Genomic DNA, 72,089 nt, shown 5'->3' on the forward strand with positions numbered 1-72,089 from the left:
ACTGAAAATGGGGGGGGGGGGGGGGAAAGACAATTATTGAAATCTACTCTACTGACTTCTTTATCGATTACCTTTACTTCGCAACTGTTGCAGCTTTGCAAATACTTGAAAGGTATTCTTTTGTTACATTCTTATCATCCTTTGAGTCACCCAATAATCAATATTTAATGTTGAAGTAAAGCTCAGGTGTTCAAATTATTTATTAACGGTTTTATTTTGTGTATGATGCCCTTTCTGGGGTGCTTTATATAGTTTGACCAATTTCCGTCTATGTATAATAAATTTAGATTACTGTTGGTTGTTGATTTTTTTAAATCAAATTTTGCTTGCTTCTGCTCACTTGCACATTTGCAATCTTGATAATGATTTCGAATGTATTCAGTGATGATGGTTCAATTTCATTCAATTGGAATAGCTAAGATGCATTCGATGAGAATAGTTCTAATTCACTGAGTGGGAATGTTATCTCGCGTCAGCTACACAGTCATGCTTGGACCGTTGCCCTTTGTAAACCTTTCCACGCGAGAGCATGGTTGCTTTAGTGAACGTTGAGGGCAGCAAAAGACATGAAATGAGCCAAAATTTGGTTGGATGCCCGTCTGCTCACGACTGAACCAGGGAGGGGAGGTCCCCCCTCCCTCTCGAGCTAAACTGAAAGCAAGACCTCATCAAACGTACCCGCCGCCCGCAGGCCAGCATGGCTGGTGAGGATGGACAGGAGGAGGGATGGGCGCATGTCTGTTTCACTACTGTGTTTATAGAGTGCGTCCCTAAAATACGTGATCTCTCACACGTCATGACGTAGCAATGGCAAATCACCGAGTATCTCGGGCTGCTTGACACAAACAACTCACCTTAAAGAACTAATACCTCCTCAATGGACTTCACATTACGTGTTGGTTTGTTGTTTGTCTATACGTTTTATCTTCGCACAATAATATATGATCAATCAATCAATCAATCAATCAATCGATCGATCAATCAATCAATCAATCAATCAATCAATCAGTCAATTAATCAATTAATTAATCAATCAGTCAATCAATCAATCCGTCAATCAACATATAATTAATGAATTAATCAATCAATCATCCAACGGGCCAACCAATCAGTCAGTCAATCAATCGATCTATCTATATCTATATATATATGTTTATTTATTTTTATCAGGGTGGTACTATGCATAAGATTATCTACAAACATAGTCATTTGCTGATACACAATCATGATACGGAAGTTGTAAGTTGATATCCATATTAACATGTTTATACATTACATAATACAATTACATATCAAAAGACACATGCATGAAAACAGGAATACAGGTACCAAAAATTACATGAATGCTAATCAAGTCTGATACCTGTCGTAAAAAAAAAAATGTTCTAAGAAGGTAGTATAAGTACAGTATACAATGAATATAACTCTTACAGTTTAAAAATGCATGAAACATGAACACATTTGCAACTATCTACATCATAGTTATAGGTCTACTCGATATGCTTATAGACAGATAGAAAATATGACTATTAGACAAGTTACTTGATACAATATTGCAATATTTTATAGTATTATCCGATATCACCCAGGGCAGATCTATCTTTTTGCTATAGGGGCGGGGGAGGGTTAAGTTTTAGTCATGACGAGCAAAAAAAAAAAAAAAAAAAAAAAAAAAAAAAAAGACTTTCATATTTTTTGTTGCTACTTCTCTGCTAACAAGCAAATAATAACAACAGCAAGAGAAAACCTCAAAATGGGGTGGGGGTAAACCCCCTACACCCCCAACACACAATATATATATATACATGCATGTATATAATATGTATAATATATAATATATAAACAAGACAAACACAAGCCCAAGGGGGATTTAACCCCCTAGAACCCCACCTCCCCTCCCCCCCCCGAGATCCGCCACTGTCGCCATGATAATTTCTTGCAAAACAGAAAACCGTTCTGAACTTGAAACATACAACTATATCTGTTTTGTTTTGATTTGTTTTTACATTGGAATTTTAGGATGATTAGGAACAACTAGCGTTTCAGACTTAGCGTGACAGTTAAATGGGAAATAGCTATACTTCGCCTTTAAGCTCTCCATCCACGTTTGAATGAATCGACATAAAGGTTCATTAATGTAGGATATTCGATGTATAAGATGAGAAAGTGTTGACTCTCCATAGATCAGTGTGCATAGTAATCAATTTGTGTGTGTGTTTGTGTGTGTGTGTGTGTGTGTGTGTGTCTTCTGTACATGTATTATTTTCTTTTGTTCAATCAAACTTTCATCAAAGATAAGAATCACAGTGATAAATAAACAGTGATGGTGCAGACTGGACTTGACGTAAGGGGCGGGAGTATAGCTACTCGTATAAGCGACAAGTGTAATGCCATCTAAAGAAATCTGTCTCATCCAGATTACATTTTGTCATATAATTTTATTGTCAACCCATCCAGGCACTGATCACGAAAGCGAGTGATGCCATTTCGCGGAAAAATTATACCTGTGTATAATAATATGCAGACGACTGTTACAATAGGAAATGCACAATTTCGCGGAATATGATATGCTAGGCTACCTCGCGAAATCGTTCTCGGGGGAATCCCATCTCGTAGGCATTTAATATGGTACATTATTTTCAAAGCTTCATGTTATCATTTTGTTTTTCCTCTTCTTCTTGCACTTCTTCTTCCATAAACGTCTGCCATAAGCTCTTGCCATAAACGAGCAATGAATAGCGTTTTGTCAAGTCCATTGCTTTAGGTTCGCAAACGACGTCAAGAATCGAGAGTGCATTGGGATACAGCGTGCCTCATGTTAAATCAAACAAGAAGGGCCCTATAGTGTATGTATACTTGCGTTCATAAAAGAGTCTGCTGTTCGCAAATACGTCTATAAATAATTGAGATGTTCTTTGTTGACTGATGTAAGAAGCAGCAAAGGAAATGGCAGCGTGTATTCAATGTATTCTTGTATTAAGGTTCAACTCTCAGAATCTATACAATATTGCTTTATATCAATCTTATGAAATAAAAAAGGTGCACACATCGTTGTTTTTATGTTCGATATTCTGTTTTTCTTTTTTCAAGCACGTTGTAAGCATATCTATGGGCCGATGGCGTTAGGACTACTTCTCCCTGTAGTGATTTCGTAAACATTATTAAGTATGAAATTAATTATGATATTGGGTTCGTCATGATTTAGGTCGATAATTAACTGTCTACAATCCCTTTAGATAATAGGTCTTTTTTTTGCTATCTATAGATTATTGCAACTTTACAATAATACGATGCAAAGGGCACAATTCATTACTTTTTTTTTGTTTATCTCGAGTCAAAGAGAATAGTGAAGGTCTGTGTGTAGACTTTTGAGAGAATGACAATATCATCCATCTTGCATGCTATAACCATGAAACGAATCACTGTTTCGCAAACAAAGTGCTATACGTCAAAGTTGCGCGACTCTCCTATTCTCCGTTATTTTGTCCGATTTCAATGAAAGAAGTGAGTATGATGAAAACAGTATGGAGGCTGAATTTGGTGCTGGCCAGAGAAGTGTCCTTTTTCGGTAGGGGATGGGGAATTTTCACTACAAAAAAACGGTCTTTAAAACGAAAGCGAAACTCCTTCCCGAGCTCTTACTTCACTAAACACTTTGAGCACTGTCAGTATACTGGAGGTGGTTTGCATACCCATCTAATCTCTGGTAATAGAAATAAGATATAACCTCTTCTATTTTCTTTCTGTATGATGCAGCGTAACATCACAGCGGCATCGGCATCAACAACTTTTATTCGTGAAAAGAAAACAATATCAACAACGCTGCATGATTGTGTTAACATTATCATTTACCATTAATTTTTTTATTTCGTTGTTGTTGGTTTTGTACATTACACGACTCTGAATGCCAAAATATTGACTTTAGGTAATTATCATCTTCAAATATCTTTATCAAACTTATCTTTTTGAGTGGATGGTATTTGGGATTCGAGATTATTAGAAATGAAAGTGAAAGTGAACTGGGAAGGGAATATGGCTCTGTGTCTACTCGTATTACGAGTGCATTTTACAATTCTTTTGGAGTATCATTTTATAGATCCTGCATGGCTCTTAATGTTTGATTACTTCTCTATTTCGATATGACTGATGTCGCAATTTTGCCTTGGACTGACAACCACTCCGCACTATACGTCCCGTCATCATTAGAGACCCAGTCAACCGTTCGGTGTATAGCAATGACAGTATATAAAATGTGGTATTGCTTTACCGTTTGCTACTCCGAAGGTTCCTTATTCCGTAGGTTCGGTATAAATCCGAAAACAAAACAAGGTATGTTATTCCGAAGGTTGGTTAATCCAAAAATGAAATGAGGTTCGTTATTCCGAAGGTTCGTTGATCTTAAAATGAAAAGAGGTTCGTTATTGGTGCTCACCATCTGTACAATTTCGGATTGACGAACCTTCGGCACAAAGAACAACAACAAAAAAACACCTTACTAGTATTTCATTTTTCGGAATTAGGAACCTTCAGAATGATGCCACATTATGATTGTTCGAATTAACGAACCTTTTTTTTTTCCGTTTTCGGATTAACGAATTTAACCTCTATATGGGTATAGATAAGACATTTTTGTGTGTGTGTTTTGGAATAACATCCTTATATTTCATTTTCGGATTACCGAACTATCGGAAAAGCGAATCTTCGGAATAAAGGACCTTCGTAACAGCGAATGGACGAACCCAATGTCCATCAGAGAATGTCATTGCTCGTTCATTGCATAGGGCACAGTGGCTTCATTTTAATGTCGCAGAATTGCGTGCCTCCGACCATTATTATGGCATGTATATGAGTGTTGCAGCGTTCATGAGTTGAGTTGCTAAAGGTTTGGGCACTGGATGCTTAGCGTCGCAATTTCGGAACACGTTCAATGTTAATGAAAAGGGCAACAGGCAAATCACTTTCACCCAAACCTCACTGTGGTTAACATAATAATACTATCCATATATAGTTGTCATTGAAGGAAGTATTTACTCCATTTCTGGTCTGCATCCATGGTCTATACGTTCTGTGCGGAGGAAAATCTCTCCAACGTGGGTATCGAGATCGAAGCTGAAAAGGAGGAAGGAACTTGTGATAAAAAAACACATTTAATGATCACGATTCTATACTGCAGGTGTTATATATACCTGCCAAAGCAATTTGCCCTATATTCAGCTTAAGCGATACCGGAACTGTTATTTTCATGCATGTACTTGATGAGAGAATATCATTAATTTTTAAGTCAGTCCTTGCAACGGGTATTTTCGTATACTCGTAGATGCATGTTTCACAATGTGCACGACAAGAAAATCAACTTATAGATTCACAAGGGTCAATCACCGAAATAACAAATAGTGGAAGAGAAAGAAGATGTGTTATAAAAGGATGTGAGACATCGCATCATTAACTCGGATGAGACGTGAATGTCTACATTGAGCTGATTATGTCCAACACAATGACCATTTTTATATCTTTAAATTATCTTCCCGTCTCCAGGAGCATCTATATACATGAAGATTTCATGCATCTGAAAGCAACCATATATGAGGAATATTATTCACGCGAGGGATTCATAAGGACCTTAATTCACCCATTTCCCCCTGTTGGTTATTCATTTACAGCGAAAGATTCCTTGATTGTCGCGTCTATATTCTATTCTCGGACAGTTCCCCTTCGATGAAATTAGGCAGCTATTATGTTAATTGGCATTACGATTTCTTAACACACAAGGATACTACAATCAATATACAAAGCGACAGCATGAAACAACGTCCCTTTGAAAATTTAATCCAAGAAATATCGTATGATGACAACCCTTTCAGTGCAATATATATACATTGCACGCGCACAATCTTGATCTTTGACGTCGGGTAAAATAAAGTGATTGACAACTAAAATGTGCTTTAACACGTAAATTATATGCATACAGTCATAATGATATACGCATCAGGCTTAACTGCATGGTGATTTTTGTCTTTATAGGATCCATTAATGCATAGTGTTAATCTTCCTTTAGATTACAAATCCTGATAGCATTTTTCCTCGTTTCTTCCGAATCGACGATCATGTTGTTGTATGTAATACTCCCCTCTTATGATGATGCATTTCTATAACTTTTAGCAATTTTGTTAGTTTGTATATAGTCTATAATTTAGAAATGTACACTCTGAGGAAAATAGGTTCAACTTTGCACCTTTACCTGTGTACATCACACTGGGAGCACCTTTATGGGTGCATTTCTGCACCTTTCAGACCAGTGCCACAATGGGAACACCTTTACGGGTGCATTTCTGCACCTTTCAGACCAGTGTCACAATGGGAACACCTTTACGGGTGCATTTCTGCACCTTTCAGACTAGTGCCACAATGGGAGCACCTTTAAAGGTGCTGCAAGTGTGACACTGGTAAAGGTGCAAAGTTGAGCCTATTCTTCTTAGACCGTATATAATTTATATGGGGTGATGTAAAGATTAGTGTCAATGGCATACAGCTAAATATCGATGTGGTTAGACGCCGTAGCGATGAAAGCATTTCCAAACTTTGTTTGATTCTTTTTTGGAAATCACGTCCGACTTTTGTCGTTCTGTTTTCGCATAAAAATTATAAGGGGTCAAGTTTATCACCTTCAACGTAACAATCATGACAATGATGATGATCATTATTATCACTGCAATGCCATTGATAGCATTGTTCCATCAATAAAAATGTTGTAATGAATTTTGGTATCATTGTCATTATTCTCATTTAAACTATCACTATCATCATTGTTATCATTCTCATCATCTTCATCGTCATCATTATTGTAATTCTATTTTGGCATCAGTCTGAACTTTGAAATACAATTGTATTAGATCGAGATAGCAATGATATCAAAATATCCAATAACCAGCAGTGTTTCTGATTTGCTCGTGTTTCAGTGAAACAGGGCTGCTCAAACCGTCAGAAGATGAGATTGAATTTCCTTGTAAAAATGTGATGTATATACCTCATGGCTATTTCTTTTTTTTTTTCTTTCGGAATAGGTGATGAAAAAAAGTTGGTGGTAAATCACTTTATATTAGAAACAACAGGTGAACAGGAAAAAATTCATGAAAACCTGATGAAGCATGACAATGCAATCGATGAGTACTATAATGACTCATATATTTTGTTTTCTCCATGAAAAAAAAAATGATCATGATTGTGTAGGCTTCTCTGTGTGCATCCATTATTTGTATAACTTTCAGTCAAAACTTTATTTTTTAAACTCATAAATAGGCTACTTGTTTCAACCTGACATTCGTTTTGCATGAAATGGTAGACCCGATGGCCTTGCACTTGAATAAAGTCATGGTTAAACATACCCGTGCAAATATGATACACCGTGTGCCCTCAGGTATCTCCACGTAAATTTCCTGGTACATTGTACCTTGAAATCACAAAATCCGGGTAGAGCTGTTTCGGCGAAATGAGACATAGACCGATTTTATGTGCTAATGGTAAAAGGGGAATTCCAGTGTAGCAGAAAGTTAGTCTGAAAAGAAGGGGGATATGTACAGCAATGAAAATTTGATCAAAATCGAATGAAAAGTAAGAGAGTTATGACATTTTGAAATTTCGCTAATTTTTCAGGAAATATAGTTCTTGAACATTCAGTATGAATATGCAAATGGTGAAGTGATGATGTCATCCCATCACAACTTGACATAGTATAGTTCGTAATATACTTAAAATTTTGAAATGTCCAATTTTTCATTCAAACGCAGTTATGCCCCGCAGTCTCAAATCCTGATATTATCTAACTGATCATTAATCTGAAGTTATTCAACCCAAATTACATATTTTACACTTTGATAACAAATTGAATTTTCATATTTTTGTTCATGTACACGATCAATGGAAAATTATCATGTGTTGACATCATCAGCTTACTCAGGTTAATAAATCACCTGTATGGGAACTATTCTGCAGAAAAATAGCGAAACTTCACAATTTCATAACTAGTCATACTACCCGATTTTGAACAAATAATCTTCACAATTTCATAACTAGTCATTTTTCCGATTTTGAACAATTTTTTACTGTTGTACTCGTAAGATTTTACTCTTTCTTATCAGACTGATTTATAACTGGACTGGAATTCCTCTGTAAGTTGACAAGATTGAATGCTTCCTCAGAGACTCCAACCCCAAGCACCTTCTGATCTGGAGATTCTCCCGCCCGAAACCCCTAGTAAACGGGAGACTCCAAGTTGATGTGTGCGAAGCGCGAAGTTCCTAGGGTTCTAGATGTTCTCTGGTGCTATCTAAAGGCTTATTTTTTCAACATACGATAGCAAAAAGTAAGAAATCCTTTCCACCGGGAGACACAGAGCCAAGGCGGGAGAAATCAAATCTCAAACGGGAGAACGGGAGATTTTGCAAAAATGGGCTTTCGGCGGGAGATCTCCCGTCGAAAACGGGAGAGTTGGAGTCTCTGCTTCCTCTTTCCTGTTTAGCAAGTTCAAAAATAATTCTGCTTCCAAGAAGCCGAAAGAGAAGGATCTCTTTGGAATAACGATATGGACAAGATTATGAAAAGCAGGTGTACCATCCATTATAAGCAAGGAGACGATCTACGGTGCTGTATACTGTATATAGAACCCAATCACTTCACAACAGAACAAAACGCTTGTGAAATATCAAAATGGGGGTCGTGATTCCCCCCCCCCCCCCGTACATTCGCGGCGTGTATTATGAAAGGTCTACAACAATTCGACAATGCACAAAACGAATGGGTGCTCGGCTTCAGGCAGGTATACTGCGACTGAGGTCTTCATACTCTGTACAGCTACGATTTCTTTAAATGTATTGAAATGACGCGCCCATTTTGCTATACCGACCATTCATTTTTCAATTTCACCGCGGCCTAGGCACTACTAACTTAATGAAGACTACAATTCCCAATCAAGATGTCTGAATTTTGTCGATTGCCACGTATGCAGGTGTTAAGGGATCATGACAGCCACCACAAGATATTAACGAAGTTGATTTACAATGGCAATTATTCTAATTCCTTAAACGGCCTCCTCTGTACTAGGGGACACGAGATAAACTATACAGTTTGAGTACTAGGCCTATTGATAATATAATTGTACATATTGATTTACATCATTCTGTAGTCTTTCTTTCTCTCTCTCTCATTATTATAACAATATGATATCAGGATGAAAAGTTGATCAGCTTGGTGTTCCGTATTCGATCTATTTAAAAGAAATGGCTGATCATCAATTTAACGAATACGTTGTTCAAAGGCCGATACTCAGTGGCGTCATGACTTTTTAAAGACCGTTTCCAGGTGTAGAATATAGGCCTAAATGTGGCATGTATCGTACCACGCCACACATTAACACTTGACTATGAAATATAGATTGCTCTTCAAAATGCATCACACTGTGATAGCCTAGCTTGAAAGTCAACGTTCGCATGTGTAAATAACGAATAATGTTGCTTTTTAAATTAATCGCTGCGTAAATTTCTCTCAAAAGATGTAGCCTATACGAGACAGAGGGTGAATTAAATTGAATTAGCTTGAGACAGATCAAGGTTTAACATTACTGATTTACTTAAATGCCAATCAGTATTAAAATCATTATAGGCCCTATTTTCCCAAATACCTATCTATTCAGTGTACACAGCCACTTTTGTTTGCAAGGGTCCATCAAGCGACTTTTAAAATGGAGTAGGCCATGTAAGTTTCAAATCAATTGCCAATTTCATTGATGCAGGTAGTACCCGGAGCAAAAATTTGATTGTGATCCGAAAAAAAGCCCCCACAAAATTAATGCACAACTCGTTAGCGGGGAACATGATACATTTAAGACCTTGTAGGCCTACAATGTAGGGTACTGACGACATTCATTTTGCCCGCTGGCCTCACATATTACAGCCCTTTTAGACACAATAACACGTACTATATGAATACGTCCATACTGTCATCTCTACCTAGCTGATTAAACACGTTTGTGAAAATCATTGTAGCTATGCAACTTTTGTTGAATAAACCAAACATGAAAAAAAAATATATATATACATATATACCGCTTCCCATGCCTAGTCCCATGATGTTCGACTCCGACCGTTTTATTGCCATGAATATCACATACTAGGATTGAATATACAATTAATGCACTAATAAGTATTTTGGATTCATGCAGCGTTGCTCATTACTTTTATGTCAACAGACTAGACGTACTATTCGCACACTTCGTGCATTTTATATCTGAAGCGCGAATTGGCAACCCATGTCAATACTACTGCATGACGAGCAAACTGCGTTTATCTCGGTTTACATAAATATAGATACACAAAAGCTATGTTATGAAGATCTTTACTGCTCATCGCATCGCAAGCAACCTCTACACATATCTGAAAAGCTGTTCCAGATCTTACACAAAATGTGCCATGAAAGCAATCATATTCTGCAGCATTTAGAGATTTTGTTTGTGGGGAGCGAGATAAAATGGATCCAGATATTATTTAGAAAAGACAGTTTTAATTTGTAATGGAGGGTCTAAAATGTTAGTACATGTACATTGCAACGTCATGCCAATTTGCCAATCTTTCTCCAGTGGGAGGAAGTGATGTGAAAAAGAACAGCACACAAGGAGCGCTCCCGAGGTTGGTTGTTATGCAAATCCTTGTGTCGGTGTACTAGCACCATGTGTTGTACGTTCAACTGCGCAGAGCTTGTGTAGGTCCATGAGTGTAACTGCAAGTTACCTTTAGCCTTTTGCCTTTGCTATCTTTCGGTAAGTGACGGTTAAGTTTTGTTTAATTTCAGTTTTCTCGAAAGACAGATGTTTGTGACTATTGAATTCATGATAGGGATGAAGGGAATTGTTTGTTCTTCACTTTCCACCTTTGTTCTTAGACTATCGATGCACTAAATTTTTAAAAACAATGAATTTAAATGTGCATCATGAGATCTGCTGGCGCAGTGATTGTCCGTGGCACACGCAAACCCATGCGAAAGACTTGACAAGTTTCTAACTCGTCAAGCTTGCTTCTACTTACTTCTTTGTCATTGCCCCTTTCGACTCATTTGCCTTTTCTCGCTTTTGCCATCGCCCAGAAAGTTCGCAACATATTCCACTTATCCCTTTGCCGTGGTTTTGCGGATCTTCGCTATTTCAAGGATGCTGACATTTTCTGAAATATGAAACAATATCTATTGGGCTGAAGACTGCAGCTTGCCGAAGTCATATGCCTCGTGCTATTCAGGGATCGCCTAAAAAGATGCTTCACGTGGTCTCTTAAAAATTGTACTGCACGATGCTTCACAAAATCGCCGTGATATGATAAATTTTCAACTGAAAGCGACATTGTTCATGTTCGGGAATCTTATTATATCTTCCATATGTTTTGAAGGAACAAATTACGTTCGTATTCGCACTGGGAGTCCGACAATGTTCCTTCACGTATTCACTCGTTGTGTACTACAGTCGTCGCCATTTTTACTGCCAAAGCCAAAACAAGATCGCATGTAAAAAGTGACAGTATTTCTTCTGTTGCTCCGAAAACAGCGACTTTCAAGCCGTGAGGTTGTCATCATCTGTAAGGTTTCGATATTTTCTTCGATTTCGTCTATTTGAAAATTTTGCTAGTGCTTGTTTGATCGAGTTATTAGTGGGTTTGTATGATTTTCAGCGTCGTGTTTTTTGGCGAGTACATCACACGAACTCTAACGTTAGTTCGACTATCCTTGATCATGTAGGACTGTGCACCACAGTGAGCATACAAAGGCAGCGCGAGTGTGCATTGTGTGCATGTTCTGTATGAAGTGTTCTGCGCAAGGGCTAAGCATAATATACCGGAAAACGTTTTCTGTGGAGTCTATCGTGCAGCAAAATGTCTGCAGGTTTTTCTTACACAAATGCTGTGTTGCTGATTAAAGCTCTTGCATTCATGGCTGTCTGGGGGTATTTTTCATCAAAGCTTTTGCAGTGTTGGGATTATGTGAAAATTTTCCATGTAAATGCCTTGATGTACTTTTTATTGCATTCATCAATCCACCAAAAACTTAAAACAAGTTTACAGTGCACTTAAAGTTGAGATACCTAGGTCTATACCCATTATTATATCTTCTTAGAAGAACTTAATTGGCAGGGCCTATATCCCCTCTTAATTCTTTCATTTAGAAAATGGAATTTTACTCATTTTACTTGCAATCATCAATTGTAGGTTTCAAACATCATTCATGAATTTGCAGTGTAACCCACGTACTGTGGTAGTATACATCTGCTTAGTGTTAAGCTTTTTATAGTTATAGTTTGTTCAGAATTTTTAGATGCCTTTAAGTTTAATTCGAGTAGTAAAGATATACCAATATAGAATATCAAGTACAGTATGGATATGCACAACATTTGGGTTTAAATACTTTTGTAAATCATAATGCATTAAAGTAAAATGCAATTAATCAAAAGTTTGTGTCATAAAGTTGAAATCATGCTGATCATGTTTCAAAACTTCCTTTTATTATACTTTGGTCTCTTTCCATAAGTTATGTCAATGAATAAGTGGGTGTTTGATTACACTCATGATCCGATGTAAAATTTACAATGAAAAAAGCTTATCATATGAGTGATAAGTGTGCTTTTCATGTCCAAAAAGTGTAACTTGTGATCGAGGAAGAAAAGTAGCCTTTTTTGCAGAAGTTTGATCGTACTAAGTGGTTTTAATCTGAAAGACTTAGAGAAATATGTGAATGTTTACAGTAAGTATAGGCCTACTCATATTCATAGAAAGATTTCATGTTAAAAATAGAGTTGACAAGTTGCAATTGATCGCGCTTTGCGCATGATGCAATATGCATTTAATTGTTCAGAGTTGTTGGGAAAAGGGATGAAAGGTTTGGATGTATGATTACCTATATTTGCAAAGAAAAAGGAAAAAGAACAAAGATTAGGAGGAAGGGAGAGAAAGAAAGGAAAGAAGATGAAAAAGTAACCTGTTTGAGGATTATTTGAGCACTATTAAACAAAAAACAAGCTTTTCAAAACTGTATAGGGACCAACTGTTAAACTGAAAGCACACAACCATATATGGAACTTAATAGCTTCATGTGTGACAACAAATTGTATTTACAAGGACATTGGGTTGGTGTGCAGTGTGAACGATAATAATGACTCATGATGATTAAACCAGTTCAGGACCAACCCTAAGCTAGGATATCCTATGGATCCTAGCTTGTGAGGCATGACAAAATGGAAAAGTCTCTTGAAGGCAGAATTGAGAGATAAGGGATTAAAATAAAAGTTGTTTGAGTACTTTTAATCATAATGCAGTGACCTGGAGATTGATATGCTTATCAAATAATTTTTTATTCAAGTACAATAATAACATGAACGTGATGAGAATTGTACTGCTAAATGCTTTTGGCTGCTTGATTGCATAACGATATCAAGATGATATCAAGGAAAAGAGTAATACTGATGATTATATTCAGAATAATATAGATACCGGTACTAATTAAATTCTGTTGCATTAGTGATGACAATTGATATGACAATAATGATGATGCAGATATTAACTAATAGTGATTGTCATAATATGGCATGCTTTGACTTTTTTCATGAAGCGTACGTTGCTTACAAATTTAGTCAGGTCTCGTCTGTGAGGTAAGAGAAGAATAAAAGTTCGAAGTGAGGAATGTTAGTTGCATCAGACTGTATAAAAGCTGTTGAGCAAAACTGTTAAAATGATTAGTCATTCATCAGCTATGATCAGAAAGGTAACATGTTATTATTATTATTATTTTTTCATTCTGATGCTTCCTGTACCTCGTCAATACACAGATTGTAATGTTCATGTCAAGATGACAGAGGCAAGCTAAAGACACTTATAGATGGGAGTTACCGTGGGTATGCAAATTTTAAGCAGATAATGATAGAATTAAGATTTGTATTCATGAACATCAGCTCATATGGTGGGTGCCTTGTAAAAGAAAACTGAGGGGGAAAAAAAGGTCAGAGAAAAAGTTGTGTTGTATGGGGAGTTCACTCATGTGTACATGCAGTAGTGTAGGTGTCAATGGCATTTGAATCATGCAACTTGCCCTGCAGTGAACAAGCCAGCATGCAGTACACTGTACTAGTATTCTTTCTGACCGACCCAAATGTTTCTATACTGATACCAGTAACAGTGCCTCAGAATCATCAGGATGTACATGTGATCAAAAGCATATACAGGTCTGTATGAGTTGTGCACAGTCCTTGAATTTACGTTTCTTTGCATTGCAACAATTGTTATTTATGATAAATGGTCCTCTGTGTGAAATACACATTGTACAAGGCAATTAGAATCCCTTTGGCTTTTGTGCCAAAATGAACTTCTAAGTCGGCATGAATTATTTACAGCATATCAGGCTTTGTTGCACACTTCATTTGTCGTTCTGGTTGATCTTCTTATATCTTTTTACAAGAATTATCCTATGATGGATTGAGTCTCTCTCTTTTTTATACCTCCGCCACAAAGTGGTGCCAGAGGCATTTCATGTTTTCGGGTTGTCCTTCCGTCCGTCCGTCCGTAGTAAATTTTGTGGACAGCATATTAAACTGAAAAACCATTTGAGGTATCCTAATGAGACTTGGTATGTATGCATGAGTGGATGAAGTTGTGCCTATCAACTTTTGGATGCACATGCTCAAGGTCAAAGGTCATGGTCAAATGCTCAAAATTTCACTATTTCCCCCATATCTATGTTATATGGCTGAAGGTGTTTTCTTGAAACACAATGTATACATGAACTACCCAATGAAGATTCTCTGGTTAGAGTTTTTGGGTCATGAGGTCAAAGGTCAAGGGGTCAAAGGTCAAGTGAAAATGTTAAAATTTCATTTTTTCTCTCCATATCTCGGAAATCGTTCAAGGTATCTTCATGGAACATACTACATATGCATGTAATGACTGGCAGTGAGTACCTAGGGAATTTGGGGGTCATGGGGTCAAAGGTCAGGGGTAAAAGGTCAAGGTCAACTCTTCAAAATTTTCTCGCATAATGTTTATGCAATGCCTGTAGGATTTTTTCTTAAACTTGGTGTATACATGTATTGCCCAATAGAGATTCTCTGGGAAGTTTTTTTTTTTTTTTTGCCAAAAAGATCAAAGGTCAAAAGGTCAAAGATCAAGTGAAAGTGCTGGATTTCACTTTTTCCTCCATATCTTGGAAGTGGCTTAAGGTATCATCGTGAAACTTAGTACATATTTACAATATGCATGCTCCACCTGACAGTGATTCTCGTGGGAATTTTAGGGTGAAAGGTCAAGGGTCAAAGGCCAGATTAAAATGCTAATGATTTAAAACAGAAATTATACCTTTTCCCCATACCTTGAGAATTACTCAATGCATAAACATATACAAGGGTCAAAAGTGAAGTGAAAGTCCTCAAATCCCCAAATACATGCTCTCTTAGAAAATATAGCCATTCATCCAATTAAACCTAGTTCAAGAAAAGTGAACATTCAAAGACAAACATGTCATTTTAATATTTTGCCAATTATGTGAAACTGTCATTACACATAATTATCAAGATGTACTATACAAATATGTAGACCTATTAGGAGAATCATGCTTTATGGCGGAGGCATACCACTCGCCATAGCAACATTTCTAGTTTGTTCATATTCTTTGTTTAAACATGGCTATCACAGGTTGATGCGTAATGTTTCATCATATTTCTAGCACAATCAAAGAATGCTTGGCTTGCCTCTTTCAGAAGGCAAGGGAGGTAATGTAAAACTCAACATACACTGTATGTGAAAAACAAGTGGAAGGAGGTGTTCCTTTTCACAAAAAAGTGAAATTTTGTTGAGTACCCTTTATAATCTTTTGAATTCTACCATGAAGTGTCGCTGGAGGCATTACATATGATTTTGGGTTGTCCATTTGTGATCAATTTTTGTGGACAAGGTAACTTAGGAACCATTTGAGGTATGCAAATGAAACTTTGCAAATGTATGAAAGAGTGGACAAAGCTGGGCCTGTGAACTTGAGGGCGAATGCACTATAAGGTCACAGGTCAAGGTCAAATTCTGAAATTTCACTATTTCTACCATATCTCTGCAGCAATGCCCTATGTCTGAATCTATTTCCATGAAACTTAGCGTGTTGTACCATAGATAAAAATTCTGAAGGAAAGTTTTTGACCATGGGGTCAAAGGTCAAAGGTCCAGTAAAAATGCTAGACTATTACTTTTTTCTTCTTCCATATTCCTAAATGGCGGGTATCTTCATGTGTATACATTTATTGCCAAGAATGATTCTCTTGGGAAGTTTTTGGTTTTGGGAGTCAGAGGTCAAGGGTCAAAGGCCAAGTTAAAAGGCTAAAATTACACTTTTATTTAATGCTGCAATTATCCTTTTTCCCCCTCCATACCTTGAAACTATGTAGCTCAATATGTACTTAACTAAACTTGGTATGTATATGGATGTGCATTACTGCACAATGATTCTGTAGAAAAGATTTGGGTGAAAGTGAAAATGCTAAAATTTCACTATTTTTGCCATGTTTTGAAAATAGCTTTTAAAGTAGGATCCTATTGTCATGAAAAGTACATGTAAGACTAGTGTTATTACCAAATATTGCATTAACCTTTCAGAGTAAGTTGTGGACTATTGGGTTTTTTTCTAGGTCAAGGGTCAAAGTTCAAATGAAACTTGGAAGATTAAAGGAACTCGACTGCTCAGCGCATTTTGGGGTTGTGCCCTGCCATAAACTTTCAAACTGTAGTTATATATATTTTTTTCCAATTTTGTTAATCTGTCTTCTGTCATTGTGAGATGTACGTACAATTGTACTGCAGACCTATTTGGGGGATAATGCAATACCAGTCAGAGTGACATTTCTAATTTATATTGTTGTCGTACTGTGACATCACAAGTTGTTGTAGTCTTTTCATCCAGCCTCGGCAGTATCAAAGCTGTAAAAATTCACCACTTTTGAATAATATCGTCCTATTTTCCTCAAACACCATTGACTTTACATTCTGCATTATTAATTCCACATATACTGGGGTTCATTCTCCTTTTTGATATTACTTTATATCTTCAGTCATCCATATAGTATAGATTCAATCATATTTTCTGTTATCATCTTGCATTTTAACCATTTATATGGTAATGCGTTTGTATGCATTATGGAAATGCAGAGCTTTCTGCACCTCAGAATTGATGAGTGTGCATTCTTCCACCTTATGAAGGTTAAGAACAGACATTTTTGTGGAATCGGTGCATGTTCCCTGTTGATAAGAAAGAAAGAAAGACAAAAACATTTGATAGGTCATGGAATGGGAGGTGCATGTTTGCCACTTTCCAATAGGCAAAATCACAATCTCCCTCCGAATCACAGTGCTGCGGGCACGGTGCTTTCTAGAAAGGGACAGTGATTGGCATTATATTTGTTCATGATACAGTTCACAGTATAGTGCAGCACGACTCACCATGACTTCTTCTGTGGGATAGATGAAGTTTTGATCATTTGAGGGAAAACTTTTTTTTTGGTGGAACTTTCAAATGCCACAAAAATTAAGGTTTGTTGTTTTTAGTCAAGATTATTTAAATATAATTTACCATAAGCTGTGAAGGGAGTGATATGTTTGAATGTGTTTCTTGAAGCAATTTCATTTGATCTTGCTCTGTGGAAAGTGGAGTTGTACGATGTATGTGTGAATGCATGAAGTACACTGTATTTACTAGTTTAATCTTCAGGGGATTTCTTTAGCGTTAGCAGTGCATAATCCAATGTGGATTTAGAATGAGGCTTTTTAAGTTGTGTGTCGTATAATCCAAAAAGGTGAGAGATTTTAAACTGAAATGATAATTTGTCCATCCAGGATATGAATAACCCACAAAGAAATCTTCAGCTACATTTTTTACATTGTCCTTCATACAAACAAAATGTTTTTCGTCTGATATTACAGTATTGTTAATCATTTTCTAATGTTTCAGGGCCATGCTTCTCAATCTTTTTGAACCCAAGGCCCACTCTGGTTCTTGCTATTTTTTCTGAATCTTTTTTATTTCATTTTTGGCTGACATCATGGCCCACCAGTTGAGAATCACCATTTTAGGGCATTGTTAAAAAATGACTAATGAGGTGCAATTCTATGGACTCTTTTGTCACTTGATTAAGTTATCTTTTTGTTTCTAGATATGTTAACATTGACATTTGTAAATCAGAGCTGAGGATTCAATCTTTAAGAACATTTGTTCTGTAAATACACAGGACATAACCGTGGGTTTAATTGTGTTTAATAGATTTTACAGAGGTATACATACAGTGTACACTGTATGTAAGAAGTATGGATTCAATCATTGCAGTGAGGCTATGCTTGCACCTTGAATAAAATATTTGAGTTGCCAGCTAGGGTTTGTGTACATGTAGCTGTTGTAGGATTGTTGTTCTTAGAATGTTTTCATTAATTTCTGTGTGTTATGTCACAAATTTCCTGGCAAAGTTCCTTCCTTGACTACATGTAGTTTTAAAATCAGCCGTTAAGATTTTGATTTTCCTCCTATGTCCCAGCTACATGTATATTCATGCATTTTTTTCTTTGTTTATTAACTTGCATTTCAAATCAACAAATCCAGTGGTATTCTGTGATCATACAGTGGGGCAGTGCATCATCTAAAGTTGAGAGAAGAACAGTTGCATCAAACATCTGTTGGTTTTGATCACTGGAAACGATGAGAAATATTGAGAAATTTGTATTCTTCTTGGATATTGTAGTAATGGCAATGCCAAGAGATGGAACAAGGTGATTGACATAATATGATCCATATTTGTTTTCAACACAGTGGGCCAGCTGAGAAAGGTGCTGATGGTAAAATAAAAAGTCAAAAAAAAAAAATAAGAGGAAAAGAAAAAGAACCTGGCAATTTTTTTTTTTGTCAAATTCTAAAAATGTGACTGTGATACACACTTTCCTCTTTCCTGTTTGAAAGAGTGTGTTCTAATGTACGGCCATTCGTGATTAATGTTAGCAGACAAAGACATTTCGATGAAAAATTCCACTTTCCCATTCCAGTGCAATCACTGTACATGTACATGCAGCCATCCCCCATAAAACTCAGGTTACTGGTACTTTTGTGCTGTAGCCAGACATATTATAGCTACACCTATATACATTGTACATGTAGCATGATTGTAATTGAGTTAAAGGACAAGTTCACCTTCATAGACATGTGGGTTTTGTGAATGCAGCAATATTAGTAGAACACATCAGTGAGAGTTTGAGGAAAATTGGACAATCCGTTCAAAAGTTATGAATTTTTGAAGTTTCTGCTCAGTCACGACTGGATGAGAAGACTACTATAGCTTGTGATGTCACATGTGTACAACAACATAAAGAAAGTATAAAGAAAATACAACATATTTTTACTTTTCTCACGTAACAAAAGAACACTCGACTTCTCTCTTTCGGAAGGCAAAGGGAATAATATTACCCTTAACATACGTCAGTAACAAGTCGAAGAAATGTGCAATTTATTCAAAAAGTAAAGTTTTGTGAAATTCTTTTTTTATTTTCGTTACATCGTTGTACGCATGTGACATCATACACTGTGGTAGTCTTCTCATCCAGCAGTGACTGTGCAGATACTTAAAAAATTCATAACTTGGACGGATTGTCCGATTTTCCCCAAACTTTCACTGATGTGTTCTACTATTGTTGCCTTCACTCAAACCACATGTCTATGAAGGTGGACTTGTCCTTTAACTCCATTTCTCTCCAATTGTCTATTGTTTATGTGCACTCAGTAATAATGTGTGTATGAGCAACTGCACTGATGAAATATGTATAAAAATGAATGTACCAGTAGTTCTTTTTTTTTTATCAAGTCTGTCTACGCTAGATATCATTCATCATACATGTATCATTCACCACACATGTCCATGTAGGTACGTAGATTCAAGGTCTCTCCATAAGGTATTGTATTCTACACAGACAGTGTCTAGAGATGGCACAATGTCAGATATACATGTAATTGTTGACATTGAGAATTGCTTTTTCCAGACTGTATTATTTGTTGCGTGTGTAGAGTTTGTGTGTGTGTGTGTGTGTGTGTGTTTTGCTTTATTGTTGTTGTTGTTGTGTGTGTGGGTTTCTTTTTTTGGTTCTTTTTTTAACATTCAATCCTTGTGAATTAGGACGGCTTTCTCTCCTAGAGTTTCTGGCTTTGAACAGTGATATTAGTCCATTTGAGAGTTGTATGATTGTGTGAATGTACAAATGTATATTCAGGCTGGCAGTGTTCAGAGACCGAATGTCATAGATGCAGAGACTCCAACTCTCCCGTTTTCGACGGGAGATCTCCCGCCGAAAACCCATTTTTGCAAAATCTCCCGTTCTCCCGTTTGAGATTTAATATCTCCCGCCCTGGCTCTTTGTCTCCCGTTGGAAAGGATTTCTTACATATTTCTATTATACAAGCCTGTATGTTGAAAAAATAAGCCTTATATAGCAAGAGAGAGCATCTAGATCCCTGGGAATTTCGCGCTTCGCACACATCAACTTTGAGTCTCCCGTTTGCTAAGGGTTTCAGGCGGGAGAATCTCCAGATCAGAAGGTACTTTGGGTTGGAGTCTCTGTAGATGTGTGTCATTTTAACAAGCGCTGTTGAGTATACAATGTTTATGTGTTATCATTGGTGCGTTGCGATATTGGAGGAGTACATTGCATGCATGAAGCGAGGAAATAAGTCTTGTGTACAATGTACCTCTCTCTTCGTCATGCCTTTTTTGATCAGATGTTTAAATGCCCTGTGCGTGACCTTGAAAACCAGTGTTATGAATGCTGTGGCAATATATTGCTGTGCAATACTACACAAAGAGGGCTGATCAATGTAAAATACCTCATAGAGTACCATCATTAGTAAAGAATAATTTTTCATAAATCATAGTGTACACTTGAAAAAAAAAAGGTTTTTGCTTTTTTGTTGTTGAGGATTCAGATAAGTTTATGGGTATGAATGCATGGTTACAGTTCTTCATTGCAAGAGAAACTGATCAACCTAAATATTTGTAATGGTTTTAACACATTATAATTAATGTGACTTGTACCATGGGGTTAGTTCTAGCACCAATCCACGGAAAACAAGACTAAAGAAAAGAGTGATTTCTTCTTTTTTTTCAGTTGACTGCAATTAACAATTGTTGCATGGAAATTGTACATTTTGTGTGTGTGTGTGTGTGTGTGTGTGTGTGTGTGTGTGTGTGTGTATGTCTCTGCCCTGAAGGGTGACAGAGGCATGTAGTGTTTATGGATAGTCCGTCTGTCTGTCCACTTGCATGTCAGTCCCATCCCATGCCATACAGCTGTACCTGTTATTGCTATTTCAAAGAAAAAAAATGGAAAATGGATTTTCCTAACCAAAGCATGGCATATGAGGTGCACCTGAGCAAAGTCAAAAGTCACTGAGCTTGGGGAAAAAAAAAACAGGAAAAAAAAAACAGGTTAAAAAGAAGGAAAAAAAAAGGCTGCAGTTTCAGCTGCACAAATGCAGGGTACAATGTACAGTTGTAACTTGATCTTGGGATGTGAGGCAGTGATAGTGAAGTGGGAAGTGTAGATATTATAAAAGGACAAATTACATGTATTTCCATTATGAAGTAATAGTGGTGTAAGGTCAGTGGTAAAGGTCGAAGGTCACTGTACTTCAAAAACAAAAGAAGAAGAAATATTCCAGTCATTTCAAATGTACTCAGCTAGGAGCTAGTGTCTAGCGATGATGTAAGTTTGTGGACAGGGTAAAAATAGATTGATAACTATTGGCAGTGACATGACAGTGCCAACTGATCAAAGTGCATAATATCTTCTCATTCACATACTTGTACGCCGAATATTTCGTGAGGTTTTTATTTTCGCGAATTTCGCAAGCCAGCTGCTATTCGCGAAATCAAAAACACGCGAAAATATTGACTCTGATCCTGATATGAATGTGATGTACGCGTACACATTTCTCCGTTCAGTACAAGACTCCACAATCGTGAATTCAACCAAGCACGATATCGTCGGGAAGTCTCGATTCGTGAAAATTTATTTTCGCGAAATATATGGCGTATACAGTAGTTCAGTTGTACTTTCTCCTCAGTCAAGTTACCAGCACGCTAGAAGCCTTGATATTAGTATTTTAGAAGACCTTTGAATACACACTGTAGGTTGTAGAATTTGTAGGGTTTTCTACGATATTCATGGCATTATCTGCCTGTCACTACACTACACTATCCAATATTTTATGTAATATGCACCCATGATTTTGCCTTTATGCTTTCAGGATTTGTGGTTACGTGTATATATGCTGTGGATTGTTGACAACTTTGTGGTTGGTATTGTGCAAGGATCCTGTCCTATTGTCATCATTTATGTGTGAAATCTTTAGCAGGATTTTTTTTTCTTACCTCGCTCATGCATAATACAAAATGTTGTGACGTAGCATAGAGACATTTCTTTGTGTTTGTCTTTTTTCTTTTCTCTCCATCCCGATCTTACTACTCTTCTTAATGGTGCTAGTGTCTGTTCCGGCATGAGAAAATATTTTTCTTTTTCTTTCTTTCTTTTTTTGAGCATAAAGAGGTTCCCCACTTATATGATGTTCTGTCTAGAGATTAACATTGATTGACTACTATTGTAGCTGCAGGGCAGATTTGTGACAGTTTCATGTAGATACAGACTGTATGATTAACCTGTGCATTTTTGTCGAGCCCACCGGAGGTGAGGGGAGACTAAGGGATCGCCTGCGGCGTCTGTCCGTCCGTCGTCCGTCCGTCCGTAACGCTATAAAAACTTGAATAACTCTGTACTCTGGGCTTCAATTTGAATCAAACTTGGAGGGAAGAGTGGTCATACAAAGTTTTACCTTTTACCAAGTATGAAGATCACCTCAAGGAAAGGGTCAGAGGCAGGGGTCAATGAACTTTTAGGGCCCAATGTTAAATTTTTAGGGCGCGTTTCGATTATGGGCCATAACTTTTGATCGGTAAGTGTATTTTTGACCAAACTTGGATGGTAGATGTACCTTGGGGAGTTGATGGTCACCAGAAGGGCAAAGGTCACAGACAGGGGTCAATGAACTTTTAGGGCCCAATGTTAAGTTTTTAGGGCGCGTTTTGATTATGGGTCATAACTGTTGATCTGTAAGTCTATTTGTGACCAAACTTGAATGGTAGATGTAACTTGGGGAGTTGATGGTCACCTCAAGGTCAAAGGTCACAGGCAGGGATCAATGAACTTTTAGGGCCCAATGTACTGTGCATTTAATTATGACTCCTAACTTTTGATCCATAGGTCCATTTGTGAACAAAAAAAAAAAAAAAAAAAGGTGTGGTACGTTTGTGGGCGAAACACATTACGGCACTTGCCTTGTGCTGTTTCTTTTTTGTCACTTCAGCAGCCGGTTTATTTGGGTAATGAAATATTAGGATGTTGATACGGTGTCATACACTTTGAACGATTTTTTTTTCCCTCTGGGACTTAGCCATAAGATGCCATGTTTTGTTTGTTTGTTTGTTTGTTTTTTTTGTTGTTGTTTTTGTTTTTGTCAACATTCACTCAATTCCTCAAAACCTGACTTACTGTTCATTAGCCAGCCCACTCAGTTGCCTCTCTCCAACAGAAAGGCTATGATGACAAGTTGGGTAATATCTACTCATTGCAGTATTTAGTTTCCTGACATCTGTGCCAAATTATGAAGCACTTACACGTAATTACCCGCGTTGATATTATCATGATGATATCATGCATCTTCATATCATGATTTCATCCTTACATGTCTGTTCGCTGCTATTATTAGTAGAAATATTTACTGTAGTCATAATATATTCATTGTTCTCATTATCATTAGGAGTGCTCAGTGTGATATTTTGAGACTATTTACCTCTGACACCCTCCCCAATGCAAGCACTGTTCTACCAGAGGGCCTTTCCAGTCATATATGATGAGAAGTGATTCGATTAATAAGTTGTAGGACAATTACCCCCTGGACAAATACCCCCTCCCCTATCCTTCCCCTGACCCTAAATCAAATCTAACCCAAACCCAAATCTTAACCCTAATCTTAACCCTGATTTTTACGACTCTAGTCCTGTCATTAAAGGACAAGTTCACCTTCATAGACATAAGGATTGAGAGAATGTAGCAATATTAGTAGAACACATCATTGAAAGTTTGAGGAAAATCGGACAATCCGTTCGAAAGTTATGAATTTTTGAAGTTTTTGTGCAGTAACCGCTGGATGAGAAGACTACTGCAGTGTGTGAATAACTTAGATGTCACATGCGTTCAACAATATAGGAAAATATAAAGAGAATTTCACAAAAATTTCATCTTATGAAAAAAGTTCACATTCCCCTGACTCGTTACCGACAAATGTTCTGGGTAATATTATTCCCCCTGCCTTTAGAAAGAGCCAAGTCAAGTGCTCTTTTATTATGTGAAAAAAAGTGAAAATATGTTGAATTTTCTTTATATTTTCTTTATACTGTTGTACGCATATGACTCACAAGCTGTAGTAGTCTCCTCATCCAGCGGTTCCAACACAAAAATTTTAAAAATTCATAACTTTTGCATCGATTGTCCAATTTTCCTCAAACTTTCACTGATGTGTTCTACTAACATTGTTGCATTTTCTCAATCCTTATGTTTATGAAGGTGAACTTGTCCTTTAACTGGTATTTAGCTGGAGGGAGGGGGAGATCGATAGAGGGGTGGGGTTGGAAGTGGGAGGGGTGCTAATTTTCCACATGTGGATGATTGCCGGGATACATTATTGATCAATTAGAGGGAATGCTCCAATGTTTATGCTAAAATGTTAAAATTGTCAACATTTTTGTTCATACTGTATCACCTTTACAGGTAGAATATCGCCTGGTGATCACAGGCTTAATTAGTATTGAGAGGGGTGTGGCATGTGATGTGACCTGCCAATCATGAGCGCCATGGAGACCAAGCCAGCTGAAGATGTCACAGGGGAACCCCCATCCAAGAAGATGAAAGGGAGTGAGCAGGAGGAGGGAGCTGAGGCTGCAGAAACAAAAACAACCCAAGAAAATGGCATTGGATCAGAGGGTGAGGGGATAATTCCCAATATTTGTTTGTTTTATTAATTAATCAATTAGTTTATTTATTTTATTTATTTATTTTTTTATTTATTTATTCATTCATTCATTCATTCATTCGTTTATTTATTCATTCATTTATTTATGTATTTACTTAACATGTTGAATAATGTGCTTCATGCATGTACACTTTAAGTACTTACTACATGGTAAATTGTTATCAAATTGCATGTTATGATGAAGGTCCCTTGTGCAATAAAATTTGATCATTTTCCCATGTCATACACCATACACGTCAAGGCCCATAGTATAAACGACATGACATCAGCTTACAAAAAATGTACCAGAGCTCTACAAATGTACTCGCTCACAACAGCAGACATGTAGAATACAGAATGAATCTTTACAACAACAACGAAAAAGAAAGACAAAAGAAAGATTGTATTCAATTGATTGATATCAAAGTGAGATGGGGGATATACCTTTTCCTGACCTGATAATCATTCTGTTGACAACGCCCACTTCAAAACATGAAAATGGAGAGTTATGTCACACTGCAGTTGTACAGGGTACAGGAAATTTACCTGTATTATTCCTAGTTCAGTGTATGCTCTGCAGGAATGGAATATCGTATACAATCGCATGATGCTGGGATTGTATTCTGATTTATTTCTGTGCCATGAAAGATCCCTGGTGAGATGACCTTTTGGTTTATTTTCATATTGATCATTTTCTTTGTACATCACTTCTAATGCAGTAGTTGCATTTTTATATGACAATGCTGGAATAGGCGCCAAGGAGGTCACTATACTCGTAAATTTCATTCCATCAGATACTGTAGATTTTGTTTGTGGAAGAAAATGACTGACTTTAAACCAGTATGAATTCAAGTATAAAAAAAAAAACAACAACAACGACAAAATAAAAATCCAAAGTTCTACACTTCTCATTCAATGATTTTCATGTGATTTATGAAAGCTTCAGATAGCAAAAAATGACTGAAATGCTTCAAATAACGATAGCACCAATCTTTTTGATGATTAGCATCACATTCTAGTGTTTTGTTATGTGTAATGTTCTGGAAAACATCTTTTATTACACTTTGCAGTAGAGGAGATAAAGTTAGTGGGGTGGGCATGACATTACATGTATGTCTCCTCAACCATAGTAAAAAATTTGTGTCTGGAAGATGCTGACTGCATCCTTAGAGGTCCTACATTGTATTTACCTTTGGGAGCAGTGATTTAAAAAACGTTCAAGATATCACTTTTGAGCATTTGTGTAGGTCAGTTGTATCACAAAACATCCTACCATATGAAATTTTTGCAGTAAAGCCTAAAATATAAGGAGATATCAGTATTTTTCTATAATATTAAACCATAACTGTAGATGGTTTAGTCTGGAAACATTTTTATTCTAACTATTGTTCACGTTTTGTATATTTGTTTGATAGATACTTTATTTTCTGCAAATCAATATATACTAGATTGAATAAACGTGAACATGGGAAACATACAAAGTTTATTTGAAACAGAGTCGTTTGACTTGCATAAACAACGATATAAAAGGAAATTAATGATATTACAGTATGCATGTCTATGCAGCTGGGATTACAATAACAATATTATATTTAAGAAGTGATAATGCAGAGGGCCGCCATTGTAAGCATTGCTTGAAAAGATGGCCGGCCCGAGGAAAAGGTAGGTAGGTAAATTGGTAAACAATACAAATTCTGCTGCGAAGATAGCAGGGGAAAATAAACTCTGATGTGTGATGGTGGTGAATGTGCGTGCGAGTGCTTGAGAGTGCACAGGGGCAGATAGGCTGGGATTTGGAATGATAAAATTGGTTTGCTGGAAGAGGGAATGACTTACAATGTTGCTACTATCGGGAGACCAACATAAGTCATATAAATCATTCGTGCTTAATTCGTATTTGAAGTATACTGTGATAAAATATGCTTCTTTAAGTTTATTGAACAATACTTAACATCGATTATACTGGTTCAGATTTTTACATTGGTTGTTTCTATCCCTAACTCACATTTTAGAACTATTTTGAAGCACTAATGCTGGGTTTTTGTTTCATCTGCAAATTATGGTAAATTATGCCTTTAACCCTTTCTGTGCCAGGGACTTCAGATGGTATGTACAATGCTATGGGGTTTTCTGAGTCACTCATTACTCAAAGCATGCAGAGGGTTAAGACTTCATCTCTTTCCTTAACCCACAGTGCCATGCAAATATCCTTGTTTGTGACACAGTTAAAGATGAGTATGATGGAGTACCAAAGATGTGCCACATACAGTGATATTTGATTACATGACAGCCAGAACAGGAACCCTGAATGGAAACCCAGGCAGAAAACACTACACACAAAATCTGATCCTGCCAACAGATAGGAGGTTGTGCAGATATTTTGTGATACAGTATTTTTGTCGAGCCCACCGGAGGTGTGGGGAGATTAAGGGATCGCCTGCGGCGTCTGTCCGTCCGTTGTCCGTCCGTCGTCCTCTGTAATGCTACAAAAACTTGAATAACTCTCTACTAAGGACTTTAATTTCAATCAAACTTGGAGGGAAGAGTGGTTATACAAAGTTACACATTTTACCAAACATGAAGGTCACCTCAAGGTCAAAGGTCACAGGCAGGGGTCAATGAACTTTAGGGCCCAATGTTAAGTTTTTACGGTGCGTTTCGATTATGGCTCATAACTTTTGATGTATATGTCCGTTTGTGACCAAACTTGGATGGTAGATGTCCCTTGGGGGGGGGGGGGGGGGTTGAAGGTCACCACAAGGTCAAAAGTCACAGACAGGGATCAACGAACTTTTAGAGCCCAATGTTAAGTTTTTACGGCGCGTTTCAATTATGGCTCAAAACTTTTGATCCATATGTCCGTTTGTGACCAAACTTGGATGGTCGATGTCCCTTGGGAAGTTGAAGGTCACCGCAAGGTCAAAGGTCACAGACAGGGATCAACGAACTTTTAGAGCCCAATGTTAAGTTTTTACGGCGCGTTTCAATTATGGCTCATAACTTTTGATCCCTATGTCCGTTTGTGACCAAACTTGGCTGGTAAATATCCCTCGGGAGGTTGAAGGTCACCACCAGGTCAAAGGTCATAGGTGGGGTCAATGAACTTCTGGGATTTAGAAAAACAATTTCTTCTACGCGAATGGGCAAGACACATTTTGGCACTTGCCTTGTCCAGTTATTCCCCTCATTAGGTTTTTATATTTACACCAAATGCAGAAAATATACCAAATCATAATGATGTGACCAACTGCTTAAAGGGACTGTACAGTACTGGTTGAGGTAGGGATTCATGTTTTGAACATTCCTAAGTGAGATGATGAAAAGCCTCTTATGAAATATGAAAGAGCATGTAATTTTAAGAAGGATTCAACGTTCATTTGATGAAAATTGGTTTTCAAATGACTGAGATATCCAAAAAAGTGCTAATAATAAAAGGCGACATGCCCCAACTTTATTAGTATCTCTTTGTTTCACCTTGTTTTTGGATATCTCAGCCATTTCAAAACCGATTTTCATCGAATAAACTTTTGATACCCCTTAGAACCGCATGCTCTTTGACATCTCATAGAGTGGTTTCTGAATATCTGACAAAACGTTAAAAGCTAAATCTTCACCTCGACCAGAACTGTACACACTCTTTAAGACATTCTTCCTCATGTGAATGAAATTAAACCAAAAAACAAACCCCCCCAAAAAGATATGATTTCATTGAAATTGGACAAAGATATTTGAAAGTTATGAAGCTTTGAAGTATAGCATATCTTACTGAAAAAAAAGTTATTGAGTAGAGTAAGAAAAATGCAGATGAGACATGGCAATAACAATATGGCATCCCAACCCTTCCACTGGAATGCGCAAACAAACAGCATGAAAATGCTCTTTTTTTTTGGGGGGGGGGGGGGGGAGGGAGGTCATTAACCCGTTGAGGACAAGTCCCTAGTATACTCGAGCAGGGTTCTATAGGAAATGCGTGTTGTAGCAAAATTAGCCCGTCCTCAATGGGTTGATTTAGTAACTTTGACCTCCTTGACTTCATTAATCACTGAAGCATTACAGCTATGGCATTGGATATAATTTCTTCTTGAATTCATGTAAAAAAGTGCAAACAAATTTATATTTGATATTAAGGCCCTGACATTGTCACCAATACTTTACATTTATGACAATGACCAATGTCATAATTTCATAAAGCTTTGTGAAACTTTGACCCTCCATTCACTTCTTTATTAAACTTTTTGCCTGATATTTGTAACATTTTTACAAATTAGTAGATCTTAGAGAAACCTTCAAAATAACAAATCAAGCTACCAGGTCTATTCTTGATTTTTATTTTTGGTGTCTCTATTATTGCAACACTTTGATATTAAACTCTATATATCAGTTCATTGCTCATCTGAGGCTGCTTGATATTGCCACTTTGTTTGCACAATGATCACCCACCAGGGGCGGATCCAGGAATTCCGTAAAGAGGGGGCGCGTTTACAAAATTAAAGGGGGGGGGGGAGCGCACGCACCCCTCCCCCCATTTTTTTCTTTTATTTCTTTTGTTTCAACAAAAAATAAAGGGGGGGGGGGCGTGCGCCAGTTGCGGTCCTCCCTGGATCCGCCCCTGCCCACACATGAATTCTCTTACTATCATGAAAATATCATACAATGTCAGGCCTTCTTTCATAATTGATGAGACATGCAGCAATTGCTATTTTCCATGATCATCACTTTATTCATGGCAGCCAGTACATGACATGCTGTGGTATATGCTGAGTGCTTATACTGTGGCTGTTGCTATGGTTGTAGCTTGGTAATTATCATAAATTGTAATCATCATAGTGTAACTTCTCTATGACACATGGAACAGACTTCAAGATTCAAAAGAAACACAACAACAGCACACAATTCAACTTTTGTGGTATCGACAGTTGTAGTGATGGGCATTAAAAAAAAATGTGGTATTGATGGGTTACTAAAGGTTGAACTTGTCATATTTTTTTTTTCTAAATTGTACTTCAAAAAAACCTCTTCCACTCACAAAGATTACCCTGGAGGTATTATTATATCTTCTTAAATGTATAGATGTTTTATCATCCACTTGATTTGATCAGTAATAATTATCTGTTTTGTTTATCAAAATTACCATGTTACTCGCCTTTGCTACAACTGTACCTGCTTCTAAAATATGTTGCCTTTTTTTCTTTCTTTTTTTACATGATCATGCAGTATCTTTTACACAGGTCTGCCATGGCTTGTGAATTTTTCTTGAAATTGTGAGAAGTTTAAGGTCTTTCTTTTTCATGGGTGAGATATGTGTAAAACATAAGGTCCATCATGTATCATGAGCAGTCATAGTAGAAATAATGTCTTTTTTATTATTAAAAAACAAAACAAAACTGAAAGTAGTGCTATGTAAGTGATGTTATATTGGTACGTTGTACATGTAGTCCTGAATGAAATGGCTACTAGTCTCTTTGAGGTGCCTGTGATGTTACATATTATTGAGGTTGAGGTACTGAAAAATTCAAGTGCGGTCAATGTGCTCCATGTTATCATGGTTTTCTTTTATACTTGATTTTGCTTTGGACATTTGGCTTATTTCATTGCTGATGTGCAGTTTGACTTTCGTCTTCTAGGTTTATTCTCCTGGTTTTGCAGAGTTTACTGCAGATTTGTATGTTACCAGTAATTGTGAAATATTCAGACGACAAACCAAACGACCATCATGAATCATTTTCTAATTAAAATTGTTGCCTATTGTTGAAAGGGACAACAGGGCAGAAAGCAGATGACCCAACCTCTGAGATGCCAACACTTGAAGATGCTCCTGTTGAGACCAAAGAAGAAGAGGAGGAGGAGGTAAAAGAGGAGGGAAGTACGCAGGATGGCATCATCGCCACCGGCAACGCTGCAGCCAAGGGGAATGCAGAGGAGGGGTCTGCCTCACTCCCCAACCCAAGCACCATCTCACCTCCCAAGGGGGAGGAGGAGGAGGAGGAGGGGGTGGAACAGGAGGAGGGGACTAAGATGGAGATGGAGATGTCGACGGAGCTGGAGACGGGAGGGGAGGGGGATGCGGGAGGAGGCGGAGACGGTGGAATCCAGGGCTTTGATACCATGATGGAGTGGAAGAATGGGATCGCATCACTCCCGGGCAGCAATATGAAGGTTAGAGTTCAGTGCAAACACTATTTCCTTCTCCTCCCCCTTTTGAGACTCAAATATGCAGCCTCATCTGTGGGTGTTTGACTAATCCATTTTATCCCTCTCCCCCCCCCCCAAAAAAAAAAACCCCAACAACAACAACAACAAAAAGGTTAGACAAAACTTAATAGCCTTAGCCAAGCCATACAGTGTATTACATTGTATGTTGATGCATATATGTGGCCTGTCATGAAAGGTTCATCAGGTAGTCAAACATTGATACATATATACAGTGTATTTTTTTTTTCAGTGGTAGTACATTATTTCTGAATTTTCCAGACTCTAAGCTTTCATATCATCTTTGACACTGCTTGAGGACAAAACCCCAAAACAAAACAAGGCAAAATGCCAGAAGGCCAATTGGTACTGAATACTGGTGTAATACAATGTTCCATACACTGTACAGCATGATATTGTCACAGTCATGGATCCAAGATGATTATTGTGCTTGCAAAAGAATCATTTTGACTTGTTCTAAAGAATTGCTCTTTAATACTTTAGTGTGGCATTGTCAATACCGTAAAAGTGGAATATTTCGTAAGTAGGGAAATTTCTTTACAAAATCATGCCGGAATGAAATATGTTGTAATTTATAAGAATTAAATCTCAAATCATAAACCACAGTGAAATTATAAACAAGCTATCTAATGCATTTACATTTGTCCATTGTGAAGAATTACACTAATCCTGTCAACATTTCCACTGTACTGTACAACTTTCTGTTCTCATTGAATATTCTATCAGCTCCACTTCCAACATGTATGTCTGCACTTGTAATTGTAGCCTATAATCTAGGCAGAGGATGCATCCTCTATTGTCTTTGCTGTAAAAGCTTAACGTCTGATGCGGTGAGATTATCATCTTTGCTAAGTGATAGGTCTGATGCGGCGAGACTACGAACTGTCGAAGCATCCACCACCTTTATCCACTTGTCTTGCTGTAGTCGTTGTTTTCTTATTATTGAATATGAATCGCTTGCAGTTCTTCGTACGAAAACTGCCGCCCAATTCAAAATCGATAATTAGAAAACAACGACTATAGCAAGACGAGTGGATATAGGTCATGGATGCTTTGCACATATCCACTGTTCATAGTCTTGCCACATAAGATGTATCGCTTAGAAAAGACAATAGTGTCGCCACATCAGACGTTTAGCATTTACAGCTAAGACATTAACTGCATCCTTCACCTAGATTACATGTATAGGCTATCGTAATTGCTGTACACACACTGAAATTACAGTTTGATTTGGAGTGAGCTCCGTGTTGTTTTCATGAGGTGATCCATTATCTTCCATAGTTCCGGATGAATGAGTTTGGACTCCTGGACCTCATCATGGATGAGACAGAGCTTGATGGGCCAGGACCTGGACCAGGACCTGGTGGTGATGCTGTTCCAGACGGCTCTAATATCCCCGGAACGGCAGAGATTGTCCGAGAGGTGGACCAGATGGTCCGAGAGGTTGACCAGATGGAAAACCAGGTCTTGGCCCACAGTGTGGACCAGAAAGGTGGTGTCAGTGCAGCAGTGAGTGAGGTCGGGAGTCTCCCGGCTAGTAGGGCCACGACGCCAAGTCCAGGATCTGGGACAAGTCCTGGCTACAGCGGAAGAGGAAGTAAGTCTCTCATTAATGTAGCTATATGCAGTAATGTGGACACCTTCCTTTTTCTTTCACTTTCTCTCTTCTGCTTTCTCTTTCTACCTCTCCCTCACTCTCTCCCTCACCCCCTCTCTGTTTTTTTTCTATCTATCTTTCTTTTTCTGTTGCTCTCTCTCTCTTGTCACTCTCTTCTCCCTTTGAATATGACACACAGTGACACAAAGTGATATGTTGTAAGAGTACAGCTGTATTCTCTGGGGGGATCTTTACCAGTTTAAGACTCTGTGCTTCATAGAGTATTTATGGTACATGTTTGCATTTCCCCTTTCATTTGCAGAAACTTTCTCAATTCCTTGATCTTTTGCAGAACTTCTGTGCATGTTGTCATAAAAGGAAAAGACGCATTGAAGCTCTGATAATTCATGACAATCACGAATGCTTGTCACAACAGTCCGCACACGGTCTGATGTAATTGAGATGTTAAAGTCAAGAGTGTTGTTTGGTACTGAGTGAGTTGTGGAGTATAAACCTTACTGCTGAGACGAGATAGGTTAAAAGGTACATAAATGTCAGCAATAAACTCTGTGTATGTAATATCTCTGCCAGCAATAGTGCTAAGCGCAATACTGAAGTCTGTGTTTAAATTGCATGCCAGCTACTGCAAAACCAGGAATTTTTGAGTGTATGAAACTTTCACAAATGTTTTGAGGAGCCAAAAGTAGAATGCACATGAAAGTATTCTTCTACAAAATGCATTGAGTGCCACTGGTAATTCATGAAACTTTCAAGGTGCGAATGTTTCTGGTTTTACAGTAACTAATATTGCTGGTCCCATACTGCTTGAGAAAATTCAAAGTGCTTTTAAAGTGAACTAATTCCCAGGTATCTTTACCTGGCAGTTTTAATGAAAAATTCTTAAAGAGTCTATGTGAATGCATTCTTACCTTTTGAAGAAACAAATATTATACAGATATTGACTGCTTCAAGGGGCACATTTAAAACTATTTGCCCAAAGATGATTTCTCAACTATGCTATGCCCTGAGGCAAAGTCAAGGTGGGGCATTTTCGAGTGGCACTGTCGGGAAATCACTGACGGCAAGCAGCTTTAACTGTGATCTGAAAAGAAGCAGTCAATATTTGTTTTATATACCACATTTCACTTAATTGGAGATATTTATGCTGAATTAAGGCCTTAAAATGAAGCTAATCATAATGCAAGTCAGGAGAGAAAGCACATATTATAAAGTATTTAATTCCACAATGCACAAAAGTGTATGGAAGATATACTTACGCACATATTAACCCACTAGTTGACTGCGAGGCACTACAGCAGAAATATTGTGACTGCATCTTTGACCAGTCAGAAGCCTAGAAACTCCCTGAATCTCAGAGTAAGGTATATAAATCAATCAAAACCATAGATGCTGTTAGATTTTGTAGTATGGCAATATATGAGATACCAGCAGGGATTTGTTCATGTACAATAGGACTATTCAGACATTTTATGATGTATTTCCTCATATGTAGTGTAAAAGTGGTTTCTTTCGCGGTGGTTTTATTTTCGCGCTTTTCACGCTTTGAGGTTAAACTGCGAATTTAACATCACGCGAAAATGTTTTGAACTCGTTGCTTGTTACAACGCTATCATTACCGACCGCGAATTTAAGCACATGTGAAAAAGTCGGCACCGATGGAAACCGCGAAAGTTTCTGTACGCGAAAGAAACCACTTTTACAGTAAAGGAATGTCACGTTATCCACATTGGAAGTCACAAAGTTTAACACAATGTGTTAGTTCTTTACAAACACGTTTACACATGTCAATATGTTATATTACCTGGTAGAAATAAGAAAGATGTCCATTTGAAATTGATAAAAGGGGAGTTTTGTCCTTAAACATCAATTGTACACATCTTAAAGCTTTCAAAACAGCGCACTCCTGTAAGATTTGTCAGAATGAAAGGGCTAGTAACTTCCTTTTCCTTCAGTCCTTCATGTCAAATTGCCAGTTCTTGATCAGTGTGGGAGGTAGAGCCAAAACTTCCTGTTCATATGCATAACCTCCAAGGTTAGCCTCCTCTCCAGACAGTTGGTCAATAAGGTCTTATCACTATCCTCTTTTGTAGTGTGTATAGATCTAATAACTGTATCAGTCTTGGGAAAGACTACATCCACTTGTATGTCCAGTCACTTGATACTACAGTTCAGTTGCCCCACACAAAGATTTGCATGTAAAGGGAGAGTGGAAAGGGGATAGTCTTATTTCATATCGTTGCATGTTACAGTTGAATACATTTTGAGAGCTTGCCTTTACAGGAAGGAAAAAAAAAATGATTGATCCAATGAGGAAAGATTCATTGTGAATAGCAGCAGAAAAAGTGCAAGTTAGGCCACTATATTTTTTGGAAGTCTGAGAAATATTGAGCAAAGTACTCAGGGGCGGATCTAGCTTTTTATAAAGGGGGGGAGGGTGTGGGAGGGGGGTGTCCCCCCTCCCACAGTAGGGAGAATTTTTGAAAATCTCTGTGTGAAAATGACATTTTCTTCCATCTAAAACACCACTATTTTGGGTATGGAGGTCATTGCCAAATTAAAAATTACAAGTTAAAAAAAAGAAGATAAGATTAAAAAAAAAAAATGGTCCCTGGATTTTTTTTTTTTTTTGGAGGGGGGGGGGTGCAACCCCCCCAACCCCCCCTCTAGATCCGCGTCTGGTACTGTGACTAATGTCGCGTCAGCGTGTCAACTACAATTGTACTTGTAGCTTGCTGTCCAAACACTTCCGAGAAGCTATTTTCATCATTAGCCGTTTCTGATCACCAAGTGACCTAGTCGCTGTACCGCAGAAAAGAGGGTCATTGCAAAAATGCATTGAATAGATTGTAACACATGTGCCCTTCTGCAAATGTAGAAATTTCTGTATTGTTGGCTTTCTTTGCTCATCTGATAAGATCAATTCCATATGAATGCTTATTTCACTGACCATTGACACTTTGCTGGCATGGATATAAATTCAGATGGACTAAACACAGAGGGAGAAGAAGCATTTCTGTTCTTAGAAATATTTCATACTGTCATCACATTTAGAGCCATACATGTGCAGAAATTCCACATTATGAAATGTTTCGCAATTTATACAGTACCGTATCCTGCTGACAGTATACGATATGATACAAGGCCAAGGTGTGGAAAAGTTACAACATACGTGTAGCCCCTACTGATATGGCTGCCTGTACGAAAAATTCCTTGAAAACTCATTATCCCCCTTGAACCTTCTTGACCTTCTAACCTTCTGACCCAGAGATAGGATCATCTTGCTATATGTGACACTGCACCTCAAAACAAACAAAAAGTCGCCAGACATGAATTTTTAATTAAGACCATATTCTGAAAGAGCAGACTTTAAGCTTTAAAATGATGTATAACTCAAATCAAATGGACTCTCCTAACCTATCTAAGTATTGGAAAGAAAGCACAAACTCAGGAAAAGTGTGAACTGAGAAAAGAGGCTCTGAAGTGCAGTGTCTATTCAAGCGCTTAATCTTTACCAAACCGTGCTGGCTGAGCGATGAATGGGAAAAAAACAGGAAGTAAACCACCAGAGTAACAACAATAAAGGGATTATTAGATTAAACTGAAATTAAGCATGCCTCATTAACACATTCTGTCCATAATTAACGCCAACTTTCAAAGTAGTAGCACTATCCTTTCAAATGTTATTGCAGTTGAAAGTGAAGAGTGTGGACAAGGTTTTTCAGAAATGAAAAAGGGATTCTAAAGACACACCTAATCACACTATTCTACCACAAATGTCCGAGATAAACTGCTAAAAAAAACACACTTTCCTGCCCGTTTTATGATACCAAATTTTAGCATAATGTAAAAGAAGACCCGCTCTTTCAGAAAATATGAAAAAGTCAAGTTCGACTAGGTTGACCCATTTCACTTATTTTCAGTCCTCACGCAAAATCAGTGTGTGCGACTTTATGTTCGTTTTGAGGTGCACGGTCACATATATAGTGTCTTATCATGCTGCGTTCATATTGAACTCGGTTCAGATATAATGTCAGGTTTTTTAGTTTCTGTGCAAGTTTAGTAATTCTACAGGATTTCATAAAACTTAGTAAATAGAGTTTTGCAATATGAATACATGATATATGTACATTACCAGATTTTTGGAAAGATGCGATTCCAATGATTCATATTGCTACTCTTGATTTTTTTTTTAAAGTTCGATAATCATAGAGGGATGTTTGAAAAGTTGATTTCATGCTGATTTCGTAAATGTGCATGTTTTCATGCAATATCCTTTGTTAACCATTAGTCATCTAGCAGCAATTTGACAAATGATTCCCTTGACAAAATCTTGGTTTGATTGCATTGTTGTTGTTTTTTTTTTGTGGGCAAATCCAAGTACAGTTGAACCTCTCTTATCCGGCCTCCCTTTATCCGGATCTCTCTATTATACGGACACATTCTCGCCGTGATTTTTTTTTTTTAAATAATTACGGGAGGAAAGGGGGATTCCCAACTCCTTGAGAACTCCTACACAAACACACATGAATTACATACACATGTATTACTTCCAACATGATTGACATACATTACATCAAATTTCCTTCCAAATTGCTTACCTTCAGACATTTTAACATCCCCAAACATCCCCAAATCATCGCAAGAACATGGACACAAGATTATGCGCTTGAGTCCTCTCACATGTAACAATGAAAAGGTTGCAGTATACACATTACTACATGTGGTACTACAATGGGCTACATCAGTACATGTGTATGTACATTGTATATGCACATGTATAAAGCATTGAGTCTCTCGTATCCGGCCAAATCCCTTATCCGGATGAGCCCCGGTCCCGACTTGTCCGGATACGAGAGGTTCAACTGTAATCCATAGAAAAATAGAAGAATCATCATAAAATGTACAGCACATATGTAGATATTCATTTGGCCACATAAGTGATGATCAGGGTATGATACTGTAAATCAACATACATTGTACATAATGTAAATCAATATGTACATAATGCACTTGTAAGTCAGCTTGCATTTGCATTGCTGCTCAGTTAATTAAATTGACGGCTGTTAAAAAGATTTCCTTGGGACAGGCAGTTTTAAATATCAAAATTTCATATAATAACCAAACAAATAAGATGTATAGGGATAATAAATGATAATTTTTAGACTTTATTTCTTAACTCTTTATGTGCCATGGTGGAAATCCCCTGTGTGCCACGTTATTCTGAGACACGAAGGTAGTCATGCTTTGAGAAAGAATTCTGTTTTTCCGATTTGTATAACTTCTACAAATTTCTGTTCAGATGGGCATAATAGTAGGCAAAGTCAAAGAGGAATGGCAAGCTTTGTTACGATGTAAATTGTATGACGAATCTATTTTCAATTTTTCTTTTGAATGACCAGTTTCTACATTACTGTAAAGGCATGACTTTTGCACATAAAACCGTGACAGAAACTTAGAATGTACAAGCAAATCTAGTTGGGAACATCGCTTGATAGTCGACCACCACATAGAATGCAAGTGGTATATGAGTGGAACAAAAGCACAAGAAACGCTTTTATTGTGCCGCAGGATTAGCAGTAATTAGCGGTTTATCGATCGGTCTTGGCGGCTTTGTTTGTTGAGCAGAATATGCGTAGTTGGCACGCCGTCGACTGAGCCGGACGTGCGAACGTGGCACATAAAGAGTTAATAAGGGGAGTGTACTGTATACACATATTTGATATGCAAGGGCCAGTGAGAAATAGTTGGATGATAAATTCCACTTTTTAGATAGTAAATAATTTCTTATGATGCCGCTATCATTTAATCTGTCTGTTTGTTTATCTAGGCTTTTTGCTTGTATTACACGTTGTCTCCACTTATATTTGCTTTCTTTTTCAAAGGACCAAGGAAGAGTAGCCTGGTGAATGATGATGCAGGTATGTTGGATTATTTCCTTTTCTCCTTTCTCCGTGGTATAACATGATACGATAATATTGTGATATGTAATATAGTAGATATTCCTATTATATGTTTTTGGCCCAGTGGTGTGTTTTTCTCTCTCTCTGTCTACACTTTTTATTTTATTATTATTTTTTTTTACACACATGTACTGTGACAATGCATGTGCATACAATGTATACATCTCATGTCAGGTTATGTATGTTTGTATGTATATAGGCCTAAGTACAGGTATGTATAGCGTTTGTATATATATTTAAGTTTGTATGTTTTTTGCAGTTATGAATGTATGTATGTTTGTACAAGATGTATGTCTGTTTCATAGTAGGGCCTATGCTGTACTATGTCTGAGTGTTAGCAGCTATACATTCTTTTTTTCCTAGATTGATTTGCTTGAATTTGCTGCATCGTGCACACATAACAAAATGATTACAGTACTTTTGATACATCAGTTTTATGGCAGGCTGCCTTTGAAAAAAATGATGAACAATGTTTATCATGTGATCACATAAAAGAACATGAAAACTGGTAAACAAACACTGTGCTGGAGGATTATTACCAAATGAAGCATTCGCTTTTTAAAAGAATTTTGAGCTTCTTACTGCTATCTTTCTCTTGCTACTCATGTAGCAATTGTGTCTCAATCTACTATCTGCAAACTGTTTTATGTCCCAATCTCTCCATTCACCGTATGTATCTATTATTTTTCTTCTTTTATTTCCTGTGTATTTGTTCACCATGAAGGAGCAAGGAAGAACAGTCTGGGCAAGGATGATACGTGTATGTGTGAGCAGTGTGGCAAGCGTGGCCTCTCCACAGAGTTCTGCAAGTCGGGACGATTCTGCTCACAGTCCTGTGTTGGAGCCTATGCTAGCAAGTGAGTTCCAGATCACGCCCATCTGTAGACGCATTCGTGTAATACTTTTGAAGCGTGTTGGGCCAAGTAAATAGAGTATTAGTTTCTTGTCCCAACTTTTTGAAAAAAGAAAGATAAGAGCATTTTTTTTTTTCCCTTTTCCAAAAAAGCAGTTGTTTTTTTTTTTTGGTTTTTTTTCCTGGATTTAAAAGTGGCTGATCCATTGCACAATGCCATTTGAGTTATCTTATTTCCAGTTATATTTAAGTATGGTACAATATGTAGGCTGTGCATGTGCAAGGCTCAATGGCTGGAAAATCAATCAAAATTCAATTTTTTTATCATTCAGAATAAAGCAGCAAAAATTGATGGGGGCAGGGTTGAGAAACTAGGACCTTTTTTTTTTTTTTACTTGGCTGTATTTGAACTTTATGGGGGCTTTTACACAGAAAACGCATTAACAATGTAGCCTCATAAAGTTAATGTCTTGCCCTGCCTGTTCTATATCATTGATGTTTGTACTATTTTTCGTTTTGTTTTGTTTTATTCTAGACAAGGTGCCCTAAAGAAGAATTCCATTAAAGAGGCCATTGCCATAGCCTCGAACAATGCTGGAGCCAAGAAAAAGGGACCCAAGAGGAAGATGACACTGCCCTCGTCTGGCAAAGTATGTCCAGTCATATTTTCGTATATTGACTCTGTAGACAATGCAAGAGCAGCTTTTGTGAAACTTTTATCATTCCTTCTTCAGCAAACAAATGATCTATACAAAATGAATCGTCACATTTTCTGGGAGCGCAAAAGCTTTTTGCCATAATAAATTACTTTTGTGACAAATCTTTTTATCTGTGTAATTTGTCAACTTCAAGGTCATTTCAAAGTTAGTACCTCACAGTGTTAATGTTGTAAAATTAATATGCACCTCTTATTGGTGTTGTAACACAGCATTACACAGTTCATAAAGCCAGATTTTTTCCTTTCTAATGTGTATTATGGTAGCACTGTTTAGAGATTGTCATGAAATATACTCAGGGATGATATTCACTATGAAAAAAGTTATTTTTCTGTTGTTCTTTTTTTGTCTCTTCAGCCAGGATCATAATGACACACATGCTGTCAATTCCCTCCACCTTCCAAAAAAGTATTGGTTTGGATATGCCAGAGACTCCAACCCAAAGTACCTTCTGATCTGGAGATTCTCCAGCCTGAAACCCCTAGCAAACGGGAGACTCAAAGTTGATGTGTGCGAAGCGCGAAATTCCCAGAGTTCTAGATGCTCTCTGGTGCTATCTAAGGCTTATTATTTCAACATACGATAGAAATATGTAAGAAATCCTCTCCAACGGGAGACAAAGAGCCAGGGCGGGAGAAATTAAATCTCAAACGGGAGAACGGGAGATTTTGCAAAAATGGGTTTTCGGCGGGAGATCTTCCGTCAAAAACGGGAGAGTTGGAGTCTCTGATATGCTGGGTAAAAACCTGTCTGACTTGGTTTCAGTTGCAAAAGGTTGTTAGTGTTACTAAAGTCCTTCACAAAAGACATCACACCCTTTTCTTTTCTCACAAGTGATGTTCTGTCGCTCATCTGTCAAATCATTTCAGATTTCTCCCATTGCCCGTCTCCATGGTGATCTGAAGATGACCATCAACATGAAGTCTCCCGACAAGACTACAGGCAAAGGTAAAAGAGTAAAGTGAATAAGGTCTGTAAGTGTAGACTAGGCACACATTCAATCTGAAGCTTCCAGTTTCGCTTGGCAATCTGTGTTGTAAAAAAAGTGCTAATAGATTATGGGATTGATACCATTTGTAAGTCATGGGCTGGCATTGTGTTGAAGGTATGAACAATCAGTTGTGATTATTCATCAAATGTCTGGCCCAGATGGTATGATTTTTTAGTTCTCTTTGCATTGTGTGTGAAAGTAGCTTGATGAATGAGACATGACTACTGGTATTAGACACTGATCAGGCTCATTAAGCGTTAAGGGTTTGAATATGTATTATACACTGTATCTGTCTTCATGCCTTTGTCGATTACTTCGGGAAAATAGATAGTAGTCATTCTGCCTCATATCTTAGTTCTTTGATTCCTGAAGAATAACATGCCGATTTTCTGTCAAAAACATGTACAAATTTGAAATATCTGTCCCAAATACCAGTAACTTCTCACACTTTTGTACAATCTATTGGTGAGGAAACATCAAGTTTATTGCTCTGTAGATAGTAGTATGCATTTTCTTCTGCTTCATTTATTAGGTAAAAGAAGAGGATTTCAGTGGACCAGTTACCTTGAGCAGGAATCAGCCATAGCTGCTCCTGTAAAGCTCTTCAAGACAGTGAGTTTGTTTGTTCGTTTGTTTGTTTTTATTGTCTCTCTCTCTCCCCCCCCCCCCCCCATGCTGTGAATGCTGTCTTCACACTGAAATGGCTTGATGGCAAATTTCTGTACGAGCTGACATCTTCATGTACAGATATTTTTGTGAATTGCTACTAGTCGGACATTTTTAGCATATTGTTAATTTTTTGGTTGTGAGGGTCTAGTATTCGTTACCTCACCTTTCATGAAGTGAATAAGAATGACTGACATGTGACCATACTAGTACTGGGTGTTTTTTTTACTAATTGGTGATTCCCTGCACATAAAATAAGAAATGTGCTCAGCACTTGAAGTCAATTTCCCATGATAACAAAGAGTGGAAAAACAACTGCAAGATTTTATCAAATTGTAATAGAAAATGAATTTTGATAAGTCAAATAATATCTTTTTTATACCAATGTCATGTGATTTTTGTTTGTTTGGTTTGTTTGTTTACCAGCCCTTCCCAACCAGTAAGAATCTGTTCAAGGTCGGCATGAAGCTGGAGGGCATTGACCCCAAACACCCATCCCTCTTCTGTGTGTTGACGGTGATGGAGATCCGTGGTTACCGTCTCCGCCTCCACTTTGATGGCTACTCAGAGTGCTACGACTTCTGGGTCAACGCCGACTCTCCAGACATTCTTCCCGCTGGATGGTGTGAAAAGACCGGACACAGGCTCCTCCCACCCAAAGGTGAGACCCCTCCCTCATCTAGCCTTGTCCAGCCTTTCTAGCTCTTGGCTTCTCCTTGTGGTCCCTCCCTCCCTCATGTAGTCCTGCCCCACCACCTCTTAGCTCCTCCCTCTGAAACCTCTCTACTTTCTAGCCCCTCCTTCTGCCCACTCTCCACCTCTTAGCCCCTCTCTCTGGGTCATCTCTACTTCCTAGCCCCTCCTTCTGCCCACTTTCCACCTCTTAGCCCCTCTCTCTGGGCCATCTCTACTTCTTAGCCCCTCCTTCTGATCCCTCTCCACCTCTTATCCCCTCCCTCTGATCCCTCTCTACCTCTTAGCCCCTCCCTCTGGTCCCTCTCTACTTCTTAGCCCCTCCTTCTACCCCCTCTCCACCTCTTAGCCCCTCCCTCTGGTCCCTCTCTACTTCTTAGCTCCTCCTTCTACCCCCTCTCCACCTCTTAGCCCCTCCCTCTGGTCCATCTTTACCTCTCAGCCTCTCCCTTTTGGCCCTCTGTCCCTCATCTTGTCCCACCTTCCCCATATCCCAGCCTCTCTCTGGGGTACAGACCTGTGGAAATTAAAGGACCTGTGTAAAATACCTGTTTACACCAGTATGCACTCAGGATACACTCTCACACATACACACCTACAAACACACTTACGGGGCTTCCACTTTAACTTGTTTAAAAATTCTAGAATTTGTGCAATTGGTAGTTAGTACATTTACACCTTGGACACCGTCTTCAGTATCCCTCAAGAGTGGACCCTTTTCACATGATTCATGGTCCGATAGACCTTAATAGTTCAGCAGGCATAAATTGTTTGTGCAACTTAGTATAAATAGTTCACAGATAGCAGTAATTTACAATGTATTTCTGCTAAGATCTCTGTCTTCATTTTATGTAATCTAAATGCATTTGCGAATGCATAATTACCATAATCCCATATTCATGCTGTATGTAGTGTGCTGTTCCTGTGAATTTGATTTCTTGTTATCTTGTCAGGGCTGCTAACTCTGCTAGACACTGAGTAGGGTTGCAATGGGGCTAAGTCAAGATTTTGCAAGATGATATTCATCACTACCTTCCCTGTCATTTTAATAGAATGTTGGAATTTACTTCAGCACTGTGACATGATGTTCATTCATATTTGACCTTGTGTGCCAGTGGTGTATGAGGGATGCCATCATTGCAAAAGAATAATCATGAGCCTGAATGTTTTCTTTCTCCAGGATTTGCAGCCGATTTCAGTTGGAATGCGTACCTGAAAATGACAAGATCCACCTCGGCCCCAAAGCATCTTTTCAGTAACTATGAAAACGTGAGTTGATCCATGTTGTACATGTACTGTGCCTTTAAAAGAATCAATAAAGTTTGGAGTACGGTATATTGTGTTGACAAAAAGACTATGGCCGAATTCACCGAAACTACGGTCTTTGTCCATGGTTTAAACCATGGACAAAGACCGTAGTCTTGTATGGGGCACCAAGTGTCGCATGGCCTATTTCGTTATGAAATCAGTCATTTCATCGACGAAATAGGCCATGCGACACTTGGCGCCCCATACAAAACTACGGTCTTTGTCCATGGTTTAAACCATGGACAAAGATTGTACCACCTTTGTGAATTCGGGCCTATGAGTGCGGAATGTTAATATTAAAAATACGCATCATGTTCAGGTTTTGGTCAAATGATGTTTTAGTTACTGTGAAACCAGAAACTTTTGCAAATTTTGCCAGGAGCTAAGATTTGCAAAAGTAAAATGCAGGTGAAGGTATTTGTCTACACAATGCAGGGAATGCCTGTGGACATTCATGGAATTTCATGCAGCAAAAAACCTGTTGGCTCCAATTCGTGACAATTTCATGCTTCAAATGTTTCTGGTTTCCAGGACATTAAATGATATGAGAAGTAAAAGCATGTGAGCGATGAAAAATGTGATGAAGATGGTAACGAACTGGAGTGTTAAAGGTTATTAATTCCGAATTCCAATGATCGCAGTGGCATTCATCAAATGTACTATTGATGCAAGTAACTTGCACCTGATGATGCTAACCATCTGGTTGTCTCTGCCATGTGGAATGTGTAGGAAACAGTGACACCCCAGGGCTTTCGTAAGGGGATGAGGCTGGAGGCCGTGGACCGCAAGAATCCCACCCTCATCTGTGTCGCCACGGTTACCGACATCATGGACAACCGCTTCCTCATCCACTTTGACGCCTGGGAGGACACGTACGACTACTGGTGCGACGCGACGTCACCGTACATCCACCCTGTTGGCTGGTGCGAGGAGAATGGTTTGGCCCTGACCCCGCCCAATGGTAGGTTCATCGCCATAGCAACACTTCTGTCATCAAGACTTTAGATGCATTTAAAGGGATGGTATAGTATTGGTTTAAGTGAGGATTCAGCTTTTAACTTTTTGTGAGATACTTAGAAACCACTCTATGAAATGTTAAAGAGCATACATGTCTTCGAGGAATTCAAAGTTTATTTGATGAAAATTGGTTTTGAAATGACTGAGATATCATAAAACAAAGTAAAACAAAGCGATCCTACTGTGTAATAAACGATTGGTCCAACCTTTTTATTAGGATCACTTTGATTTGGATATGTAAAAGTGTAAAATGATAGTGAGGTACAGCATTTGTAGAGTGTCATAAAATCATTGTATGTCATTTATTTCCATCTTCATTGACTACTAAGAATGGATATGTCTGTACTGTTTGATGTACTATCTCTCTGTCAACCCACATAGATTACCCTGACCTTGAGAACTTCACTTGGTCAGATTATTTGGCCAAGGCCAAATCAGTGGCTGTGCCCACCAGAGCATTCAAACCGGTGAGTAGAAAGCTATGAATTTACTGTCATACTTACAGTCCAACCTCAATTATCCGACCCTCTCTTCTCTATTTATCCGGAAGAGAGAAAAAAAAAATGATTTCAAACACAATATAAACTCCACAAAACTCATGCAATTTACATAATTATGATATTTTCAACAGAACCATTATGAATTTTACAGTATATATAAGCTGTTATTTTTGCAAGGGTTTAATTTTTGTGAATTTCGCGAATGACTGTTGGACTGCGAATCTAACAACATGCGAAAATGTCGCCATGAGCTACACTAATATTGCACTTTCAGTAGCCTCGGTGTCAGTTCGGGAAAATGTCCCTGACTTGCTCATCTGCGAAAATATCTGTAGCGAAAATAACAGCTTATACAATAAAATGTTTCAATTTAATGACTCTTATTTTAAGTAGGCTAGTGTGGTATCATATATTGCACAAGTAGCATAATTATCATACATCACCTGATCGTCACTATTTTGTGTCAATACCACATGTAATGTGATGCACGGAATACATACTACCAGCATCATGTAATGAATACAGCTGTTGGGTCATCTTTGGTCCTCCAAACATCAACCAAAACACCACAGCTTGCATAAATTTTACTATACTGTTCTGGTGTATACTTCCTACTAAAAAAATACCACTGGGTCAGCAGCATACTTGATACATAAACATGGTTCCTCTCATTTTTGGCTAAATCACTTTTTAAGTGCAGATGGACGCCAGTTCCGACTTGGCCTGATAGCAGAGGTCGGACTGTATATAGACATATGTATTTCTATTTGTTGTTTGTTTGTTTTTTTCCCCCAGTGGAGCCTGAGAAAACTAAAACTAAAGCAACATTCAAGCTTATTTCTAAGTCCATGACTTTTTTTTTTACTTATTCAGCTTTTTATTCGTTAGTAGCAGTATCTTTTTTTACCACCACCTAAACTTGCGCTTGTAACAGAAGAGAGAAAATATTTAAATGGCAAGAGCAGCACTTCATGACATACAGGATGCTATTACAAAACATTTTTTGATCAGTAGTGTTATTATGATTATTGTTGTTACTGTCTATTTTTTCTCTTTTTTCATCATCATACACGGTAATCATCACCACCATCATAAGTATTAATGAGAGTTTTCTTCTGTTGTTTTCATCCATATTTGACTTTTTATTAGTGCTTTGTGATTTGCATCTCTTATTTCTAGTTAAGCCAAAGTTGCATCAACCAAAGTTACATTTCCAGTTAAGCCAACGATGCATCATCGTTCTAAACATTTTCAGATTATTTTGAGATTTGTGTCAATATCTGTTCTGTTGTCAGCTGCATTAGTTATAAAATTTTCCTTTCATATCTGAAAACAGCGTCCTCCTTTGGCCTTTGAAGTGGGTATGAAGCTGGAGTGTGTAGACAGGAGAAACCCCTCCCTCATCAGGGTTGCCACGGTAGCAGATGTGGAGGAATACCGGATACTGGTGAGTGCTGGTTCAGATGTGAAAAACGCAGTGTAAAGAGGAGTTATGAGCAACCAAGAAGCATTAGCAGAGATACCAACTGTGTTACTTTTTTGCAGTATGTTATACTGTTTTTTGCCAAAAATAATGTAATTAAGTTTCATTGGCAAATACTCTTTCCCCAAAAATTGTGTTAATACATCCACATGTATGTCTATTGCAGGAAAGATAATAGCATTGTTTTACTTTAAAAAAAAAGATATATATATATATATATATATGCCTTTTGCAGCCCTGAGATTAGTGCAACACTGTTAATAAGGTTGGCATCGCTGCATTAGTATTAATTAGATGTGTATCGTTTTGTCAGAAATTTCCAGAAAAGACATGTCCCTGAAAACTTCATTGGGGTTTTGTTTTTCCTTGGAAAAGCAAGGCTTTTTTTGATATATCACATGAATAAATGGTTAGTTTTGTGTTTAGCTATTTATGTTTAGGTTGATTTTTGTCTCGCCCACCGGAGGTGAAGGCGAGACTAAGGGATCCAAATGGCGTCCGTCCGTCGTCCGTCCGTCGTCCGTCCGTCCGTCGTCCGTCGTCCGTCACAAATGTTAAAGTTTACATGCAAGACTCTCTTATGATGCATAACTTGACAACTGTTACAGCAATGGCAGCCACACTTGGGTGATAGAAGCACTAGGGGTATCTTCATGTTATGGTGTTGTCGGAGGTCATGTGATGATGTCAAAGGTCATTTGAGGTCATATATTAAAGAGTATGTGCAAGACTCTCTTTTCTATGTTAAAGTTTACCTGCAAGACTCTCTTTTGACAAATAACTTCACATAAGTTGCTTGGATTACAACCTAACTTGGGTCATAGATGCACTGGGGGTACCTTCATGTTATGGTGCCGTTGGCGGTCACAGGGATAAGGTCAAAGGTCATTTGAGGTCATATGTTAAAGTTTACTTGCAAGACTCTCTTATCACACGTAATTTGACACATGTTGCTACAATGGCAATCAAACTTTGGTGATGGATGCACTGGGGGTACCTTCATGTTAAGAGGTCACATGATAAGGTCAAAGGTCAATTGAGGTCATACGTTAAAGTTTACTTGCAAGACTCTCTTATCGCACGTAACTCATCACATGTTGCTACACTGGCAATCAAACTTGGGTGATGGTAGATGTCTCTTGTGAAGTTGAAGGTAACCACAAGGTCAAAGGTTACAGACAGGGGTCAACGAACTTTTAGGGCCCAATGTTAAGTTTTTAGGGTGCATTTCGTTTATGGCTCATAACTTTTGATCCCTTTGTCCGTTTGTGACCAAACTTGGATGGAAGATGTCCCTTGGGGAGGTGAAGGTTGGCACAAGGTCAAAGGTCACAGACAGGGGTCAACAAACTTTTAGGGCCCAATGTTATGTTTTTAGGGCGCGTTTTGATTGTGGCTCATAACTTTTGATCCCTATGTCCGTTTGTGACCAAACTTGGACGGTAGATGTCCCTTGGGAAGTTAAAGGTCATCACAAGGTTAAAGGTCAGAGAAAGGGGTCAACAAATTTTTAGGGCCCAATGTTAAGTTTGTATGGCGCGTTTCGATTATGGCTCATTACTTTTGATCCCTTTGTCCGTTTGTGACCAAACTTGGATGGTAAATGTCCCTTAGGGTGTTGAAAGTCACCACAAGGTCAAAGGTCATAAGCAGGTCAATTAACTTCTGGGAGTTATAAAAAATATTAATTCCTTGTACGTGAATGGGCGAGACACAATTTGGCGATTGCCTTGTGTTAAAGCTAACAAGGTTTGAGAAAATATCATTTTCATCCAAATTATGCATAAAATCTTATCAATTGCTGTGTTTGTCAGACTCCTTGGGTTTTCAGCCTTCCTCACAATGCACTGAGTAATTTACCATGTGCAGCATGCTCCTGACAGGTAAAAAATACTAAATTCTACATTAAAGACTAGAAGGTTCTCACGAAAGGATGGCGCTATTCTTTTTGGATATATGATTGAGATTAAAATAAATGAAAAAAACAGCAACAAGAAACAAGGAGGATCAATGAATGATTCACTTTTCATAACTCATAGGCTCTAGAAAAATATGAAGGCAGCAGCTCATAAAGGGAAATGAAACCCAAATATACTTGCGGATTAAGTGAATGCAGCAATATTAGTAGAACACATTCAGCGAAGTTTGAGGAAACTGACAATCGGTTGAAAAGTTCGTATGAATTTTAAAAGTTTTTATATAGCCATTGTTGGATGTGAAGACTATAACAGTTTGTGATGTCATGGATGGACAACAATATTAAGAAAATATAGAGAGAATTCCACAAAGTTTGATTTGTATGGAGAAAACACATTCCCCTCAAATTGTTACTGACATAATTAAATTGAGGGTAATACTTTCCCCCCTGCTTTCTGAAAGGGGCATGTCAGGTGCTCTTTCATTATACTAGAGAAGTGAAAAATATGTAGAGTTTTCTTTATATTGTTCTTCACATGTGATGTCATAAACTGTTGTAGTCTTCTCATCCAGTGATGGCTGTACCAAAAATTCAAAAATTCATAACTTTTGAACGGATTGTCCAATTTTCCTCAAACTTTCACTGATCTGTTCTATTATATTAGCATTGCAGCATTCAATCAATCCACATGCACATTTGGGTTTCAGGTCAAGCTGATTTTGCAACAACATCCATTTCCCATAGATACCTGCCCGAGTATACTCTTCACTAGTCTCCAACAAGTTAAGATCTTTTCACCACCTTTTCATCTCTGCTTAAGATTCACTTTGATGGTTGGGACAGCGTCTACGACTACTGGGTCGACGATGACAATCCCGACATTCATCCCGTCGGCTGGTGCGCCAAGACTTCTCATCTCCTCGTCTTGCCCATTAACCCTCTCGGTGCTGATTCAGCGACGTAAGTTTGCTTGATCTAACCCCAGTTTGAAGGTAAATCTTGATAGAATTTTTTTTTTCTCCCCATCATTTGGTTGCTAGGTGTTGCAACATGAATTTATTTTTTTTCCCCAATTTTCTTCTTTGCATAGTGTTTCATTTTAAGAATATTTATGAGATTTGTTCTGTATTACATTTTGTTGATTAACTCGTTTTGATATACACTTCAAACGTCTTGGGTTGTTGTTGTTGTTGTTTTTTGGAAGGGAGAGGGGAGGGAGTTTCTTAAATTAAATATCAAATTTTGAAGTCATAAACCAATTAAACTGAATTGTCTGTTTGCTGCATTTACTCTTCCCTCACAGTTCATCTGGTTGCCCTACCCCAGGTTGTAATGGAGTTGGCCACATAAAGGGTGCCAAGTACACTGGACATCACAGGTATATACAGTAAACCTCGCATGAGTCGAAGCTCTCGGGACTGACAAAAATGCGTCGACTTAAGTGAAATTCGACTCTGGCGAGAGTCGATTTTTTTTCGACTCACAGTTATGTACATGTATTATAGTACATTTGCATGCATGTGTGTGTGTGTGTGTGTGTGTGTGTGCGTGCGTGTGTGTGTTTGCATTCAAATTTGTCTGTTCTTGAAGATAATGTTCTTATTTTGTTCTAAATTGAACATGGAATTTGTATCAATACTAGTAGTTAAAAGTAGTTCTGAGAATGTCTGCGCTAATGTGGCAATGTGCATGTGCTATGTCTATGGTGCAATATAGGTAGCCATCTCTGTCAACCTACCCTGAGACAAACACTCTCCCAGGCCCATCCCACCTCCATTGAACAAAACTGTACAGCCAGTCGGGCACGCACAAACAAGCTCCGCCCACTTGGCCTGTCACTAAAATATTAAAGCAGCGATTGGTTGACCAAGGAGTTCTGGCTTGACATGGATAAAGTATGGATGTGCTGTGTGTATGGATAAAGTATATGGATCGATGTGCTGTGTGTATACATGTATACATGTGTATGTATTCGACATGCGTGCAGAGCGGTACGGTGAGTGTGCATGCTTACCTGCAGCGGGCCAGGGACGGGGTTCTTCGACATGCCGATTTTTTTGTTCTCTAAATGTAATGAGAATGCCAGACAAATCTTCTTCGGCTCAAGTGATGTAAACTACGTGTAGGCATGTACAAAAGGGACTGAATGTTTTACTTCGACACAGCCGAAATTCGACTCTCGTACTTCGGCTTATCCAAATATTTCTTAGAGAGAACACATAGGGAAAAATCGGGACTTCTTATTTTGCTTCGAGTTAAGTGATTTTCGACTCACTCGACGTCGACTTATCCGAGGTTTACTGTATGTACAATAACACTTTCATACATGTCTGTTCTCACCGTGTTTGTTCTCTCTGCATTATTACCTCCGCCAAGGAAGGAGGTTATGTTTTCATCAGCGTTTGTATGTCTGTTTGTCTGTGTGCAAAATAACTCAAAACGTTGTGAACGGATTTTGATGAAACTTACAGGACAGGTTGAGAATGACACAAGGAACAGATGATTGAATTTTGGTAGTGATCCGGAAATTTTCACGGATTTTGAAGGATTTTTAATCCTTTGACGGGTAGGGTGAATGAACTGGGGAGTTCAAGCTGAGTGTATTTGAGGTTTTCATGCGCCCAGTAAAATGCATGCTCTGCTCGGGCGAGGCATTGCTCAGCTGGAAACTGATGACGTCAACAAAAGGATTTTATATTGGGAAAGTGGGCTATTTTCAGCTTGCATGTATGAATAGAAAACACTGATCTCTATGGAAGAACAAGATCATGGGTGGAAATAACCTACTTGACGGAGGCCTGCGCTCTCAGAGTGCTTGTCTAGTTACTTTTTATTCTTTTTCTTTTTAATCAGATGTCAATCTAAATTCTTTTAGTGTATCAGATCATCAGATAAGAAATCTAAAAAAGAAATGATTTTCCTGATTGTCTGTGCATAGTTTCTATTAAGCAATTTGTACAGTATTTCAGTGAATATGTTATGTAATTTTGTCCTGCAACTTTTCTTTCTGCAGTGCATTTGGTTGCCCCTACTCTCAGATGAACATGACCAAGGAGACCGCCCTCAATGACAGACTATTGCCAGGCAGGGGATCAGCGAACGTAGACAAGTGTCCGTCATCTCCCATCCTAACTGAACCAAAGTAAGGCCAATATCAGAACAGGCTATGCAATGGGTATCATACAAGTCTTCACTGTGGAGAAAGAACTATGTTGTCTCGTTAATGGTATATGTGTTTGTTTGATTGTCTGTTTGTCTGTTTGTCTGTTTGCTTGTTTGACTGATACAAGGAGGAAATGTCCACCATATTAAGAAAAAAAATCAATGTAATAAAAAATCACCAACAAAACCTGATAAAAAGGTGTCCTTATAAGTAGAAGGTAACAGAACCCTCCCTCCCCCCCCCCCCCAAAAAAAAAAAAAAAAAATAAGTTTAATATCGAGGACAACCAAAGAAAATGTGGAAGAGACAGATGCAGGAGGAGCTTAGGAAGGAGGATTTGAGATGAAGAGGTGGTGAGGTGTGAGAGTGAGGTAAATCTGGCCATCCCTGTGTTAGGTACAGACCTGGATCAAAAATGGATGATGCATGAATGCATAAGTTCCTCCCCCATCTAAGGTTCAGTGAGCAATTCTGTGTAAAATGGTCCATGTAAATAATATGTCTAAATGGGTTATGGGCCCTGTTTCATAAAACATAGTTATCAATAACAAGTGTAATATGATAGTTGTTATAAGCTACTAAAATCCTTGCATCTGATTGGTTGAGAGCAAATTTGTCATAGAAATGTGGCAGTTGTTACTGATAACAAGTGGGACCCAGGACTGAATATGATTGTATACTGCTTTGATATACAAGTACTCTTTTGTTTGGAGATACATATTTACACAATATGTAGGGATATAGTTTCATACCTCAAAAACTATATCACTCCATGTCATTTACTCCTTTTGATGATGTCAGCTCCTGTATGTTGTACACTTACAATGAAATGCTTGTGGACTTACATATTAGCATGAGAACCGCTTCGGTGGAACTATACCAAATTAAATCAAATTCTTGCAAATTGCTTTGCAGGTGTCCCACACCAGGCTGTGATGGTTCTGGCCACATCACAGGGAAGTACACCGCCCACCACAAACTCTCTGGTTGCCCACTTGCCGAGAAGAATCAGAACAAGGTTGCAGGCAAGGAAGGAGTGCACAGGAGCCACCAGAGAGGGCGTCCTCCTCTGGCATCCAAGGGGATGGGCCTCGGAAGGGGCAAGAAAAAGTGAGGAAAGATTCCTGTAGAATGCATGGTCCTATATGATTGTTTGGTTTTTGCGCTTTATAAAAGAGATCCTGCGAAAGATTCCTGTGGAATGCATTGTCCTACTAAATGATTGTTTGGTTTTTGTGCTTAAAAGAGATCCTGAAATCAACGTACCAAATTGAATTAAAACAAAATATAAGATATTGCACAGTGTTGAACAATTCTTAATGTGTATTAAATTTCATTTGTAATTAGTAGTCATGGAGTCAGGTTTTCATGACAAATTTGATTGTTTTCTCAAGCATGTTAAAAAATATCATCATATGATACTTAATGCGCCATGTATTTAGCGAGTCTAATTTTCTGGGAATCAGGACTTCCTTACGATTTCGCAAGTGGTAGTGGTTAAATTCATGGAGTGGGGCAATGGGCAGGTCAGAATTGATATTTTTGTGTGTTATGTTTTGAAATTTGCAAATAGCGCCCAACTCGCAAAATTCGTGAAAATAAAACCCCTGCAAAAATATATGGCATTTATAATACTGAATTAAATTAGACCATTCTTGAATACCAGTTGCTCCAGTATCATGATATGAATAGACACTGCGCCCCATATGATATATGGTGTAAGGGATAAGAATGTGGTGATTTGTTTTGTGAATTATATGACTCATTCTCTCATCCCCTCTCTCCCCAGACACAAAGTACTCACAAACCCAGGGAAGCAGAACAAGCCTGAAACACAAGGTAAAACATTGATATCGCTTTTCACAAGTTTTCTCTTGTAGTCCCGAGGCTGTCCAAGCAGGAGGGCTGTCTGTGTGGCCTGTATCTGTACATTGTACAGCATGCACACATTAATGTGTTAATTTGAAAGGGTGTGGAATTACAATGTATTCAGTTGCTCAACATATAGTGTAAAATATGGCCAAAATAGTGCATGTCAACCTTTCTCTTTCAAAATTGATGTACCATGCATTTGACTTGTGTGTGGTATTTAAAAAGAAAAATACATCTAATCCAACCCCCCCCCCAAAAAAAAGAGAAAAACACAAAAAAACACAAAAAACAAATAATGTATGCAATATTGAATATCATGCTGAATAAGTATCTCCAAAAAAAAAAAAAAAAGAAGGGAAAAGTGTGGTTATTATCTGTTACTATAATACTGATCAATCAAAGAAAGTGAAAAGTGAGGATTGCAGTGACGGGTTTCTTTCTCTTCATTTTTAGGGAACAAATTGTAGATTAGGGCTCATTATTGAGAGTATCAAATTATCATTGCACATGGAAATTGTTATTTTTGTAATATGATGTATAACAGAAAAAACTGTGTTATACATCTTATGTTTATTATTTTTTTCCCTTTTAAATTGTTTCAGACGGGCAGCCAAACCTGCAGACCCAGCTTCACCAGTCTGTCTTCATGTCGGCCATGTCGCCCCACCCCGCCAAGGACTTGCCCCTCTGCTGGGAGCAGCACTCCAAGCTGTTGCCGGGCGTGGCTGGTCTCTCAGCCAGCACTGTCGCCAAGTGGACCATGGACGAGGTGGCCGACTTTGTCCGCAAGCTGCCCGGCTGCCAGGACCATGCATCCAAGTTTGCAGAGGAGGTTTGTAGTTTTACTCTTTCTTTCTTTTCAAGTGATGCCTGATACAGCGCGCTCCCGTTATAACGAACGCGGTTATAATGATATTTCTGTAACAAAGAAGTAAAGATTCAGATCCCAAAATTACTATCTGAATATCTTTGTATAATTCATTTGTTCAGTTATAATGAAGATTCAATGTAGCAAAAGAAAACTGCTGGTCTTGAGGACTTTAGTGAAACAGGAGTTACCTGTACAAATAAACAAATGAAGCATGGTATTGGTAACTGATTTCACAAGAGTTGAGTCAGAAAGAAATTCTGATTAAATCGTATACTGTAACTGTCAGTAATTTCATCAATGTTTGTGTAATATAAATGTGGCGATTAGAGATAATTGTCAGTGCTCAAAACTTAAATAAAATTCATGAACATTCTTATTCCTTGTTAAAAATCATTGAATGAAAGAGGCACATTTGAACCAACGCTCAAGATTTGTGGAATTGTGATGGAGGATACCAGAGGTAACACTATGTGTGGCTCATAAAGGAATTCATTGCACAGGTTCTTAATGTTAACCTCTTCCTCCTCCTCCTCTTTGTATTATAGTCATTATTTTCATATTTTTTTCAGATATACAACAATGTACTTCCTCATCTCTTCTCGTTCCTATACTGTCATTTTCATTATTATCGTGATGTTAGAATAAAGCGAATGTTTGACACATGGTGAATTCTTCATCCTTACAGCAAATAGACGGGGAAGCATTCCTCTTGCTGACGCAGAACGACATCGTCAAGATCATGAGCATCAAACTCGGGCCAGCGCTGAAAATTTACAACGCCATCCTCATCCTGAAAAACTCGGAAGAAAGCTGAGAGGCCTTTGCTTGACCAAGTTAGAAACGAGACGAGGAAAGTCATCTTTTTTTCCTTTTTTTTCACTTCACGAAACAAGTAATACAGACAGAAAAATGACTGATTGCTGCACCTGTAGGATTCTCACTGATAGTCATGTTTTCTTATGCTGGAAAATGTTTGTGACCGAGCTGATCATTACCGCTGAAATAAGGAGGATCATTCCCATTTCTGACAAACAAGTTGAGCGTATAAGGATCATGGGAGGCTAGGCCCTATAGTCCTTATTCTGGCAGAAGATCAATGAAGAGATGTTTGTTCATACGATGTACATGTGATGAAAACTATACACAACCACACAAACATGCAGGTATGTCCGTGTGTGTTTGTGTAGATTGTCAATACGGACTTTGCGATTGCGTCGTTGCCGAAAGCAGTCAACATATCGTGTGAGAGGGCGTCGCCATTCAGTTTGAAATGGCTTTAATTGTACTAGAAGCCATTGTGATATCACTCGTACGTAGGTCATGTCGTCGTGTGCGTCAAAACAAAGTTGGGCAAACTGACGGTGAGCAGTGTTTCATTTTGCCAGGGTCACCTGTGAAAAGCAGGGTTAGCGTGGCTGAAAATCGGACACTCAGCACTTGATACATGCATGCACAGTACTTGTACGAGACAGTCACCAGAGCCGGCGACTATGTGGCTGCAGAAATTGAAAAGTCTGTAATGTCTTCTCTCGCACACACTGACTGTGTGCACCCTCTTAATAGGGAGGACACCACTCACTTGTGCATGTATGGAATGAAGTATGTAAGGTGACTAGGGTGTCAGTACCACGCGGGGACGCTTGTCTCAGTGCTGCACCGGCTTCAATTATCAGCCGTCTTCATAGTGACTGTCAAATAAACGTCCACGTGAGGAAGGTCTCTGAAAGTGCATCGCGGAAAGGCAGGGTCAAAGGAGAAAGGATCTGACCACTAGATGTAGTATTTACAAAATGTAGGCCCTACATGTATATGCTTTTTTTACTTGGACAGGACCAATAGTACATGTACATGCCAAGTCTAAATGTGATATAAGAATATCAACTCAAACTGCCGAAAGCATTCAAGGCAGTTATTAATGCATCAAAGAAAGTCCAGAAGAAAGAGTTAGGCATGTGATGCAGCAAATTTTCTGAGAACGCCAAGTGCATGCACTTCCATTTGGAAAGAACCAATGTCACACATAGGGTTCTATTGTGATATGCAAGTGTGGAAAACATTGGAAGCAGCTCAAGAATGTAGCAAAGGAGGTTAAGATGATTGGGCTAGACATGGGATGCTGCGAATAAGCCAGTTCGTAATTAGCTCATGTACACATTGGTACAAATGACCTTTCTTTTTTTCAGTTGGTTAGGCACTTCACCGTTTTCAAAGCGGCATAATGCATAAGTTTGCCCGACGTAACAATTTATGGAATTCATGTTCAAACAAAGAATGAACTTGCGTTGAGATCAGGTGATCAGAATACTCCATCAGTTGACAGTTTAGCAGGCATCCATTTCATTGTTTTGTATCGAATGCAATAGCAGCCTATTTCCTTTTATATTGCAAAATACCATTCTTGCTGTCAGGTGGATGTGCTGGCAAGCACCATTTAGATAAGGATCACATGAATAATCATATGATTATTATCGCATCACAGATGCTTATCTCAGTGAATTTACAAACCAAAATGCCTATTGGTACAAATGACCTTTTTCTGCTCATGCGCAAAGTGGATTTACGAACTGGTCTATTTCCTAGGCAATAATGTGCATTCTCTGTTCAATGAGGAAAGGCCCAACATCACCTGCAGGGCCATGGTGTGATTTAAAACGTCAAACTGCTAGATGCATTCAAAGGGGCAGAAGAATGTGAAGGCAAAGACAATCTGTACAACTCAAGTATTTTGGCTCCTTTTGGTACACATTTCCTTCCTGTTGTATTGGGTTGGATGGATTTGCCGATGTCAGTTTTAGCGTAGGGCTGGAACGTGTTGCAAGTTTTGCAGCTGGTACCAGACATTGTCCGTGTATGACTTAATGTTATTCCTTTGTCACTAGAAATGACATTTTAGGGAATGAAGGCAATTAGACCTGCAGTTGTTCCAAAATGAATGAAAATATACTTACACTGCCAAATATAAAAAAAGGGAAAAAAGTTTTATAATTGGTTATTAGATTAATCAGAAGTAGTGATGCAAAGCACACAACTTGAATCTCAGTGTACTACATGGTATACATGTATCTTGGACTGTAAAGCTCGAGTAGGTGTAGTGGACTTTTTTTACAATGAAATCTTGGACCAGTCTCTCGACTCGTATCAAAATTTTGTTATATCAGGGTTTGAAAAGTAAAATACGCACAAAAAAAATATCAAACTTAGAGGCAAGAAAATTACTCTGTTATAGGAAGAGTTTATTGTAACAAGTTTTCTTTGTAAGAAGAGTCCACCATATCGCTGTAAAATGATCTATTCTTACAGTATATCTTGGCTGCAAGACGTCTGTAATCTCCATGACAGAGGAAGAGCAAAATAATCCTCTTATATACAAGAATACGTCATTTTAGAAAATTGTTGGACAATGATTGTGATATTTGCAAAGAGGGAAAGAAAAAAACCCTGTCAATAGCTGAATAGCTTTTATTGGTGTCATGAATAGATCTGAGGGGGCATTGGTTGCTTTATCAGTGGAAATGTCAACACTTTTCTCAATTCTGAGATATGTATCTAGTACAACTGGTCTAGCAACCAAGTTATTGCTTTTAAGTGGCTGTAGAAAGGGGTCAAAGTGCTTTTGGTATTTGGTTACAAAATAAGGATATTAGACCACCTCCATAAAAAAAAAGAAAACAAACACCAAATTATGCCACCAATGTTTCCAGGGCACATTGAATCTCTAATGAACCATGTCCCCATTCAAGAATTCATTCCAGTCATAAAGAGAGCCTGGGATATCCGGTGAGTGCACAAAGCTATCATTTCTTTATACCAAACTGGGTATGCTACATAGATGTGGAATACCTTCAAAAGAGGTAATACACTTAATGTGAAACTAGGTTCCGAGTTGATTCTAATAGAGTACTGGTAACACCAAATTGAACAGTTGGAGGTTAATGATGATCAGACTGTAATATTATTTAGGTTTAACATATAGTCACTAATTGGTATTGTCGGTCACAATTGTGTAATAATATGCAAATAAGTTGAGGTAATGTCCCCGTGAAACAAGTTGTTTTGATTTTCACTGTAACTGCTTTGGAGATGGTTCACTTATGTGGTCTATTGTCTTTTAAAAAAAGCTTTGAAGTGAAACATTTACAATGGGCACTTTTGAAAGGTTCTGTAATTGTCCCCGCCGAACGAGTTCGAGCAGGGGACTATGAAACGGGCTCCGTACGTGTGTGTGTCCGTGTGTCCGTCCGTCCGTCCGTCCGTGTGTCCGTCCGTCCGTCCGTCCGTCCGTCCGTGTGTCCGTGTGTGCGTCCGTGTGTGATCAAAATCTTCAATTTGCTACTTCTCTGTCATTTATGAGCCAATTTTGATTCTGTTTGCTTTATATGATAGCACTACATGGGAGCTTTGAAACTTCTACACAGTATTTCAGTCATGACCTTTGACCTTGACCTTTGACCTATATTGTACATTTTGCTACAAAATGCTACTCCTTCGCCATTTCTAACCCGATTTCGATTCCGTTTGCTTTATATGATGGCACTAGGTGAGGGCTTCAAAACTTCTACACAGAATTTTGACCTTTGACTTCTTTGACCTTTGACCTTGATTTTTGACCTATATTGTACATTTTGCTACAAAATGCTACTCCTTCGCCATTTCTAACCCGATTTCGATTCCGTTTGCTTTATATGATGGCACTAGGTGAGGGCTTCAAAACTTCTACACAGAATTTTGACCTTTGACTTCTTTGACCTTTGACCTTGATTTTTGACCTATATTGTACATTTTGCTACAAAATGCTACTCCTTCGCCATTTCTAACCCAATTTCGATTCCGTTTGCTTTATGTGATGGCACTAGGTGAGGGCTTCAAAACTTCTACACAGAATTTTGACCTTTGCCTTCTTTGACCTTTGACCTTGATTTTTGACCTATATTGTACATTTTGCTACAAAATGCTACTCCTTCACCATTTCTAACCCGATTTCGATTCCGTTTGCTTAATGTGATGGCACTAGGTGAGGGCTTCAAAACTTCTACACAGAATTTTGACCTTTGCCTTCTTTGACCTTTGACCTTGATTTTTGACCTATATTGTACATTTTGCTACAAAATGCTACTCCTTCGCCATTTCTAACCCGATTTCGATTCCGTTTGCTTTATGTGATGGCACTAGGTGAGGGCTTCAAAACTTCTACACGGAATTTTGACCTTTGACTTCTTTGACCTTTGACCTTGATTTTTGACCTGTATTGTGCATTGGCTATAAAATGCTACTCCTTCGCCATTTCTAACCCGATTTCGATTCCGTTTGCTTTATGTGATGGCACTAGGTGAGGGCTTCAAAACTTTTACACAGAATTTTGACCTTTGACTTCTTTGACCTTTGACCTTGATTTTTTACCTATATTGCACATTTTGCTACAAAATGCTACTTCCGGCGGGGACATATATTACGCACCGCGTAATTTCTACTTTTCCTTGTTACTTTGCAAGTAATGCTTATTCTTTTCTTTTTTTTAACGTACAACGTACATGCATATTATGAATTCTGAGCATTTCAGAATTTTTTTAGAATACTTGAGAGTCTGCAGATTGCAGTTTCTGTAAGAGGGAAAAATAAGCTGCATCGGAGTAAGTTCTTCACAGATCTAGTTACTAGTGCTGTTACTAGTTTATGCTTGTTTACGTACTTTGACATTTATGAATATTGAGTCCATGTTAGCTCTGCAGCATATTCAATATTTCTATTAAGGTGTTTTTCACCTTGTGATACAAAAGTAGATATGGGAAACAAAAATGTATTGGAATGCTGATTTATTCAGTGTTTTGAGCCCATTTGTTGAAGGATGCATTGCATTTTGTTGTACATACATGCACCTGATGCTCATGTGTATATATGCATTGTACTACGGGTAAACAATGACTTGTTACAGGTTGTGTGAAATGCAAATTCATCGCACATATTTGTTTATCTCTGTTCGCTCCATACCTTAACAAACACTAAAGTAACGTTCAGGTTTTGATACTTGAAACTTCAAGGTATATCCTATATTTGTTTATTTTCATTTTGATACTTGCAAAGTGTACCAAACAGAAAATTGCGCTGATGACAATTAGATTCCACGCAACAATCTAATTGTAATACCCTCTATTTGAAAGCAGTAAGAATCACATGTACGCATACACTGCTCTTTTCAATGGCAAATGCACAGACGGATTTTGTATTGAATTGACAGATTTTTGCAAAGTTATGTTTCACATAGTAAATTTTTGATTGCTCTAAATCAGCCTGTTATCAGATTATCTTTAGCATGGATATTTTTTGGATTTTTAAAGACAGATCTAAATGTCTAAGTATTTGCATTTACTTGCACAAGTAGTGTACTTTCTTCTCGTAAACGAAATTCAGAAGTAGTGTTGTTGGTTTTTTTTTCCTCTCTCTCCTTTTCTTCATGAAATAGGGCAAGGACCCATTTCATTTTCTAAACAGTTCTGAAAGTAATGCAAGTAACAAAAATCAACAACTGCAGTTACCAGAGTAACCACTGAAATACTTGCAGCTGATTGGCTGCTGTGTGCTGCTACAACCATGGAAACGGCAACACTGCTTTGTGCTGCTATTGAGCAATTAATGTACAGCTGCTTATTGAAATGGGATCCCGAGTGAACTGCCGACTCAAAGGTTGAAGTCCGAAAGTTCTTACTCTATATCCCCGTTTTCCCCCCTGTTGTTGTCGCAAACGACAGGATAAAAAAGGATTTTATGTTGTGAAATAAGTGTGTAAGTAATACGGGCAGCATAACAATCTTGCAAGTTGCATAGATTCATGATCCATTTGAACATCTCAGTAAACTGGGCATCTTTACTATAGCCAGAGTTTGACAGATGGCTGTAGGGAATAGAGCAAGTCTGTTCAAAGCCGAACAGGTGCTTAATTGTGTAGGCGTATACACTATAAAAGATATGGCTCTTGTACGTCAACCACATGCAGGCGTTGCCCATTTGTATTCTGTAAGATACTTGTTATTTAATGAATGCAGCTGCCAATAGCAGCTTGTCTTGTTTTATACTGATTAAAGACACTGCTTTGTCATGACATTCATGATTAAAGTCAAAATCCTGGTCTCCTGTACTTCAATTTTCTCATGAAACTGTGTCAATTGTGTGTGTTGTGTGTCTTTCATGAAAGTTTTGCTGAGTTGTTGCTCTATTGAACCGGTGGATATGATTTTTTCCAGAGTTGTGTAATAATTGTCAAATCATTTCCAAAGGAGATGAACAGCAGATGTGAAGGAGGGTTTCAATGAAAAAATCAGAAATCACTGAAATGATATTCCTTTAACACAGAATAGCATACATACAGAGACTCCAACCCCAAGCACCTTCTGATCTGGAGATTCTCCGGCCTGAAACCCCTAGCAAACGGGAGACTCCAACTTGATGAGTGCGAAGTTCCTTGCGGCAGGGGTTTTAGATGCTCTCTCGTGCTATATCTCAGGCTTATTTTTTCAACATACGATAACACTAAGTAAAAAGCGGGAGACACAGAGCCAGGGCGGTAGAAATTAAATCTCAAGCGGGAGAACGGGAGATTTTGCAAAAATGGGCTTTTGGAGGGGAGATCTCCCGTCAAAAGCGGGAGAGTTGGAGTCTCTGCACATAATTCAGTTTCTCATATCCAGTATATGTCTCATGTTCTTGTAAAGTGACTTGAAAATTTCTGTGTTATGATATCAGATAAATTTCATGATTGTTTTTCAACTGTGGACAGGTTGTATAACTCATATTAAGTTAATGTAGAAGTCTCCATTGACAATGCAACAAACTTAAAACAAGTTGAACAACATATCACATCACCACACTCTTTTAAAACAAGCTCAATTTGGTATTTAGGAACTAGCAGCACCTAAGCTGTAGCTAAAAGTGATGAAGTACAAACATATTTGTGCATTTTTCTATTTGTTCATTCACTTTCATTTTCCTAAATATTTTGTACTGCTGCAGGACTGATCTGTTGACAATGTTATACAGTGGACTCCCATTATAACGAAGTCTTCAGACCGGCAGTTTTCTTTCGTTAAATCAAAATTTCGTTATAACTGAACCAATAAACAATAAAAAAACCCCAAAAGAGTGGATAATGTTGCGGTCTGAATTCTTACTTTGTCATAACCGTGTTCGTTATAACGGGAGTGCTCTGTATACATGTACATGTATATACAACTTTCTGTAGTCACTATATATGCTTAAAATAGTTGATCAATTTATAATGTTTCAAAAATATAGAAAAAATAGCACAGTGCAAATAACAATGTAAAAAAAAAATAGATTGAAAATACTTGAGTATTATAAGGATCATGCCAGAAATTAGCAAAAAAAAAGTCTGTTTATTTTCTATCTTTTTGGAAAATAGCCTGAAAAAGACTCATTATTATTCACAAAACAAGCAGGGATACGCACTTCAACAAATCTTTCTTGTATGAAAGTGTTAATGACAGGAAATATTGAAGCATGACAGTTCACGAAATAATAAACATTGCAGATGTTACCTTTGTACATATGGTTATTAGATATACACATGTCTGTTTAATTCATCAGTATGAAGTAATTTTCAAGAGAATTATTTCATTATAAGTAACTTGTCATAAAGCTACCTTTATAGAATCTCATGAAGAGCAAACTTAATCTTGAGACTAGTGTAATCACTCTTTTTAAATAAAAATTTTGTGGCATCATGGTTCTGAAAACAATAAATACACACTATATCGATAGACACTTGGAACCAATTTGATTGGGGCAAGAAAAATTCTTTTTTTGTTTTTGAGAATATATGATTTGTTGTTCTTTATGATAGTAAGAGTTCACTATAAACTACAAATAGCAAATTGATAAAATAGTACTATAAAACATGATATATTCGCGGCACGAAATTTTCGCGAATTGGAGCCGACGGCCTTTTTCGTGGCAAGAAATTTTCGCGAATTGCCTCTTGCGTTCAATGCATATAGTGTAGATAAGAAATTTCGCGTGCATTTTAATTTTGCGAATCTTGGCGCTCGCGAAACTAAAATGCACGCGAACATTTCTCGTTTTACAGTAATAATGAAAGCAAAAACATGTCATTTATGACTGCCAGATATGAGTTTCATCAGCTGACCCATCATGTAGTTTGATCATTTCTCACCTCCACATGACCTCATTTTCTCAAGTGGGCCCCACCCCTCCCTCCCCCCCCCCCCCCCCGCAAAACCGGAAATCGATCCCCTGTCCCTGAGTTTGTGTTGATGCTTTTTCATATTTCAAGCGGTTTCTCACCTCATACAAAAAAAAAAAAATGAATAAATAAATAAAAATCTAAAGTGCGCTAGCTTTCTACCAAAATGATATACCTTCTTTTACATATTATGTATTTTTTTCTTTCTTTACAGATGACATTATATCATTTTCCCCTGTAACAGGCAAAGAAAAATGGAAACAATTTGGGCTTTGATCAGATAATCTATGAAGTCAGTCTTTAATTCTGATCTAATGGTCCTTCGGTGTATGATTCATTAATTCATTCATCTATTACAGTTGTTAACCCCCAGCACCTATGCACACCAGTAGCCCCTCACATAGTCACTAAACGATATTGATACGTGACTGGGACCTGCATATAGTAGCTAGCACCCGTAAAGGACAACCCAATACATGCAATTTATTCTGTAGCGGATCTGAGCAATTACATTAGCTTCCGGTATATAGGGCTTTGATGCTGTATGGCTTTTTTCCCCCACCTGACTCTTCGATCCGTGATTTATACGGCAAGCCTCTACTAACCACGACATCCATGGATCCCCTTACCCTTGGGCCTATGTAAACACAACTGCGGTCAAAACACAGCTACATCATTAGTATAATTGCCACCAGCTCTTCTTTTCCCTATTCTGCATGCTCCCCCATCCACACGCGATTGATCTAGCCTTGGTTGCTCAACATAAGCGAGTGTACTGTGAGAACTGGGGGTTGGGGGGGGGGGGGGGTGGGAAGAGAACGAATGTATTGCTCATCACCGACAAACCCGCGAAGATCGTATTGATCTGGGCGTGAAGTAGGCGGGTCCCGACAGGTTTAGTCTCACGGTGAAGCGGGCTCTGAAGAGCTGCGGTGAGGTGGTATCGTGCAAGGGCTGAGCTCACTAGCGGAGTGGGATTCCTAGAGCACACTTCGCCAGCACACGGGGTACTCCACATCCAGCCAGGGTTAGCAGACGAATCGGGGATGTGCAAGGTGATACAGGGAGAGAATAAAGGTAGGCCAATTAATGCATTAGGATTTATCGTTCGTTAGGGATCTCAGCTGTTGGGCTAAGAGACGAGAGCTCGCTACAGCCTCAGAGCAGTCGGTAGATGATAACCGCTTTGCTAGCTTCCGTTGCAGTTTACCTGAGGTAGGTTTTCATAGTGCGTGTTTTGTGCTTGGACTCTTTTGACCCGCCTTTTCAACGAACATTAATATACACCCTTAAAAGGTAATACTCATATGCATGTTTTCTTCCACTCGGTTTTACCTTTACCAAGTTCTAATTTACACCAAGGGAGTTTTGAATTAACTTTATCTTTACACATGAAATAGCACTTTAATTGCATGACATCTGCTAGATCATTATCAGGGAGGTGGAAAGAGAAACCACTTCCCTCATCTTTCATAGAATATATTTCTACTCTTGCTTTGTTGAGCACGATCATACATTCTTCATATGATCAATGAGGATTAAAATGCATCTGCCATTACATTAGCCTTGTATTTGTGATCATATCTAAATCTAAGTATATTTTTTATGCACATTATAAAGACATCAAGTCATTGACATAAGCTTCCAAACTACTGAATAATGAAAAACTTTAATCATATCTTTTTGACATCGGTGCAGTGCAAGGAAGATGGTGAGAAAAATGAGATGACAAAATAGCTTATCCATCATTTTTGCATGAAGATGATGAAGTGATGAATTCCAACTTTTTTTTTAAAAGGAAAACCAAGATTACTGTTATCACTATCATTCATTTTTTTTTTCTATTGTTAATTGTTATTCAATCATCTGCAATGAAATCAGTATTGAGGTCTTAGGAAAGTATGCAGAAATGATCTTGGCCCTTTTTTTTTTAAATCATGATTTTCATGATTTGTTTTCTTTTTTTTTTCTAACTTTCCCTCCTCTTCTCCCCCCCCCCCCCAAAAAAAAAAAAATGCACTCAAAATCAACAGTAGGCTAACCATCAGATTGAAATGTGGAAAATCCAAAGTGTGCTGCACCAGGTCTACTGTAGTGGTCTGTTGGGTCAAGGCTAAAGTAATGTAGACTCACTTTGACCTCCGGCTCCCAGACAACATTCATTATCACTGCTGGATACCCACTGCAAGAAATATCAATGTGGATTTCTTGAACAGTATATCATTTCATATATGCTTTCTGCCACATGATTATTATTTCAGTACCAGCTTTTAGTTTCCCTCAGACATCAATTGAGGGGGAATGGGGAGAGTCGAATCACAGTCCTACTCACTGAGCTCTTTATGATAAAGCATTTGTATAGAGTACTTTTTAGAATCCCACTCTCCATTTCCAGCATTTCCGTATACTTTGGATGTTTTTTCAAACCTATTCATTTCTTTTATTATACACTGTGATTTAATTTAATGCATTCAACTGCTGTAATATTATCTAGACTATATTTTTCTGCTGGAAATGGAAATATGAATGAATGAATGGCTAAACTAAAAAAGTAAAACAAGAAGACAATTCATGGCTTACTTAGGTTCTGTCCCAAGATTCATCATATGGGTATTGAAAGGGGATAGGAGTATTGCCCCTTGACCTATAACCCCCCCCCCCCCAACACACACACACACATTTGAAAAACACTGGTCAAATAGCCGATGTCAACTGGGGATTATGTGAACATGTTTAGTCTGTTTGGTGTCCACAGTTCTATATTTGGTGCTCTGCCATTATGATTGTGCTATCTTGCACTCCTGAGGATTTTGGGACCATGTTTTATTTGCCAAGTGGAACTGGTATCGCATTTATTATAAGCACAGGCAACATTTTCAAGGGTAGTTCTTGTCTAGGTTGACTATTTTGGCTGGGGGAGACAAATGTTTTGTGTGTTGGATTTCATGGTCTTTGATGTACACAAGTCTTTTGTGTATAAAGCAAAGTCAAATTTTCATGCAATGGCCAATCTGTTAGGCATGCATTCAAGCGCACTGTTTCAGGGGGAATCTGCATCTAGGTTTTTATGGCATGTGGAAATTTTTCTTCCCTGGTTCTTCACTCACTTCCTTTGAGCACTGAATGAGTTCACCCCACCGTCCCATTCATGAATTAAATAAAAGTTGAGCGACATATGATCCATAAATCAAATTGCTGGCAGTTCTTTGCAAGATAGTTTTTCATTACCAGCTATGCAAACATTAAAATATTCTTAAAAGACTCTGTGCCCAAGATGCTATTCTGAAAAAAGCTATAAGTACACATATATGGGATAATTTTTCAGATATATATGCATAAATCTGTAAAAAGTCTTCAATAAACGGATATTGAAATTGAAAAGTTAAAATATGCAAGTGATGATTTTGTAGAGATAATCACAAAAAAAATGAATATGCAAGCACTAACAATGGAGCATAACAGAATAAACTGAAACCAGAGAATGAACTTTAAATGTGACTATCCGTCAGCAACCTGAACAGACCCTTTTTACTCACCTTCCACACTATTTCTCATTATGGCACTGTGAACAGAACTCAATCACATGAAAAAAAGGTGTATTTTCACAAGTGACACTAGCACCTGGTTCAGTGATTTATAACCAGTAAATGCACATAAAGATAATCCTTTTTCCTTTTTTTTTTTTTGCAGCTTATTAGCCCTAATGTGATGATGTTATGTGGCGTCTAGATGTCGTGTAGAGAGGGTTATTTTGTGGCAGTAAGGCAACACTGCACATGTACAATGTACATAGTCTAGAATGTTGCTTCATTTAAAGAGTTACTGCAGTACTCTGGTTCTGTGTATTATCAGTTGATTTGATCTTTTGCTCTTGTTTCCACTGTTCCATAGGATATATCAGGTATACCTTCAAAGAACTGTGTTGTTTTTATTTTGATAAAAACCAATAATGTTTTGAAACAAATGCAAAGTGTGCAAGTTTGTTAATCTACCTTCCATCAGATTTTAAAGATGGGCCATCCCTTTTGCATTGCTTCCCAAATAGCACAGAACACAGAGACTCCAACTCTCCCGTTTTCGACAGGAGATCTCCCGCCAAAAGCCCATTTTTGCAAAATCTCCCGTTCTCCCGTTTGAGATTTGATTTCTCCTGCCCTGGCTCTGTGTCTCCCGGTGGAAAGGATTTCTTATACTTATTGCTATCGTATGTTGAAAAAATAAGCCTTAAGTTCGTTAGATGATAGCACCAGAGAACATCTAGAACCCTAGGAACTTCGCGCTTCGCACACATCAACCTGGAGTCTCCCATTTGCTGGGGGGTTTTGGGCGGGAGTATCTCCAGATCAGAAGTTATAGTTATAGATCATAGTTATAATACAAGAAACTTACATTATTTTCATTTGCCACAAATTAGAACATCTGTGTATAAGAGATCTGTATTTTTCTCAGGACTGCTTATTTGGAATCATTTGCCCGAAATTACCCACAAAAGTCAAAGTTTAAACTGTTTTAAAAGGAGATATAAACAATATTTATTGAACAATGTGTAATAATTTTCATAGGAAATTATATCATTTATCAAATTGGAACATTGTGAGTATTATCAGGTATTTTGTACATTGTAATTCCATCCAGGTATAGTGTTATGTGATTACTGCGTGTGTGTGTGTGTGTGTGTGTATGTGTATTGCGTTTAGGTTATAAGTGTTATGGTTATATCAGGGTCTCAGCTTGTATATAAGGCCTCGGCCTTTCTGCTGATTCCTTTCATACACTTATATTCCTTACACATGATTTTTTCTGCACATGTGTCATGATCTTTGTATTGTCTTATTTTGCGTTGTATCTTTGTATGTTTTATGCCAAGTGTTGAATAAAGGAACTGAACTGAAACTGAAGAAGGTGCTTGGGGTTGGAGTCTCTGCAGAACATTAATTATACTGTATTCAACCAGAATGACAAGACTATTGTAAAGCTATAACATTTCTGTGATATTTGAAGGTTGTTAGCTTTCAAAATTCAAATAATGCACCAAACGCTCACTGTATTCTGTGTACTAGGCACAGCTGCATACATTAATCCTCCTGTGGTTGTAATATGATACTTATACTTCGAACAAAAGATATGCATGTTAAAGCTGTCAGAAAAGAAGAATTCACTAGCTTCTCTTACTTTGTTATTGATGGCAAATAACAACACACCACTTACATGAACTACATAAGTGCATCACACACAGGTCTGTAAAACTAGACTAGTAGTTTAGATTTGTAATTTTTTTGTAGTATGAAAAAAATTATTCAAATCTTAATGGTCAATTTAACTAAACAAATAAAGACCCTCTTGAGTTCAAAATTTACAGGAGGTTTCCAACTAGTGTTTTTCTTCAATACCTAAGTGTTCTCACCAATTTTTCAAAAATTTGCATGCAAAGGGGATGATATGTCTTTAATGAAATTTGTCTGATTGTTTCAGCAGATTTTAATGAAATTTGTCTTAAATTGTTTTTAATTGACTTTGGGATTTCATCAAACTGCAATCAGTTTTAACATGTATCAAAAACATCCCAACATGACGAAGAATGAATGATTTTAAAATTTGAATAATTGTTTGATTTTGAGAATTTGGTAGGAGCGAGTTAGAAATGACAGTTTTCTTATTGTCTTCACAAATCACCTCATAAAATAGTACATGTTTGTTTATCTGCCTTCTACCAGATACTTCAGTGAAATTTGTCTCATTTTTCTTTAATTGATTTTAAGTTACAAGGAAATATATTGATTTGATAGAAAATGGAGATCCACACAATGTTTAACAAATTTGTTAACTATTACCAGATGAAGTTGCTTTGAAAAAAAAATCCTTTCATCTAAATTCTCTTATTGGTGTAAAATGTATGTATCCTATGCATAATGTGTCTCATTTTAATATTCCTCTTTAACAGCATAATATCAACAGTTTAAAGGAAGCCACATTTCACCAGTTACCATGGCAATTGTGAAAAGCAGTTATGACGACGTCAGCATCCCAACTGGAATGTCTGTCATTGATTTTGTCTTTGAAAAATTTGATGAGTATGGAGATACAGCAGCAGTGGTAAGTTTCTACATATTGCAGATCTACATTTATCTTAGCTTTTCTATCTTGTGTAAAATGAATCCAGCCGCAAATCGAATCTGTCTTTTTGTTCAATATTGTGATAACAGGTGGTGCACTCGATTGCTTGTTTGTTTTCCAAATACAAAATCTTGTTAGTCGTTCGTATGTCTATGTTTGCACATTGTTTGAAGTGATATCTTTCAACTGATCTTAATTAAAAGTAAAAAAAAAGAAGCTTTAGAAAAAGTTCATTACTGTGTTCAATTGCAATAATAGGACCACTTGATTGCTTGTATGTTTTCCATTATAAAATCTTCTTGTTTGTTTTGTGTGTACTTGTTATGAAATTGTTTCTGCATTGTGGAAGTGAAATATACAACTTGATTAAACTAAGGTAAACTGAAAAAAAAAAACTAATGTGGAAAATGTAATAGTCCATATTGTGTTTGATTGTGATAACAGGTGTTATACTTGACTACTTATTTGTTTTCCTATATAAAATCTTGTTGTTTGTTCATATCTTCTTTTTGTGAAATAGTTTGTACATGGTTTGAGGTGAAATGTACAACTTGTCTAAACTAAACTAAAGTGAAAAATAGATAGATAAATACAATGTAAAATAAAAAATAAACTGGCAAATGTCCACATTCTGTCTTCATCATATTTTTGATGTGGTATATCAATAAAAGATTAATTCTGACCGTACTGTCTCTATCCTATATGGATAAAGGTTGATGGCTTGTCGGGACGCTCCTACACGTACGCACAGGTGAAGCTTTTCTCTCATCGCATTGCTAGCGCCCTCTGTAGGCAGGGCTACAGGAAGGGTGATGTGTTCGGCATAATGAGCCCGAATATCCCGGAGTTCGTGTTGATGCTGTGCGGCATTGGAAGGATGGGTGGTGTAGTAAGTGGAGTGAATCCACTGTACACAGCCGGTAGGTACAAGTTGAACAGATGTTACTTGTGTCACAAAATGAAGTTTAGAGTGGTTCAAAGCATCCCTGAAACAAGTCGGGGTTGTTCACATAGTCAGCCATATGTCACCTACATGTATTTATGATGACAAACAAATATGAATTCAAAAAAAAAAATTTGTCTATCCAAAGTGATGTGGCACGTTGACACTTCATGCTCTTTTGAAAGCTGCCATTTTGATGTAAATTTTGTGAAATGTTTGGTGCTCCAGTATTTTTATAGTTTATTCTACAGTGTGAAAATACTGTGGATAAGAAATGGTGGTATCTTGCACTACTTCAGCAATGGCCTTTTGTGTGTATTCTTTATCTTATCTTTCTTGTTTCTATGTTCAAACTTTTGAAGCATAAAAATAAAGCATACATGTGTCTTATAACAGTTTCTCCAGACCCTTTGTTTCTTTCAAAGATTGTTGGTTTTCTTGACTTTCCATAGTGTGCATAAATCCCTATAGAAACTCCATAGTCAGCAGTAGTTTTAATTGTGTTGACATTTTGAAAGCATGAAGAGCATGTTGCTGCTGACTGTACAAATATTAAGGTTAATAATTAAAAAAAAAATCTTTGCAGTGGTTGACACTGAGATTTGAATGAACCTTTTGTTTCATGTAAAATGTGTAACTCGTTGTGTTTGAATGGTCTTCTTACATCAAAAGTCCTGAAAGTAACATTCCTACAAATCATTTCATCATTTGTTTTGATGGGTTAGGAACATCCAGTTTTGATGAGAGAAATATCACTTTGCTTTGAATTGATTTGATTTCTGCATTTTTCACAAAACAGATATAATATTACAAAGAAATATTTCCAGAAAAATTAG

At 37.8% G+C, this 72,089-nt stretch overlaps 2 protein-coding genes across 2 annotated transcripts in view; both read left to right on the plus strand.

Annotated features, from left to right (window-relative positions):
- Nucleotides 1–24,979: 24,979 nt before the first annotated feature.
- Nucleotides 24,980–55,805, plus strand: LOC139727062 (lethal(3)malignant brain tumor-like protein 4). Its single transcript, XM_071638041.1, has 20 exons — nt 24,980–25,118; nt 30,902–31,302; nt 32,638–32,953; nt 38,857–38,892; nt 39,659–39,791; nt 40,323–40,437; nt 41,373–41,451; nt 42,027–42,106; nt 42,587–42,821; nt 44,034–44,122; nt 44,891–45,122; nt 45,560–45,645; nt 47,015–47,125; nt 49,900–50,039; nt 50,383–50,457; nt 52,093–52,221; nt 53,158–53,352; nt 54,032–54,081; nt 54,717–54,946; nt 55,671–55,805. The coding sequence occupies exons 1-20, from the start codon at nt 24,980–24,982 to the stop codon at nt 55,797–55,799; spliced, it is 3,000 nt and encodes a 999-aa protein (XP_071494142.1). The 3' UTR covers nt 55,800–55,805.
- Nucleotides 55,806–70,163: 14,358 nt separating this feature from the next.
- Nucleotides 70,164–72,089, plus strand: part of LOC139727061 (uncharacterized) — an 18,043-nt gene continuing 16,117 nt past the window's right edge. The window contains exons 1-2 of the mRNA XM_071638040.1: nt 70,164–70,289; nt 71,023–71,230. Of these exons, the coding sequence (XP_071494141.1) occupies nt 70,182–70,289; nt 71,023–71,230 (316 nt within the window). The 5' untranslated portion in view covers nt 70,164–70,181. The remainder of the gene's footprint in view (nt 70,290–71,022; nt 71,231–72,089) is intronic.

Source organism: Diadema antillarum, unplaced genomic scaffold (genome assembly GCF_040938485.1).
Source record: "Diadema antillarum isolate AM-2024a unplaced genomic scaffold, OU_Dant_1.0 seq00000117_RagTag, whole genome shotgun sequence".
Taxonomy (NCBI): Eukaryota; Metazoa; Echinodermata; class Echinoidea; order Diadematoida; family Diadematidae; genus Diadema; species Diadema antillarum.

What these genes read in the sequence shown, in the direction of transcription:
- LOC139727062 (XM_071638041.1), top strand. Translation starts at nt 24,980, where the DNA reads ATGAGCGCCATGGAGACCAAGCCAGCTGAAGATGTCACAGGGGAACCC. An exon ending in AAGTACACTGGACATCACAG is followed by an intron (nt 50,458 to 52,092) that starts GTATATACAGTA and finishes TTCTTTCTGCAG; the next exon opens with TGCATTTGGTTGCCCCTACT. An exon ending in CTCGGAAGGGGCAAGAAAAA is followed by an intron (nt 53,353 to 54,031) that starts GTGAGGAAAGAT and finishes CTCTCTCCCCAG; the next exon opens with ACACAAAGTACTCACAAACC.